The sequence below is a fragment of the Archocentrus centrarchus genome, unplaced genomic scaffold (assembly GCF_007364275.1).
Source record: "Archocentrus centrarchus isolate MPI-CPG fArcCen1 unplaced genomic scaffold, fArcCen1 scaffold_44_ctg1, whole genome shotgun sequence".
NCBI lineage: Eukaryota > Metazoa > Chordata > Actinopteri > Cichliformes > Cichlidae > Archocentrus > Archocentrus centrarchus.
The window spans coordinates 838,194-910,282 of NW_022060270.1; the positions used below are offsets into that span (position 1 = coordinate 838,194).

The 72,089-nt window shown below is 43.4% G+C and overlaps 3 protein-coding genes across 4 annotated transcripts in view; all 3 read left to right on the forward strand.

Moving 5' to 3' along the window:
* atp10d (ATPase phospholipid transporting 10D) overlaps window positions 1-10,498 on the forward strand; it is a 69,831-nt gene extending 59,333 nt beyond the window's left edge. For both annotated transcript variants that reach the window (XM_030725012.1, XM_030725013.1), the window contains 6 exons: window positions 1,478-1,603; window positions 2,765-2,965; window positions 4,734-4,814; window positions 4,952-5,056; window positions 6,711-6,898; window positions 8,691-10,498. In XM_030725012.1, the coding sequence (XP_030580872.1) occupies window positions 1,478-1,603; window positions 2,765-2,965; window positions 4,734-4,814; window positions 4,952-5,056; window positions 6,711-6,898; window positions 8,691-8,874 (885 nt within the window). In that variant the 3' untranslated portion in view covers window positions 8,875-10,498. The remainder of the gene's footprint in view (window positions 1-1,477; window positions 1,604-2,764; window positions 2,966-4,733; window positions 4,815-4,951; window positions 5,057-6,710; window positions 6,899-8,690) is intronic.
* A 6,793-nt stretch (window positions 10,499-17,291) lies between these two features.
* dapp1 (dual adaptor of phosphotyrosine and 3-phosphoinositides) lies at window positions 17,292-37,024 on the forward strand. The gene is made up of 9 exons (XM_030724994.1): window positions 17,292-17,401; window positions 18,869-18,991; window positions 20,324-20,457; window positions 20,604-20,734; window positions 22,023-22,070; window positions 22,191-22,253; window positions 28,012-28,097; window positions 34,933-35,020; window positions 36,037-37,024. The coding sequence occupies exons 1-9, from the start codon at window positions 17,343-17,345 to the stop codon at window positions 36,058-36,060; spliced, it is 756 nt and encodes a 251-aa protein (XP_030580854.1). The 5' UTR covers window positions 17,292-17,342; the 3' UTR covers window positions 36,061-37,024.
* Window positions 37,025-42,525: 5,501 nt separating this feature from the next.
* lamtor3 (late endosomal/lysosomal adaptor, MAPK and MTOR activator 3) lies at window positions 42,526-47,539 on the forward strand. The gene is made up of 7 exons (XM_030724991.1): window positions 42,526-42,614; window positions 42,801-42,838; window positions 43,872-43,906; window positions 43,990-44,048; window positions 44,274-44,407; window positions 45,800-45,863; window positions 47,323-47,539. The coding sequence occupies exons 2-7, from the start codon at window positions 42,830-42,832 to the stop codon at window positions 47,394-47,396; spliced, it is 375 nt and encodes a 124-aa protein (XP_030580851.1). The 5' UTR covers window positions 42,526-42,614; window positions 42,801-42,829; the 3' UTR covers window positions 47,397-47,539.
* Window positions 47,540-72,089: the final 24,550 nt, after the last annotated feature.

Consider the following 72,089-nt stretch of genomic DNA (forward strand, 5'->3'; position numbering starts at 1 on the left):
TAAGGGCGGGCCTTAAAAGAAAGCATTACCTGGTTTTTATCTTTCATTGCTATATATATATATTCATTATTATCAGGCTGTCCTAAAAGCTCCCTGAAAAGCCTTCAGCTGATCCAAAATGCTGCAGCTAGAGTACTGACAGGGACTAGAAAGAGAGAGCAGATTTCTCCCATATTGGCTTCTCTTCATTGGCTCCCTGTTAAATCTAGAATAGAATTCTTCTCCTCACCTACAAGGTCTTGAATAATCAGGCTCCATCTTATCTCAAAGACCTCATAGTACCATATCACCCCAACAGAGCACTTCTCTCTCAGACTGCTGGCTTACTTGTGGTTCCTAGGATACTTAAGAGTAGAATGGGAGGCAGAGCCTTCAGCTTTCAGGCCCCTCTTCTGTGGAACCAGCTCCCAGCTTGGATTCAGGAGACAGACACCCTCTCTATTTTTAAGATTAGGCTTAAAACTTTCCTTTATGATAAAGCTTATAGTTAGAGCTGGATCAGGTGACCCTGAACCCTCCCTTAGTTATGCTACTATAGGCCTAGTCTGCTGGGGGGTTCACATAATAGACTGTTTCTTTTCATTCACCTTATTTACTTTGTTTATACTCCACTCTGCATTTAATCATTAATTATTATTAATCTCTGTCTCTCTCCCCCCTCAGCAGATGACCCCCCCTCCCTGAGCCTGGTTCTGCTGGAGGTTTCTTCCTGTTAAAGGGAGTTTTTCCTTCCCACTGTCACCAAGTGCTGCTCATAGGGGGTCATTTTGACTGTTGGGTTTTCTCTGTATTATTGTAGGGTCTTTACCCACAATACAAAGCGCCTTGAGGCGACTGTTTGTTGTGATTTGGCGCTATATAAATAAAATTGAATTGAATTGAATATATATATTTTTTTAATACCAAACTCAGGCGACACTGTTCTGGCCCCACATCTGTGCAGATGTTCTGTTAGCAGTAGGATGTGGTTGGTTGTCGCGCTTTCCTCCCTCTGTGAAATAAAAATGTATTGTCCATCTATCTGCTCCTGAAAAGTTGTAGCTCCACAGTTTTCCTCCTCCTGCTCAGCAGCTGAGCTCAGCTGATTGCAGGAACAAGAAAAGCATATTTTTCTTCTTTTTTCATATATATTTTCTTCCCATCTGATCTGAAGAACCTTTGTAACACAAGTAACAACATAAGTGTAACTGTAATGTAATTACTGAATTTAGTACAGTAATGCATTACATCACTGCATTACAGGTACAGTAACACATGCGAAACATAACAGCCAACACTGACCATGGCTGACTAGATGCAACTTAAAGTTGTCTGTGGTTATATCAGAATCAGTGTGATATTACAGTAGGCTGTGTCATCTGTTTACAGCAAATATCCCTGAACAGACTGGAAGCTCCTACATGAGGAGCTAAATGAGGTTAACACATCAAAAATCTTTTTGTACTACTTTCTTTTTCTGTTGTGCATCTTTCTCCAGGCTGTGATGTCCAGCGACTTTGCCATTTCGAGGTTTAAGCACCTCACTAAGCTGCTGCTGGTGCATGGCCACTGGTGTTACTCCCGTCTTGCAAACATGATTCTATACTTCATCTATAAGAATGTGGTGAGATTCTTTTCCAGCTTTGTAAAATAGCTTTAATTCTCAAAAACATTAGAGCAAATGTTTTGATCACATTATTTTTCCTGCCACAGCATTTCTTCTTCCTCGTAGGATCTTTTTGTCATGATTGTTCCTGTTATGCTTTAGATATGTTCCATAAGTTGCTGTTCTAAAACTAATGTAACACAGTGACATAAATATAGTGTCACGTGACTTTGGAGGATTTTTCTTGTGAGACAGTTCCTGTCCCCAGCCACTGACTCCAGCTCTGCCAGGGCGATATCAGTGTGTTCTAAAGCTAGCATGTTTGTCCTCACTGTGCCCATAACGCCTCACACAGGCTTGAGGCATCCAGTAAGCATCCTAGTCAGCCACCCAAGCTACTGTGTAATGATGCAGAGGAGCAGTGACTGCGCTACGAGTCCTTCTCAATACTGAGCTGTGTAGAGTTAGCAATGAAGCCTCACAGCATGAAGGTTCCTGTTTGGAACAGCTGGGGCCTTTCCTTGTGCAGTTTGCATGTTCTCCCTGTGCCCATGTGTGAGTCAACAGGACACATCAGGACAAAGCAAACGTGGGATCCTCAGATCAGTGAACTGGAAACCCTGTATGGCTGTAAACCTTCACACACCCTAAAGTATCATTGAGAGGATAAAGAACTGGTCCAGAGATTTGACCGCGATGAGACCAAAGTTTGTTTCCCAGAGGAGTGAGGAGGGGCCCTCCACTACCTCAGTGACATCCGCTCCAATGAGCTGACCCTCTCATCCCTTGGCTCTATTTCCTGTGCAGCAGACATGTTAAGATTCACAATATATTCCTTCCACCAGCCGACCACACCCCATCCATTCTGTAGTTACTGTGACCGGAAAACTGCTCAGCACACCTGAGCCACAGATGATCAAGATCTCACCGAGCCTGACTCAAAGTCTTTTAATGGCCCTCGCTGAACTCCTCCCATACCCACGTTTTCCCACCAAAGCCACACTGGAATGGTACCAAAGTTCTGCACAAAACTGAAATCGAAGCATCTCCCAAACCAGGCGGTTATTATTTACAAACACACTAACATGTAGACAATCTTTAGAGCAGCTTGTTGTTGGGCTAATAAAGTACTCTGTGAGGAGATTCCTGACTGCTGTCTGTGTGTCTTTGTGTTTGTAGATGTACGTGAATCTGCTGTTCTGGTATCAGTTCTTCTGTGGGTTTTCTGGGAGTGTCATGACCAACGCCTGGGTGCTCATTCTCTTCAATCTGATCTTTACGTCAGCTCCTCCACTCATTTACGGTGTCCTGGACCAAGACGTACCTGCTGACACCCTGATGGAGCTGCCTGAGCTCTACCAGGATGTGCCAACTTTCAAGGTGGCTGGAAACGCGTCACAGACACACAAACTGTGCAAAAGGCCGTTTGTGTTTTTAAGAATTTCAACTTTTAGTTCAGCTGTTTCGAAGAAAAAGTCGTGCTGTCGTCGTATTCTTACCGTTGTCATCAACATTGGCATCTTTTCCAGAAACACTTTAATACTGGCCATAATTCATGATGATGTGAGCTAGAAAGTTCAAATGCATTTGCTAAAGCTTGCTGACGAGTTCCAATCTCTGCAATCTTGTGAATGCGATAACTCCGGAACGATCTCACCTACAATGTTCAAATTCACACCACAGAAGCACACTGTTCATCCTGCTCATGGGCACTCAAACTACACACACTTCTTCATTAACATCTGGCAGCTGCTTAGCAGTGCTCCTCTTCTTTTAATGTAGTCAAACATGTTCTCCGTCATCGAGGTCACAGCAGTCCTACAGTAAGCTGACTCTGTTAGTGCTGCATTAATAACATCATCAAGTCTCAAGAGGTTCATATTGTGTCTTTGCCTTGTCATAAAAAAACAAAAGAAGGTTGAACTATGAAAACTTTACTTAGAACTGATTTATTGATTTGAATCACCACATTTATTTATCTTTTTAAGTGTTTTCATATGTGTTTGTTCTGCTTTCACCAATAAGCTGTATAACAAAACACAAATATGCGCAGTGAATTTATTTTCACACCAATGGGGTTGGTGACCCAAAAGCCTAAATCTAATGTACAAACTCAGTGACAACATTTGGATATAACACTTAAAAAACATAAATTGACTTTGATGAATATGTTATTAGTTTTCTGTGATCCTGTCATTTACACAAACAGGAAGGGGAACGTAGAAAAGAGGGCGGGATCATAAACATCGATGTGCACAGAGGAGGTCAAAGGTTTACATGATGCTAATTTTAGGCTTTTAATGATTTCTTTGAACTGTTCTTTGTCAGGTGTGGAATGGCTGTACAGCATACAAGGTTACATTTCTTTAGATTTGCTCAGATCCACACAGGATACCCCCCACCCCCACCCACATTAGTGGCAGTGTGTGAATACACTGTGGGGACTAGAGAAAATCCAAAATCAACTCAAACTTGTGTACTTGAATCTTTTTTTGTTTGAGGTAATTAAAGATTCAGTCATTAAAAGCCCAAAATGACATTCATGATGAGTGTCTGTAAACTTTTGACCACGTGACACACCTACAAAAATCAACACGCACAGAAACAAATACATAAATATACTACTGTATATAGATATTGTAATCTCACTAAATACATACAATCACCATATCCATATAGTGCTTGTGTTGTGTTGGAGTAGGGGATGGGCTTCCTAACAGAGCCCCACATACACACTGCTGGAGGCTCTCTGTAACTCTTTGATGCTGTGTCAAAGTTAGGCAGGCTAACCAATGATCTAGATTTACCAAATGAGATCAGACATGTACTGACATGTCTAATATGTAATTCTGCAGACAGATGTTCTGAACCTTGGCACAGAACTGAACTTTGAGTTAAAGAGACTTAAAGGCCTGAAAGAAAGTCTTTAACTAAGACAAATAACAGCATATGAGTCAGTCACATGTTACACTGTCACAGCTGTGAAGGGATGTCAAAGATCTGATTCGCTGCTCAGTAATGGAACATTAGGTAGGAACGCTGAAATATGCGTTTGGGGTTGTGGCCAGTAAAGCAAGGATTGTATGTGATGTCAGTAATGCTAATATTTGTTTAGGAAGATTAAGAGATTGTTCTGTTTTCTTTGCAGGTGTATGTTCCATACATGTTCTGGATCACAGTCCTGGACGCGTTTTACCAAAGCCTTGTTTGCTTTTTTGTGCCCTACTTTGTAAGTACGCCGTGCAAATTCTTCACTGACTTTACAGAGAATTCATCAGCTCTGCTTGCTGATCTGTTTACTTCCTTTCAGCCGACACCGAGGTCACCTAGGATCGTTGTTGATTGTGGGTTTGGTTTGTTTCACAGGCGTATGCAGGATCAGATGTTGGGGTGCTGTCCTTCGGCTCACCGATCAATGCCTCAGCACTGTTCATTATTCTGCTGCACCAAGTGATCGAGAGCAACACACTGGTCAGACGCTACACTTCACTACACTACGCTACACTACACTACGCTTCACTATACTTCACTACACTACACTACACTACGCTTCACTACACTACGCTACAGTACACTACACTACACTACGCTACACTACACTACACTACACTTCACTACACTACACTACGCTTCACTATACTTCACTACACTACACTACGCTTCACTATACTTCACTACACTACACTACGCTTCACTACATTACGCTACAGTATACTACACTATGCTACACTACACTACGCTATGCTTCACTACACTACGCTACAGTACACTACACTACACTCCACTACGCTTCACTATACTTTACTACACTACACTACACTACGCTTCACTACACTACGCTACAGTACACTACACTACAGTACACTACGCTACACTTCACTACACTACGCTTCACTAAGCTTCACTACACTTCACTACACTACGCTTCACTACACTACGCTACGCTACACTACACTACACTACAGTACACTACACTACACTACGCTTCACTATACTTCACTACACTACAGAACACTACGCTTCACTACACTACGCTACACTACACTACACTACGCTTCACTACACTACAGTACACTACGCTTCACTACACTACGCTACGCTACACTACAGTACACTAGGCTACAGTACACTACGCTTCGCTACGCTACACTACAGTACACCAGGCTACAGTACACTACGCTACACTACACTACACTACACTACACTACACTACACTACGGTTCACTATGCTACACTACACTACGCTCCACTACACTACGCTACGCTACACTATGCTTCACTACACTACACTACACTATGCTTCACTACACTACGCTACGCTACACTACAGTACACTAGGCTACAGTACACTATGCTTCGCTACGCTACACTACACTTCACTACACTACAGTACACTACACTACGGTTCACTATGCTACACTACACTACGCTCCACTACACTACGCTACGCTACACTATGCTTCACTACACTACACTACACTATGCTTCACTACACTACACTACGCTACACTACACAACACTTCACTACGCTACACTACACTACGCTTCGCTATGCTACACTATGCTTCACTACACTACGCTACACTATGCTACGCTTCACTACACTACACTACGCTTCGCTACACTACACATGCTACACTACACTATGCTACGCTACACTACACTATGCTACACTACACTATGCTACGCTACACTACACTACACTACGCTATGCTACACTATGCTACGCTACACTATGCTACACTACACTATGCTACACTACACTATGCTACGCTACACTACACTACGCTTCGCTATGCTACACTATGCTTCACTACACTATGCTACGCTTCACTACACTACACTACGCTTCGCTACACTACACATGCTACACTACACTATGCTACGCTACACTACACTATGCTACACTACACTATGCTACGCTACACTACACTACACTACGCTATGCTACACTATGCTACGCTACAGTACACTACACTACACTACAGTACAGAGTTGTAGTTGTCTTTGTTTTTTGCATTAGAATAACTCTGTGTAGCCTAAAGGTTCAGTTGTATATTAGGATACAGTGACAGCACCATCTCTGCAGCTCTCTGGCGAGTCTTAAATCTGTCTTTGTTTGTAGACATGGATTCATGTGCTCGTGTTGGTGCTCAGCAGTGCTCTCTACTTCGGCTTTGTGCTGCTCTTCAGTGGCTTCTGTGTGACCTGCAGCCCCCCCACCAACCCCCTGGGGGTTGAAACATTCCAAATGTCCCAACCTCTCTTCTATATCATATGTGCCCTCACCACTGTGACAGCTCTGTTACCCAGGTAAACACACTCACGCGCATGCACACACACACACATTAATACAGTGAGTGTGAGCCTTTAACAGAGATGAGCCGTGGGCATGTTTGCCATGCTGGAGCATCTGAGGGAGGAAATGCAGCATTAGGTGATTGTCCATCAGTTTCATACTTCAGTCATTGCCTGAAAAAGATTTTCATCTTTCATCATCAAGTACTGAAAACAATCCTTCGATTTAAAATTATGTTATTATTAGTAATGATAGTTGTGGTGGTAGCAGTCTTAGTACTAGTATTAGGGTACTAATACATAAATAAATTATTTCTTATTTATTAATTACTTTTGAGCCTCTGAAAATGAACAACTCTTCCTGAACAGGTAATGCAGTATCTTCTTTTTAAAACCCTTGAATGAAATCTGAAAGTCTGCCCTGCAGTCACATCTTGGTTTAAAGCAGTGCTGGTGTGCAGAGGCATCTACATGTCACTGAGTAAAGTGTCTTAGTGTGTGTTAAACACTGTGACAGTACAGGATTAAAATACACGTAAGATGAGAAAACAGAGCAGCTGATTCTCTGTATTATAAAGACTGGTTTCCTGTACCTGTCCTGAAATCAGTGTTAGAGAAAGTGCTCCACTGCCTGTGCAGCAGGTGGTGCAGAGGGGGGGGGTCCGGGTCATCCATGATGGATAACAGTTTGCTCTCCAGCACAGTTTCAAATGTGTCTAGTTTGCAACCAATCACAGAGCCAGCTTTGCTCATTGCTTTATTCAGTCCATTGGTGTCACCAACTCAGATGACATATAGTTTAGATTAGAGCAATATTTTCATGTGTTTAAAACCTCTTCATGCTTCCATTAAAATCATTTTTACTCTCTCAAAGTTCAGGATCAATAAGCAATAGAAGGATTGAATAGTACGTTTTTTGGAAACTCCTAGATCAATAAAAAAGGGGTAAAATATTACAACATCCTTATCAAACATGTTATAATGACCTGCAGGCAAGTATTTACAAAAAATAAACAATTGAAAAAATCAGTCCTGTTAATTAATGCCGATTTTCACTGTTAGGAAAAAAGTGTTAAAAAAAGGATCCACACACCGTCCATGCAGTATATGGTTTATGATTTTAGCTCTGCTCTGATTAGGTGTTCGAGGCTATTCTGGAAAATTGATATAAATTAAACAATAATATTATTTTTGTTATGGTAATTCTACAGTTTCCTGGATAATATTAATGGGACCACAGGACCTGGGCCAGTCATTGAGTCAGTCACGAGCTCAGGACAGTGCTCCCAAACATACCAGCAAATCTACAAGAGAATGGCTGAAAAAGAAAAGTATCTGCATGTTGCAGTGATCCAGTGAAAGTCCAGACTAAGCCTGATTGAAATGCTGTGACCTTCTGAGAACTGTGCAAAAACAAAACCTGTAAACGTCAGTGAACTGAAGCAGTGTTGTAGAGAGGCCAGAATTCCTCCACAATGATTTGAGAGACTGATTTCTGTATGACTTCATCAATCACTTCAACTTATTGCTGCTAAATGTGTTTCTACAAGGTTCTAAGTCATGAGGTGTAGTTTTTCACATGCTTTACATCGTGTGGGTAGTAAATAACAGCGGCATCAATTTTAAGGATTTCACTTTTTTCCCTAAATTACGACTTATCAGTAGAAGGCGGAGCCTAAAAAGAGCTACTGCTCTAGAGTGAAGTAGTTAATGGATTAAAACGATATGTGGAAGTGTCACCGTCCTTATTTGACTCATTCAGAGATTGTTATGAAGCTACAGTTCATTGATGCGTTCTTCTCTGCAGGCTGTTTGTTCGAGCGTTGTACAACACATTACACCCGTCTGCAGATCTGAAATCAGCTCATATGGGTGAAGTGGAGTCTGAACATTACCGCAGGAGACTGAAGCGCTGGAACGTGACCCACTCCAAAGCCAGCAGGCTCCCGGTGGGAGCCGACAACCCCAGCCTGGAGCCCAGCTTAGCGTGAGAGGTGCCTGGACCTGCGTACAGACAGGAGAGAGCTGCACAGAAGCTTTGTGCCCGTGCACGGTCTGCAGAGAAACGTGCACCTGAAACCTGAACAAAGATGTGCTGCGTTCAAGTGTAGGTCAGCCAGAAGCTTGGGTTCAATCAGAGATTACACATGGATGTTAACATTCAAAGAACTGTTTGAAAATAATTAGCTGCATTTTGTGCAGCATGCTTTTACCAGATGAAGTCTGTGAAATTAAAACATCAATCTGGGTCACTCAGTATCTGTTTAAAAATCACACCAAATGTGACAAAACGATTTTTTTAAGGATGAAATCTTTTCTTGAAAATCCCCAAATCTTTAAATTATTAATCTTCTGACATTTGTGATACATAATAGCAGCCTATGTTAGCCTTCAGTGTGTATCACAGTTTATATATGAGCCTTCAGCACGTGCTCACACTGATGTGTGTTCAACAAAGATGCAGCACTCAGATATGCTTTTTTATACAAGACTGAGCTTTTAAGCAAAACTCGTTAAGAGTTGATCAGTTGTCAACAGTGTATATGAAATATTTTGTTGATAGTTGCAAATATAAAAATACTTTTTTGTATGGATTCTTTTTTTTTTTCCCTCGGTTGTTTCTCCTCTGTCGTGAATGAACACACTGGGATGTGTTGGGTGTACAGAGACCTGTGAGCTGTGAGTGATGCGTTACCTTGCAGGGCAATCGGGTACTGATTAGATTCAGATCCTGAATCTGTGAATCACGTGAACTTTTACCGTGGCCTGGAAAAATAACCAGTGGCCTGTTTTGTTAACTTGACGTATCTGATCATCATAACTAAACCCAATGAGAGTGAATGTAAATATTTGAAGGGTATTCATTAACAATCGCCATCTCAAGGTACCTTATATTGTAACATAAGGTACCTTGAGATAGCGATTGTTATATTTTGGTGCTATTAAGAAAGCTGAGATTGACTTAAGTGTATTTATTTATTTTGTCCACCAAAGAAGAAGAATGACTGAATGCAAGACACTACTGTGGCAAACTGCTTAGTTAGTGAGATGTGATCAGAAGAACATGTTTGTTTTGTTGTATGATAGCACAACATCATCTTACATTCATTAACCAACCACTGAAGAAAAATATCTCAGGATCATGGGTCCACAAAGTGTCCTTTCAAAATAAAGAATCAGAGTGCTCCTGTGCTGTGAGTCCTCACTTTACTAATTCACTAATTCCAGGTGAGCCTGAAAATAAGTTTCATTTAGAAGAGCTCAGGCTGGGAATATCAGCTGTATCTTTTAGTAAATGACCGACCTGAGCGTTTTATATCAGTACATTTGGCTGCTGGATTAGATGTGTGATACACTTCCAATGACTGTCCCGTTTCAGACATTGCAATAAACAGACTGATGTTTCAAATTTGTGTGCACTGTATGCTGAAGTTAACAGAAGGCTCGGCTGCTTAATGAAACCGACCGTAACATCTTTCACAGTATACTATAAATGCAGTGTTTTAAATAGTCAAGGATGAATGCTATGGCCTTAAAAAGTAAAAATGAATTTCTTATGATTTTTACATGTTAAGTGCGTATGAAATACCTCTTCATATACAACACAGCTGTGTGACACATGCACATGTGATCTTCAAATGTGGAATAAAACTTCACATTAGCATCATTGTTTCACTGTTTTTCATTTGAGAAGTTCAAAATCAGAGAACTGTGTGGAGGTCATTTAGCAAACCTCGTGCAAAATGTAAATAAAGACAATCCAATGATTTGTCCATCCATTCATCCATTCATCCATCCATCCATCCATCCGTCCATCCATCCATCCATCCATCCATCCATTCGTCCATCCATCCATCCATCCGTCCATCCATCCATTCATCCATCCATCCATCCATCCGTCCATCCATTCGTCCATCCATCCATCCATCCGTCCATCCATCCATTCATCCATCCATCCATTCATCCATCCATCCATTCATCCATCCATTCATCCATCCATCCATCCATTCACTGGAGCCTATCTCAGCTGTCATAGGGTGAGAGGAAGGGTGCACCCTGTACAGGTCACCAGCCTGTCGCAGGGCCAACACAGAGAGACAGACAACCATCCACACACACATTCACACCTATGGACAATTTAGAGTTTCCAATTAACCTGACCCCAGTAAGTGCATGTCTTTGGACTGTGGGAGGAAACCCACACAGACACGGGGAGAACATGCAATGATGCAATGATTTGTAAATCTCTTAATTTCCCACTATTTACAATTGAACATAGAAAACATGTACAATTTTAAGAAAAATATTAGTTTATTTCAAATTTGATGACAGCAACACATCTCAAAACTATTGGGAACGGCCATGTTTACCACTGTGTAGCATTCCCTCCTTTCACTCACATTTTATATCTCACCACTGTTTAATACATTTACTTTAATGGATTACACAGCAGTGGGAAATAAGTTTAATTACAGTAGAAGTCTTTCTGAAAGTGCTGTAACTAAGTTTAAGGATCTAATTCCTTCATTGTTATGCTCTTCAGTGCCAACACAGTGCAGAGCAGCTACCTAAACTCTGCTCCCAGTGAGGTCGATTATCTCGTCAATAGTTTTACATCCTCACTGCGTATAACTTTGGATACTGTGGCTCCTCTGAAAAGGAAAGCTTCAAATCAGAAGTGCCTGACTCCGTGGTATAATTCACAAACGCACAGCTTAAAGCAGATAACCTGTAAGCTGGAGAGGGAATGGCGTCTCACTAAATTAGAAGATGCTCATTTAGCCTGGAAAAAGAGTTTGTTGCTCTATAAAAAGCCCTCCGTAAAGCTAGGACATCTTACTATTCATCATTAATTGAAGAAAATAAGAACAACCCCAGGTTTGTTTTCAGCACTGTAGCCAGGCTGACAAAGAGTCAGAGCTCTGTAGAGCCGAGTATTCCTTTCACGTTAACTAGTAGTGACTTCATGGATTTCTTTACAAATAAAATTTTAGACATTAGAGAAAAAATTATTCATAACCATCTCAAAGATTATTCTTCATGTTCGGCTGCTTTCAGCACTGCTGGTATTTGTTTAGACTCTTTTGCTCCAGTTGATCTTTCAGAGTTAACTTCAATAGTTACTTCCTCCAAACCAGCAACATGTTTGTTAGATCCCATTCCTACTAGACTGTTCAAAGAAGTCTTTCCAATTATTAATGCTTCAATCTTAAAAATGATCAATCAGTCTTTATTGGTTGGCTATGTCCCACAGACCTTCAAGGTGGCTGTAATTAAACCTCTACTTAAAAAGCCATCACTTGACCCAGCTGTCTTAGCTAATTATAGGCCAATCTCCAACCTTCCTTTTCTCTCAAAGATTCTTGAAAGAGTAGTTGTAAAACAGCTAACTGATCATCTGCAGAGGAACGGTTTATTTGAAGAGTTTCAGTCAGGTTTCAGAATTCATCACAGTACAGAAACAGCATTAGTGAAGGTTACAAATGATCTTCTTAGAGCCTCTGACAGTGGACTCATCTCTGTTCTTGTCCTGTTGGACCTCAGTGCAGCTTTGATACTGTTGACCATAACATTTTATTACAGAGATTAGAGCATACTATAGATATTAAAGGTACTGCACTGCAGTGGTTTGAATCATATTTATCTCATAGACTCCAATTTGTTCATGTAAATGGGGAGTCTTCTTCACACACTAAGGTTAATTATGGAGTTCCACAGGGTTCTGTGCTAGGACCAATTTTATTTACATTATACATGCTTCCCTTAGGCAGTATTATTAGAAAGCACTGCATCAATTTTCATTGTTATGCAGATGATACTCAGCTTTACCTATCAATGAAGCCAGATGACACACATCAATTAGTTAAACTGCAGGAATGTCTTAAAGACATTAAGGCCTGGATGACCTCTAATTTCCTGCTTCTAAATTCAGATAAAACTGAAATTCTTGTTCTCGGCCCCACAAATCTTAGAAACATGGTGTCTAACCAGATACTTACTCTGGATGGCATTACTTTGGCCTCCAGTAACACTGAGAGAAATCTTGGAGTCATTTTTGACCAGGATATGTCCTTCAATGCACATATTAAACAAATATGTAGGACCGCTTTTTTGCATTTGCGCAATATTTCTAAAATTAGAAACATCCTTTCTCAGAGTGATGCTGAAAAGCTCATTCATGCATTTATTACTTCTAGGCTGGATTATTGTAATTCATTATTATCAGGCTGTCCTAAAAGCTCCCTGAAAAGCCTTCAGCTGATCCAAAATGCTGCAGCTAGAGTACTGACAGGGACTAGAAAGAGAGAGCAGATTTCTCCCATATTGGCTTCTCTTCATTGGCTCCCTGTTAAATCTAGAATAGAATTTAAAATTCTTCTCCTCACCTACAAGGTCTTGAATAATCAGGCACCATCTTATCTCAAAGACCTCATAGTACCATATCACCCCAACAGAGCACTTCACTCTCAGACTGCTGGCTTACTTGTGGTTCCTAGGATACTTAAGAGTAGAATGGGAGGCAGAGCCTTCAGCTTTCAGGCGCCTCTTCTGTGGAACCAGCTTCCAGCTTGGATTCGGGAGACAGACACCCTCTCTATTTTTAAGATTAGGCTTAAAACTTTCCTTTATGATAAAGCTTATAGTTAGGGCTGGATCAGGTGACCCTGAACCATCCCTTAGTTATGCTGCTATAGGCCTAGGCTGCTGGGGGGTTCCCATAATGCACTGTTTCTTTTCATTCACCTTATTTACTTTGTTTATACTCCACTCTGCATTTAATCATTAATTGTTATTAATCTCTGGCTCTCTTCCACAGCATGTCTTTACTCTCCTCTCAGCCCAACCGGTCACAGCAGATGACCCCCCCTCCCTGAGCCTGGTTCTGATGGAGGTTTCTTCCTGTTAAAGGGAGTTTTTCCTTTCCACTGTCACCAAGTGCTGCTCATAGGGGGTCGTTTTGACTGTTGGGTTTTCTCTGTATTATTGTAGGGTCTTTACCCACAATACAAAGCGCCTTGAGGCGACTGTTTGTTGTGATTTGGCGCTATATAAATAAAATTGAATTGAATTGAACTGACCCTTGACCTACATAAACAGGTGAATCCAATTATGAGAAAGGGTTCAGGTGGCCAACTGCAAGTGTTTCTCCTCTTTGGATCTTCTCTGAAGAGTGGCAACATGGGAGCCTCAAACAACTCTCAGATGAGCTGAAGACAAAGATTGTTCAACATCATGGTTTAGGGGAAGGATCCAAAAAGCTCTCAGAGATTTCAGCTGTCAGTTTCCACTGTGAGGAACATAGTGGGGAAATGGAAGACCACAGGCACAGTTCTAGTTAAGGCCCGAAGTGGCAGGCCAAGAAAAACCTCAGATAGTCAGAGGTGAAGGATGGTGAGAACAGTCAGAGTCAACCCACAGAGCAGCTCCAAAGACCTACAACATCATCTTGCTGCAGATGGTGTCACTGTGCATCGTTCAACTATTCAGACCACGTTGCACAAGGAGATGCTGTATGGGAGAGTAATGTAGACGAAGCCTTTTCTGCACACACGTCACAAACAGAGTCGCTAAAGCACATTTGGACAAACCAGCTTCATTTTGGAATAAGGTGCTGTGGACTGATGACACTAAAACTGAGTTATTTGGACATAACAAGATGCGTATGCATGGTGGAAAAAGAACACAGCACTCCAAGACAAACACTTGGTACCCACAGTAACATTTGGTGGTGGTCCCATCATGCTGTGGGGCTGTGGGGCCAGTGCAGGTACTGGGAATCTTGTTAAAGTTGAGGGTCTCATGGATTCCAGTCAATATCAGCAGATTCTTGAGAACAATGTTCAAGAATCAGTGACAGAGTTGAAGCTGCACTGGGGCTGGATACTTCAACAAGACCATGACCCTAAACACTGCTCAGAATCTACTGAGGCGTTCATGCAGAGGAACAAGTCCAACGTTCTGGAACGGCCATCTCAGTCCCAGACCTGAATATTATTGAAGATCTGTGGTGGGATTTAAAGCGGGCTGTCCATGCTCGGAACCATCAAACCTGACTGAAAGAAGAATGGTCCAAAATACCTTCAACCAGAATCCAGACTCTCAGTGGAAGCTATAGGAAGAGTTTAGAGGCTGTTATTTCTGCAAAAGGAGGATCTACTAAATATTGTCATTTTTCTGTTGGGGGGGCCAAACTTATGCACCTGCCTGATTCTGTTTAAATAATTATTGCACACTTTCTTTAATTCCTATAAACTTCATTTCAGGAGTTGGAGGCTGCTCTTGGTTTTGTTGTTGTATATAACCCTTCCCTCATACTTGATCCATGGCATAGTTGCCATGGATCAAGTATGCTCATAATACAATTACCTCCACTGCCACTAGGTTGTCTCATTTTGAACTATCTCTGGGTTATCAGCCTCTTCTGTTTCCATCCCGAGAAGTAGAAGAAGTGGAAGTGTCTTCAGTTTGATACCATTTCAGAAGGTGTTGGCGAAATATGGGAATAGACTAAGGTCACCCTGCTCCCCTCTACTGACCGCTTGGCTAACTATTGGAGGAACCTGGGCCTGGCCCTACACTTAAAGTCTGTACGTCACCTCTGCTCTCCTGCCTTTCTCTTTTTCTTGCTACCCCTGAACATGCCTTCCCCCATCTGATATGCTGATGGTTCCTCTTAATCAAAGTTATTTATATTATTAATATACATTATTATTTCAGGCATACATAACTTTTTTCACATTTTACTTCTAAGTGTCATGGTATGTGACGTGTGTATTGTGTGTCAGTATCAGACTCCATAGCTTTCTCCATTCCCCTCCCCAGTTGGACTAGGAGTGACATGTTTAGCCACATTCTCCTTAACATGCTTTCCATCTTAGTGCTGTCCAAAAAATGATGTGGGCTTTACAGATAATTTGGAAACTTTCTGGAGGAAACCTGGTTATGTTAGAGGAAGCAAGCCCCCATTCCACTTTGGATGGAGCAGTTCTCATTTCCAGAAATTTGGCTAAATTTATTAAACCCCAAACATGTTTACCCACAGTTAAGACCAGGACACTGAGTTGCAGTATTATATGCCTCACTACAGCTATTTCTCCCATATTGGCTTCTCTTCATTGGCTCCCTGTTAAATCTAGAATAGAATTTAAAATCCTTCTCCTCACATACAAGGTCTTGAGTAATCAGGCACCATCTTATCTCAAAGACCTCATAGTACCATATCACCCCAACAGAGCACTTCACTCTCAGACTGCTGGCTTACTTGTGGTTCCTAGGATACTTAAGAGTAGAATGGGAGGCAGAGCCTTCAGCTTTCAGGCGCCTCTTCTGTGGAACCAGCTCCCAGCTTGGATTCAGGAGACAACAAGAACACAGTTAAATGTCATAAATAGTTAATTTTATTTCTATTAATTTTCTTAGTTAATTTTCAAATTTTTAACAAAAAAACGACCGAGTTTACCTGAGTACAAATATCTATTTAGTCATTCACATGGCAGCAACTCAGTGCATTTAGGCATGTAGACATGATGAAGACCACCTGCTGAAGCTCAAACTGAGCACCGGAATGGGAAAGGAAGGTGATTTGAGGACTTTGAACATGGTATAACTGTTTGCACCAGAATGCCCAGATTTTCCCACACAACCATCTCTATGGTTTACACAGTTAGTGCCAGTTCTCTGGGCAAAAATCCCTTGTTTTTGCTACCACGCTTTAACTTACAATTTATTGGACGTTTTCTGGGGTTAACTTCTCGCTCCAAAATGCTGAACACAAACCTTTCCTAAGTCTCTGGACTCTGCCGTGCTCCTAGTTCAGTACATATTTCTGTACTACCAACAGGTGGCGTAGTTTGATTACAAACTGAGAACATCACAGTGACATGAAAGCATCTTGTATCAGTGTTTCAGGCTGCTGCTGTTGCTGGTGGAGTAATGTGTTGAGCCCATAGTACCATGATGAGCATCGTGTCCATCCCTTCTTCTGATGGCTGCCTCCAGCAGGCTCGTGTCACAAAGTTGTCTCAGACTGGTTTCTTGACAGTTCATTACACTCACACGGACTCCACAATCACCAGATTTCCAATCCAATGAAGGTCCTTTGGGATGTGGTGGAACGGGAGATTTCCATCATAGACGTGCAGCTGACAAACCTGCTGCAACGTAATGATGATGTCATGTCAGTATGGACCAAAATCTCTGAGGAGGATTTCAGGCAGCTTGCTGAATGTAGGCATGAAGAGAGAAGGCAGTTCTGAAGGTAAAACTAGCAGGGTGTACCTAACAAAGTGGCTGATGAGCGTGTGTGTGGCTCTACTTCTAGTTTTGTTAAATGACACTGAACTGCACGCACGGCTGAACTGTGTACTTCCTGTAGGCGTGTCTCTCCGGACACTTGTTACTTCTGTGTTTGGCTGCTGCTGCTCACACCATCAGCAGCCTGCTGAGATCTGCTGGAGACATGAGTTGTTTCAGTGACGCATCCAGCGAGGACCTGAGTGAAGAGCTGGAGAGTTTGGGGTAAGGCCGGCTCTGGAAGCGGAATTATTAATCCTCGCTATAATAATAATAATGTTGCTATAAACGATACCTTAGGACATTCCTTGCTAAAACCATACACTTCAGAGAGCCGACGGACGAACACAGCTCTCTACAGCCCCTCGGTAACACTGTTACACAGACGGTCCTGCAGACTTCGTCATAGAGGGAGGACAGGTTTGCTTCTTAAACAGTCATAAAGCCTCCACACCGATTATAACCGACTAACGTAAATGATGATAACATTTTGCAATAGCCTTAAACAGCTGGGTTCCGTGTGCAGCTTCAGCACTAATTAAGGGACCTCTGTGAGCTGTAAGGTGGTAAACCGAAGCTCACGCGCCTGCTCATTCAGCTACACCTGTACAGGCACACCTGTACAGTCTGTTAACAATTAGCTCGCTCTAAATGCTGTCTGTGGCGTCTCAGCGGTTTGGACAGCTTGGTCTGTGCCCTGACCCCTCATGTCCGTAAACACTGCACTCCAGGATACTCTGGGCGCGGCTGCCCGGATCCCGGAGTACCTGCAGCTCCGAGAGAGGAGCCACAGAGGTGTCCGCTCAGCGGCGCCTGAAATAGCCCCGCGGAGCTGCGTGCAGCACATGAAGAGGGCAGGAAGTCGGACACAGCAGAGAGAACCCGGTCAGGGTTCAAAATTAAGGACCGAGCAGACTGAACACTGATCTGCGCCTGCGACGCACCCGGCGGACTCAGCCCGAGTCACTTAATGACGTTATCACACTGACGTCACTTTGTTTTGTTTCAGTGCAAAGACAAATCTAAAAAGGTGATTGAATCCGCAGCCTGCTGACAACAACTACAAGCAGCAGACTTCATTGTGGAGTGTAAAGTGATTATTGAATGAGATCAGAACCTTCTGAATATAATGTTCATTTTTCTTCAGCTGGTTGCCTCGATGGTTTATTTTACAGGGTGCCAGCAACCTTTAATGCAAATAAAGAACTTTCACATCCTGTTACTGGTTTCCTTTTCATCTGTCACACAGGCTGAGCTTCGTGTTACTGCAAAGATCATCTTGAATCAGAACATCTGGGGAATGTCTGTTCTTTCACACCATTTTGGGAACAGTGTAAAAAGCAGAGAGGTTCTGCATGATAGCCAGGCGCACACAAACGCTGTAAGAAACACACGGCTCACATTAGGAGGCAGAGCAGGTCGCCTGCTCGGCACAGGAGAGAAGCTGGATGGAAGAAGTGAAGAAGCAGCTTTGGGTCCTGAAGATGTTTTTCAGAACCGTTGCAGCCTGAGCAGAATCAGTGTGATCTGTTATACACAATGTGAAGACAGCTGTTAAAATATGGCCACATTCAAACATCATTTTAAATGAATCACAGCTAGAAGATGAGCCTGCTATTAAAATGAGGTCATTTAGGTGCTTTTATTGCATATTTAATAGACTTCTCAGGGCACATTACTGTCTCGTTGAAGGTGGTACCACTATGACCTGTCCCGCCATGCTGCAGAGGCCCTTCTCCTGTCCAATGGCACCGATGGCAGTTACCTCCTGAGAAACAGTAATGAGGGGCCAGGCTGCTTCGCCCTGTCTGTCAGGTGAGCGTCCTCATTTATCCAGCATGGTGAGGAACCAGTGCCTTCTTATACCAGAGACCCCTGCTGTCACAGACACCTGTAATTACTCTTTGTTTAAAGAGTCCGTATTTAAACCCCAGCTTTGAGGAAAGTTCATTTATTGCTGCCTGTGCTTAGAAAATACTGAAGACAAACAACACAAGCAAAAAGCAGGGTTATATTTTCACCCTTTGAACAACAGTGTATTATTAGCACTATCAGCAGTATTTAAAAAGCAGCCTTAATGATCAGATGATCCTTGTGACCAAGCAGGAAGAGGCTCGTTCAGTGGGAAGGGGAGCATTTTATTCTGCAGGTGTCGCAGAGATGCTCCTGCATGTGTGTCATTTGACTGTAACTCTTTTTATTGGCTTTGCCTTCATATTTCTGTTTTCCTTTGTTTCTGCGTGCTGTGTATTCGTGTCTCTGCTCATTCTTACCCTCCTGGATTCGCTCGCCTTCTTTTTCCTTATTGCCAGTTTTGTACTGTGTTGGATTTCCTTCAGCCTTCCTGCAGCCACAGAAAATCATCCCTGTGTTACGTCCCGAAGTGTAGGCGAATAACATAGAGCGCAACATCCCGACTCCAACCACGCACAAGAAAAGCCAGCAACACAGTCTGTGGTGTGTTTAATGCAGAGGTTTATTAGCCTCACAGGTGAGCAGTGCCAAAGCAGCAAACAAAACGGTGCCTAATTCGACCTACAAACCAAACGCAGGTTCTCACCTGAGCTCCTAACCAAAACTGGGTGTAAACAAAGATGGCTTCTCCCTCCTACGCACCGCTGCAGTGCTCAGTACTTACAGAGCTATCACAGGTCACTATCTACAAGTCTATGTACAACTCTCACTGAACTGACACCACGCACAGTCAAGGCAAGCACACAAATAAACACACTCAAGTCTGAGGCAGGATGCTGGCTGCTGTTGGGCCTGGAGGAGGCCCAGGAGAGGGGGGGGCGGGGGCCTAAACAGAAGAGAAAGCATCCAAGACATGATCCTGGATCCTCAACAGTCTCCGGGTCCAGAGTTTGGGCTGTTTCAGTCTCTGTGTTCTGGTGTTAGCCACACAGAGCGCGTGTGTGTGTGTGTGTGCGTGTGTGTGTGTGTGTGTGTGTGTGTGTGTGTGTGTGTGTGTGTGTGTGTGTGTGTGTGTGTGTGTGTGTGTGTGAGAGGCACAGGAAGAGAAACAACACCTGATTAACAGCAGTGTGTGAGACTTAGCAATTATCAAGAAAGGAAACAAATACTTAGATTTTAAACGTCCACAGATTTGTGATTAATGAGCAACACTGATGTTGTCATTGGACACAGGGCGAAGGACTCAGTGAAGCATTTCCAGGTGACACGCAACAACAACAGCTACGTGTTCGGCTTTAACGAGTTTCCGAGCCTTCAAGACTTTGTCTACCACTTTGCTAACCAGCCTCTGCTGGGCAGTGACACAGGTACGCAGAACCTGCTCATTACCAGCATATCCACCACGGTGCGCACTGAGAGACCACACACACGAAACAAAGCACACCTTAGCAGTACGTGTCCATGTTAAAGCCAGGTGGTCAGGTATGTGACCTCCCCTCTGTGTCTCACCCAGGAACCCTCATCGTCCTGAAGTGTCCGTACCCGTGGCGCGTGGAGGAGCCATCTATCTACGAGTCTGTGCGAGTCCACACCGCCATACAGACGGGCCGCACAGAAAACGACCTGGTAGCAAACGCGCCATCGGTATGACAACCGTCACACACACCTGTGAATATCAGAACCCCTCTGACAGCCGCCCTCCACTGAGACTGGAGACAGCTGCATCAACCATAGAGCCAGATGTGTCAGGGCTTTGCTAAGGACACGCCTTTCACATACTCTTGGTCTGCTGTAGACGCTGAAGCCTGCCACTTCCTCTTTTGTTCAGTCTCCTCAGGTTGTTCAGGGAGACTCTGCACTCACAGAGATATGCTGAGATTTAGGCTAACAGCTCTTTGGGAATCACTTTGAGCACAAATGCAGTTTTATGTCAAACTGTATTCTTCTTGGCATTTTTCCTACATTCAGCTGAAGGGACGGGAACAAATGTGACAGGTTGCTGATAACAAAGTGTCTGAAGAAATCTTTTCAAATAGTGAGTCTGCTAAGTTGTCTCCCTGGAGTAAGGTACCTGTCTGATGCTTGAATGCTTCAAAGGCCAGAAGTTCTTCCTTTGGAAGACCTTCAGAAGGTCTGGAGAACTACTGCTCCAAACCACTTTAAAAAAATACAAGTCTGGCTCACTGGAAGCCAAATACAAAGAAATGAGGGGTGGAAGAAGCTGTTAGCTCAGCAGTGCAGCTCTGCTTGACACCGCGACAAGATTTTGGCAAAGATATTAAGACGGTGGGCAGCATAGTGGCACAGCGGTTAGCACTGTTGCCTCACAGCAAGAAGGTCCTGGGTTCAAATCTGGCCTCTCTGTGTGATTGGCATGTTCTCCCCGTGTCTGCATAGGTTCTCTTCAGCTCCGGTTCCCTCCCACTGGGGTTAGGTTAACAGGTGGTTCTAAAGCTTCAAGAAGTTTATTGTCATGTACACCACAAAACACTGTATGCTGAGCAATGAAATTCTTACTTGCGACTGCCTTACAAACAATTGAAACAAGTAACTAAGTTAAAATAAAATTTAAGAACAAGTATATAGAAAAAGTAAAAGTAAATAAATAATAAATAATCAATACAGGTGTGAATGGTGGTCTGTCTCACTGTGTTAGCCCTGTGATGATTCTGCCCCAGCATTCATTTTTGTGGGATTCACAAAGACTGAAAATTCAATTCATGCACAACAAAAATCTGAACACAACGTTTGGTGTGATAATTTGATCCTTAGGCAGCCTATACTGTCAGTTATAATAATAAACATGTTGTATTTGTCTTAATGGGTATTCATTTGTTAAAGATTATGGAAGTGCGGCTCATCTTGACAGTGTGCAGCATTTAAACTGGAGTAAACCTCAACCACTGTTACAATTCTGACACGTCTCTTTCAGCTGGGGACGAAGGAAGGCTTCCTGGTGAAGCAAGGCGCTATTGTGAAGGTAACAGCAGGAACACTTACATCTGATCTCAAATCAGTTTGTTATTAGGAAGTCTGTTTTGGTTTGGTTTCAGTTTAGAAAATGTCTTCAGAGTGTATTTACTGTCACACCTTTCTGCAGAACTGGAAGCAGAGGTGGTTCACGCTCAACAGATACGAACTTAAATACTTCAAAGACAAAATGGTGAGTCTGCTCAGCTGTGAGAAACGTGCCTTTCACAGTTTCTCACATTCAGTTTTCTGTGTACTGATCAGGGTGGTGTACTGCTTTCCTCCGGAGTACACGTGCACTGTTTTTATGACAGAAGAAGAAGACGTGAGGATGAAGATTTCAGCCAAACTCAGAGTCAGAAAAGATGCTTGCAGATGTCAGCATCAGTATTATGGGATATTTCATAATGTCAATAGCAACATTTAATAGCAAAATGCTGGAGCTAGATTAATAAGGGGGGAGTAGAAGGATGGAGCATATTTCTCCCATATTAGCTTCTTTTTCGTTGGCTCCATGTAAAACCCAGAACTGAATTTAAAATCTTCCTCCTCACATGCAAAGTGTGAATAATCAGACCCCAGCTTAACGAGCTCCCAGTAATCCCAGTAGAGAACACTCTCAGACTGGGGGCTGACTTCCATTCTTTGGGTTCCTGAAGTAGAAGCAGAGCCATCAGCTATCAGCTGTGGAAATAGCTGGATCAGTGTACCCACAGTATACCCACACTTAGGGTGAGGGCTGCCCTAGGGGGCCCCACACTGGTGGAGCCATTTCACACCGGTACTGAGACCCACAGTGGGCTGCCCACCTGAAGTTCTAGTGTAATAAGCAGTGTGTTTATTACACTAGAACAGTGGTTTGCCATCCTTCCCCCTGTGGCAGGAAGAAGTGTGTTCACGCGGCTCCTCAACAAAAAGGTTTAACTTTATTTAAATAACATCAAACTCATTAACATTAATTTCTTCCACTAAAAAACAACTTTCACTTCAAACATTTTCTCTGACACTGGTCACTTGATCGCTTCATTACGCTGCATTTTTTCAGAAAACAGAGATAAGCAGAATTTGCAGAAATGCAGCAGTGAAGTTCAGCGAGTATCAAAAAGAAGAGAAACGTGTGAAAAGAGATGAGCAGCTCAGTTAGTGGGAGTTTAGCCGTCACTCTGAGTGGCTGCAGAGAGCCTGTTTTTCACCGCACAACTTTTCAAACTACTTTTCTCAACTCAGCAAAGTTCAGTGTTCAGCCTAGATGAGCAGTTTGTTCTCAGTGGCAGAAAAACACAGATGAGATTTGGCCAAAGCCCACAGCTGAGTGGATTCTCCCTGTGCACATCAAACCTCAGCCATCACCACCAACTGCTGCAGCAGATGGGTCTGCCACAAGAACTGGATTTTTTTTTTAAATGCCAAAATAAATAAGATAGACTTCTCCTTAAACCTAAAAGAAAGCATAAAATAAGAAGGCCTTTGCTCCGTCTTCTTTCTCACAGTGCTGCATCTCCTGCATAATGTGGTGGCTACAGTGAAGGAACGTGAGCATGACTGAGGTTTATCCTGAGCTTTGATGCAGCGTTTCCTGCTTCATTATGATGGTTTAGATGTTAATAATTAATGGTAATAATAAGTCTGTGTCCTGCCTGATAGCACAGGCTCAGAGTTTTATTGGCTCGAGGAGGAAAAATATTAATAGAATTTATATTATATTAATCTAAATGTGCAACATGATGTTACTGAAGCCTTGAAATAAATATTGTCACCCCGTGGCCCCCCGTGGACTCACACCTGCCTGCTGCAGGTATCACTGTGATATAAAGCAGCACAGCTGCCGTCAGCCTCAGTAACGTCTGTCTCTGCTCTTCACACTTGTGTGTAGACTGACTCACGTTAAATCAAACAGCATCATCATTGTTGTGTTATCAGTCTGTTTGTTGAGAAACCTGCATGGACCTAATATTGTTGTCATGTGTGCTTCTACTTTAGGTCTGTTTTTAGTCGCTAATGTGGGTGAAATGTTGAAGTGTACATGGTGAGCTCTATGGAGACAAAACAAAACATCGAAGCAAAGAATGGCATGGAGGAGCTCCAAAAACATGAGAATTTCCTCTTTGAGCTCAAAGACTCACAAACGGTCACCTTGCTTTGCTGTGAAACATTTCTTCACAAAATGTGGATACCGGTCTTTAAGGGATCTTGTTTTCATCAAACGGCAGCCTTACCGATCAAACCCTCGGGCTTGGGGCTGATCTGCTTCGTTTGTCTGTGTATGAGGCAGTGGGTCTGTTGGTGAGACTGTTTTGGTAATTGCCTGGAAACACTTCATTTCCCTGCTATGGTCTGCGTACACAGTGTCCTGTGAGAGAAGCTTAAAGAGCTCATCAGCTGTCATATGACCAAACGCTCACACAGGAACTCTGACGTGACAGTTCTGTTATCACGTGTGGTTTCTTGCACTGAGCAATTCTGTATGCAACTTTGTGTGATGCCATTAGTGCTTTGCTGTTTTGTGATGCAGATTTTACAAAGCGTTTTTCTGCTGACAGTATTCTCCAAGTTTTCTTACAAATAATTGGGTTTATTGATGTGACTGTGTTTGGTTTGTTGGGTCTCATGCTGTCAGCTGCCAGAGGTTTCAAACAGGTCTCTCTTCATGTCCTGCCACATTCACAGTCAAACCTACACACATGCTTTGTCATATTTCCTTATTTTTAGGCTGATTATTGGTGCTTGGTGTTTGTCTCAGAAGCACCACCAATTTTTCTTTTCATAACTGTCAAATATTTATCCATTTTGCGGACTCTAAAGTTCTGACAACAGTGAATGAGCAGGCTGCTAACATAACTGAAATGATTCTGTTAAACATTAGTTCTGCATGACTTTCCCCAGGTTGCTTGTACCCCACCTGTCATGACTGCACACGTTGGGAATCACTGCAGTAGAACATATTTGATTACACTGTCAGAAATATGAGGCTGTGAGATGTGGACTGATTCAAAATGGGAGTTAAACTCAGAATGGCTTCATTTTTTTGTTTCTTTTGAGCAATACTCTGGTCCATACTCCATGCTAATTGGTGGCAGTAAGGTACCATGAGGCAGGGCACATGTGGGCCCTGTACTGTGGAGCCTGATTGGGCAGTCCACTGTGGACCTTGGTACCGGTATGAATGTGGGGCCCCACCAGTATGGGTCCCTAGTAAAGCAGCCCACACCTTGATTGTGCGTACACTGCAGGCCCGTAATGGGCCCCACTGTGACCTGCCTCTGTATGGGCCGCTCTGATGGGGTCAATCTACTATGTGGGGGCTGTTCCACAATTTCTTATGGCTAGCTCCTGTACTTCAGTGATGAGAAATCAAATGCTGGAAAAAATAAGAATGTAAAAAGCTACTCTTATGTATTTGAGGGCCTGTACAGTGTATCACAAAAGTGAGTACACCCCTCACATGTCTGCATATATTTAAGTATATCTTTTCATGGGACAACACTGACAAAATGACACTTTGACACAATGAGCAGTAGTCTGTGTGCAGCTTATATAACAGTCTTCATGCAGAGCAACAATTCATCTTTAAGGTCCTCACAGAGTTCTTTGCCATGTTGGAACTTTCAGTGAGCAGTATGAGAGAGTGTGAGAGCTGCACTACAAAATTGAACACACCTGCTCCCTGTGCACACCTGAGACCTAGTAACACTAACGAGTCACATGACATTTTGGAGGGGAAATGACAAGCAGTGCTCAATTTGGACATTTACAGGTGTAGTCTCTTAGGGGTGTTCTCACTTTTGTTGCCGCTGGTTTAGACATTAATGGCTGTATATTGAGTTATTTTGAGGGAAGAATAAATTTACACTGTTATATAAGCTGCACACAGACTACTTTTCACTGTGTCAAAGAGTCATTTTGTCAGTGCTGTCCCATGAAAAGATTTACTTAAATATCTGCAGACATGTGAGGGGTGTACTCACTTTTATGATACACTGTAACCTAGACAGGCTTCATAGTAAGTTAAAATCTAAAAATGAAGAAAATTGAAAATTAACTTAAAAATTAGAAAGGCTGCATGAGAGAGCTAAGCCATGTAAAAGAAGGTTTGGAAGCCATGATCAATGAAGTCCAGAAAGATGTTAGTGAGCTAACAGAGAAGGTCCTGGATGTATGAGAAGTACACTATACTGCCAAAGTATCTGCTTGTCTGCCTTCACATGCATACAAACCTGAGTAACATCCATCTTTAATCCAGAGGGTTTAAATATGATGTGGGCCCACCCTTTGCAGCTATAACAGCTTCAGCTCTTCTGGGAAGTCTTTCCACAGGTTTAGGAGTGTTTATGGGAATTTCTGACCATTCTTCCAGAAGCACATCTGTGAGTTCAGACACTGATGTTGGAGAGAAGGCCTGGCTCACAGTCTCCACTCTAATCCATCCCAAAGGTGTTCTATTAGACTGAGGTCAGGACTCTGTGCAGGCCAGTCAAGTTCTTCCACACCAAACTGGCTCATCCATGTCTTTATGGAGCTGCTTTGTGCTCTGGTGTGCAGTCATGTTGGAACAGGAAGGTTGGAAAGTTGAGAGCATGAAATTGTCCAAAATGTCTTGGTACATTGAAGAGTTCCTTTCAGTGGAACTAAGGGGCCGAGCCCAACTCCTGAAAAATACCCCCACACTATGATCCCCCTCCACCAAACATTACACTTGGCACAATGGAGTCAGACAAGGACTGTTGTCCACGATTCATCCCTCCAGAGAACGTGTCTTCACTGCTCTAGAGTCCAGTGGCGGCGTGCTTCACACCACTGCATCCAATGTTTTGCATTGTGCTGGTGGAGGTAAGGCTTGGATGCAGCTGCTTGGCCATGGAAACCCATTCCATGAAGCTCTCTGTGCACTGTTCTTGAGCTGATCTGAAGGCCACATGAAGGTTGGAGTTCTGTGGTGACTGACTTGGCAGAAAGTTGGCGACCTTCATCCACTGGCCCTACCACTTCATGGCTTAGTTGATGTCATTCCCAATCACTTCCACTTTGTTATAATCCCACTAAAATTTAACAGTGAAATATTTAGTAGTGAGGAAATTTCAGGGCTGGACTTGTTGCACAGGTATCATCCTATCACGGTACCACGCTGGAGTTCACTGAGCTCCTGAGAGCATGCCTATGCCTACACTCTGCATTTAATCATTAGTTATTATTAATCTCTGGCTCTCTTCCACAGTATGTCTTTTGTCCTGTCTCTCTGACTGCCCCTCCCTGAGCCTGGTTCTGCTGGAGGTTTCTTCCCATTAATAAGGAGTGTTTTTCCTTCCCACTGACACCAGATGCTTGGTCGTAGGGGGTCGTTTGGGTTTTCTCTGTAATTATTGCAGGGTCTGTTCCTTATAATAGGAAGCATCTTGAGGCAACTGTTTATCGTGATTTGGTGCTATAGAAATTGAATTGAATTGAATTAATTGATTATTGATTATTAAAAGACTCAGTGAAAGTTTGGTGCTTCCAGCCAATTTGAAACTGGGAGCATAACTTGGTGCCCACAGTTTTAGTTGCAGATTCGGTGGTGTTTAAGATTAAATACAAAACCAAAATTTAAATATAGACTTAGTCTACATAAGAATTTGATATAAGGTCAGCAGCAAAGCCAGTGTAGGTGACCTGTTTTAAGATTATATTTTATCTGTTGTAAAATTGTATGTTGCCAACAGCAAGAAAACTAAAAACGGGAATTGATTGGTCAGTGAGCAGTGATTTCTGAAACATAACATGCCCTGGAAAAGTTATGTTCACAGCATACCGTAAGTTACCATCGTGATTTAACCTGGTAAGAAGTGAACCACCCTCGTTGTACAGATAACCCAGGGTTAAACATGAAGTTACCTGGATAAGCCTAAATCCTGCTTCTTACTATAGGGTCCTGTTCATATGCACAGTCAGTATGCACATTTTTTTTTCTGTTGCAGTGTGAGGAGCCCATTCGAACCCTAGATCTGAGATCCTGCTCTGCAGTCCAATTTGACTACTCTCAGGATAGAGTCAACTGTTTTTGGTAAGTGATCCAACAGTGAATTTGTAGAATTTGGTTATTTAGAATAAAGAGAAAGTGATAATTTACTGTAAGGTGGATATTGGAAAATTCTAGCAAGTTAGCTGAAAGACAACATAATGTTTCTTAGATGCAGCCTCCACATAAAATCGTGAGTGATAACATTTGCTAGCTTCCAGGGGGGTCACTACTGGCCTCACCTGTCAGCCTGATTTGGTATATATTTTAATTAATGAACTTAACATGAACTTTGTTCGTCACACTTTTCTGCAACTCTGACAGCAGTGTTAATTTCGTTGATGAAATATTTTCGTCATAGTTTTTGCCAACGACCCTTTCTTCCATGACAAAAACGAGACGATACCTAAATTAAAACCACCTGAAAGGATAAAAATGATGATGAAATTAATTAACACTTTTGTCTTCCCTCCGTGCTGCCCTGATCTTGTGTGTGACTACCAGAAGGCAACATAGGCAACAGAATTCATACACAATTAAGCATACTTGTATTCATACATGCATACAATCAGACACACGTTACTTTCCCCTTTAATGCTGACTCACTTATTCTTCTTCTTACTCCTGCTTCTTATTCAGCTCTCATGATTTACACACTCGCTCCATGTTAATCTGTGATTTTTATTTTATCCTTGGTATGTTTATGTGCATCTGTGTGTCATGGACTTATTTCTATTGGGGCCTATCGGCCAGGTCATGTATGTAAATGAGAACTGGTTCTCAAACATTGTACCTTGTAAAATAAAGGTTTAAAAAAGAAGAAACATTGCAGACATTGAAGATAGCTATAAGTACCTTGGAATCCCACTGGGAAAACGGAATTCCAAGAGAACGACGAGGCCACTAGTAAAGCTTCAACTGCTTAATACTCTCTCTGTCTCTGTCGCTCTCTTTTTCTCTCTAATCAAAATGCAACAATTAAGTCAACTACTATATACAAGGCAAACATAATGTAATACTTATTTGTATGTTTGTGGAAAGAGGAGGGGGTTGAAGTGTACTTCCCCAGGGCAGTAAAATGTGAGGTTTGTGCCGTTTAAAAAAGGGGAAGTAGTCAAATAACAGAGGGAAACAGGAAGAGGCAATAAAGAGTGTACAAGTTGAAAAGCCGCACTGGCTTTGCAGACGTAACAGCCTTCTGCATTATTTCAAAAGTGTTTGTTAATGTAAATAAGAAGTGCTGATTTCAATTTTCTTCCTCTCCATTGCACCATCAGGAATGTGATAGGTTTTCATCAGTCAGTTAGTTCTCATAAAGTCACGTAAGTGAAAGCTGAAGAGGTTTAAAGCCAGACTGGGTCACCATGCACCACCATTTTTTGGTTAAGAAACTGTTGTATTTAATTTAATATACAATTTGGTCCATGAGTTTTTGGATAATGACATAATTTCCATATTGTTGTCTTTGTATACCACCACACTACATTTTAAATCAGGCAGTTAAGATCTGATCTGACATAAGATCTGAAGTGCATACTTAAATTTTTAATTTAGGGGTTTTAACAAAAGTATTGCATTAGTTGTTTAGGAATTACAGAAATTGTTATACAGAGTCCACCATTTTCAGAAGTTCAAAAGTAATAGGACAAAGTACCATCATTTTAAATATAAGGATTGTCACCCTCTCCCCAGCCACCTCCTTCAGCTCATCTGGGGGGGACCCCTAAGCATTCCCAGACAAGTCAAGAGATATAATCTCTCCAGCATATCCTGGGTCTGCCCCGGGGCCTCCTCCTGGTAGGGCATGACCGGAACAGCTCATCCAGGAGGTGCCCAGGAGGCATCCTAGTCAGATGCCTGAACCACCTCAACTGGCTCCTTTCAATGTGGAGGAATGGCCGCACTACTCACCCCATTTCTAAGAGAAAGGCCAGCCACCCTTCGGAGGAAGCTCATTTCCGCCGCTTGTATTCACAATTGTGTTCTTTTGGTCACTACCCAAAACTCATGACCATAGGTGAGGATAGGGACGTAGATTGACCAGTAAATCAACAGCTTCGCTTTTACACTCAGCTCCCTCTTTACCGCAACAGACCGGTGCAGCATCCACATCACTGCAGACACAGCCCCAATCTGTCTGTCGATCTCCCGTTCCCTTCTCCTGTCACTCGTGAACAAGACCCCGAGATACTTAAACTCCTCCACCTGGGGCAGTAACTAGTCCCTGAACCAGAGTAGCACTCCACCCTTTTCCGGTTGAGAACCATGGCCTCAGACTTAGAGGTGCTGATTCTCATGGCAGCCGCTTCACACTCAGCTGTGGACCCTTCCACTGCGAACTGGAGGCCACCCCCTGATGAAGCCAACAGGAGCGCATCATCTGCAAAAAGCAGAGATGAGACTCTGAGGCCACCAAAGAAGAAGCCTTCCACCACTTGTCTACGCCTAGAAGTTCTGTCCATAAAAATTATGAACAGATTCAAAGGGCAGCCCTGGCAAAGTCCATACCCCCAGGAAACATGTCCGACTTATACGGACCAAGCTCTCACTGTGGTTGTACAGGGACTTAATGGCCCACAACAACAAGCCAGACAACCCATACTCCTGTAGCACCCCCCACAGGATAACCCGAGGGACGCGGTCGAATGCCATCTCCAAGTCCACTAAACACATGTAGACTGGATGGGCAAATTTCAACGCACACTTTAATATCCTTGAGAGGATAAAGAGCTGGGCCAGTGTTCTGCGACCTGGATGAAAACTGCATTGTTCCTCTACAATCCAAGGTTTGACTAATGGTCGGACCCTCCTTTCCAGCACCCTAGCATAGATCTTACTAGGGAGGCTGGAGCGCATTCTCCGGTCTCCCTTCTTAAAGATGGTGACCACCACCCCAGTCTGCCAATCCAGTGGCACCACCCGAGATGTCCACGCGATGTTGCAGAGTCGTGCCAACCAAAACAGCCCTACAACATCCAGAGCCTTCAGGAACCCAGGGTGAATCTCATCACCCCCAGTGATGGGCGAGTCATCCCCCTTATCCCCAGACTCTGCTTCCACTACAGAAGGTGTGTCAGTGGGATTAAGGAGGTCCTCGAAGTATTCTTTCCACTGCCTGACTATAGCCTCAACTGAAGTCAGCAGTGCCCCACCCACACTATAAATCGTGTGAGTAGAACACCACTTTCCCCTCCTGAGTCACCTGACAGTTTGCCAGAATCACTTTAAGGCTATCAAAAAGTCTTTTTCCATGGCTTCACCAAACACCTCCCACACCCACGTTTTTGCTTCGGCCACCACCCGAGCTGCGTTCTGCTTGGTCTGCCAGTACCTGTCAGCTGCCTCTGGACTCCCACAAGCTAACCAAGCCCGATAAGACTCCTTCTTCAGCTTGATGGCTCCCTTCACCTCAAGTGACCACCATCTGGTTCGGGGCTTACCAGCACAACAGGCACCAACCACTTTACAGCCACAGCAGCCTCAACAATGGAGGGGCAGAACATGGTCCATTCGGACTCAATGTCCTCAGAATGCAGTCGAAGTTCTTTCAGAGGTGGGAGTTGAAGGTCTCTGCCAGGCATTTCCTCCACACCCTCACAATACATTTAGGTGCACCAGGTCTGTCCAGCATGCTCCTCCTCCACCACCTGATCCAACTCACCACCAGGTGGTGATCAGTTGACAGCTCAGCTCTCTTCACCCGAGTGTCCAGAACGTACGGCCGAAGATCTGATGATACGATTACAAAATCGATCATCGACCTGCAACCTAGAGTGTCCTGGTGCCACGTGCGCTTATGGACATCCTTATGTTTGAACACGGTGTTCGTTATGGACAAACTGTGGTTTGCACAGAAGTCCAATAACAAGACATCATTCGTGTTCAAATTGGGCAGGCTGTTCCTCCCAAATACACCCCTCCAGGTCTCACTGTCTTTGCCCACGTGAGCATTAAAGTCTCTCAGCAGGACGATGGAGTCACCAGATGAAGCACCCTCGAGCACCCCGCCCAGTGACTCCAAGAAGGGTTTGAACCATCATTCGGCGCATAAGCACAAACAACAGTTGGGACCCATTCCCCGGCCTGATAGCGCAGGGAAGCAACCCTCTCGTTTACCAGTGAAAACTCCAGCATACAGGCAGCAAGCCCCCTGCTCAATGCCTCTCACCGAGGGCAACTCCAGACTGGTTCCAGAGCCCAGACCACGCGTTGAAGTGAGCCCGACTATATCTAGCTGGTATCTCTCAACCTCACGCACTAGCTCAGGCTCCTTCCCCACCAGCGATGGTATACAAAGGCTCCTTCCCCACCAGCGATGTGACATTACATTTCCCGATAGCCAGTAACCCTATCCTGGGCAGGGTAAACAGTTCCATTGATGACTCTTTCATAGAGGTCTTTAATACTCTCACTTGTCATTTATTGTATTTTCTTGCTGCTGTAACATAATTCTCTCTCTCTCATATCACCTGACACATTTAGCTGTTGATTTTTTGTTTGTTTTGTCTTGAATTTAAAAAAAAAAGCATGCTCTTTTGGGTTGAGATCAGGTTACTGACTTGGCCATTATAAAATACCCCGTGTCTTTGACTTGAAAAACTCTTGAGTTGCTTTTGCAGGACATTTTGGATCATTATCCATTTACACTCTGAACCTCCATTCCATCAGTTTTGCAGCATTTGGCTGAATCAAGAATATAGCGCTGTACACTTCAGAATTCATCGTACTGCTCCTTCTATCAACTGTCACATCATCAATGAACACTTGTGACCCGGTTCTACTGGCAGCCAAATGTGCCATAACGTTGGCATAACAGTGTTTTGACATAAAATTATATAACATGGCCTCCACCATGTTTGACAGATGATGCAGCATGCTTCATGCTTTCTTTCCTTCTCCATGCTTTTCTGTTTTAGTCCTTCTGGTACAAGCTAATCTATACATCTGAAGGCATGTCTTGATTGTAAACAATGATCTGCCCACCTTCTTTATTTGGGATAATCAAGGATGGAATTCTGCTATCATCCACTATACTTGTCTTCCAGGGTCTTCCAAGGCTTTTGGTGTTGCTAACCTGACCTGTGCATAAGAATTTTAAGAATGTAGCAGATAGCTGATATGACCACTCCTGAAGTTTTGCCATCTATTGGCTTTTTAGGCAAATGATTGCTTCCTTCACTTCCATCAACATCTGGTTGGATCTTATTAGGGGCCTCAATAGGTCATGAAACTTTGTGTCAGTCAATTGTCTAATTACTTTTGAGCCTTTGAAAATGAAGAACTCTATCAAAATAGCTGTAATTCAACAGTTAAAGCAACACTTTTGTCTGCCCCTTGAATTAAATCTAAAGCTGAAAATCTTCATTTCACTTCTGTCTTGTTTATTAAAATCCATTGTGGTGGTGTACAAAGGCACAATTTGAAAAACTGTGTCATTGTCGAAATACTTATGGGCATAAATGTCAATATAAGTATGAGGTGGTAAAGTTTTTTTTGTTTTGTTTTTTATATTTGTCATTGGTGGCAGCAGAATATTAACCAGATGTTAGAGAAAGTGTTTAGCTGCCTGCCCAGTAAGCAGTTGGTCTACATCCATTTAGCCAGTCACCATAACTACAGTCATTTGGATGACCTCACGGTGTCATAAATGTTTTTATTGCGCTGTCATGTAAACAGAATACTGCTTTCATATCTGTAGAAATCTTTAATCTTTCTAAATTAATCTCATTAGACAAACAATATAAAGCCTACCTTTCCGATTATTGTACCTGCATGATGGATATGAATACAATGTGTAGTAAAGTACCCAACAGCTGTGAGAGCCCTCTCTTTTCCCCTGTGACATTTTGCATTCAGCAAAGGTATTGCCAGTGGGCAAAAAATATTTGCACAAGGGGATAACATATCTTTTTTTGTCCATAAAAATTATCAATCTGTTTTTATTAGTTGGCATTGTACCACAGGCCTTCAAGGTGGCTGTAATTAAAACGCTAGTTAAAAGTTGGCCCAGCTGTCGTATTATAGGCCAGCCTTCCTCTTGTAAATGGACTAGTTCTTATAGAGCGCTTTTCTACTCTAAGCACTCAATACGTGTTTACATATGTATCTAAGCTAAGTACTTTTATTGTCTAACATTCTCACACATTCACACTCCAACGCTTGCATCAGAGAGCAACTTATGGTTCCGTTTCTTGCCCAAGGATGCTTTGGCACGCAGCCCAGAGCAACCAGGAATTGAACCGTAAACCTTAACCAAGCTATCCTGTAAACTCCCACATTAATAAAAGCTTTACATTGCAAAAGACAGCTAGTTCTAATTTCTGATGATATTTATATTTAATTAACTATGTACCAAAATATATGTTGACAATAACATTTTTAATGAGGCCCATGTTGATTTGAGATGGAATGGCCGAATATACGGTATGAACAAAAAGAAATATTGCAGCTTAAAAAATGTATTTTAATACTGTACTCTAATGCACTTTCACTGGTCAAGAAGACTAGAAAAGCACTCTATCATTGCAGTCCATTTCCCATTTCATTGTTCATGTGAACTAATGTTTTGTGATGTCCTTGAGAAATAGTGCCCTTTACACTTACAAACACCGGACTTTCATCCTGATGCAGTGCTGATACAATCAGGATAATCAGTGGAGGGTCTTGTGTTGTTAAACTGTGATTTTAAGAGTCAAGTCAAAAGACAACTAGGAAGTGTGTCTGCTTCCCTGTTGGTATATTTAGAATCATGGTAAATGGTAAGAGGACTGGTATGTTTTTTAAAGTCAGATTATAGCTGCAGCTACAGAATAAAGGATACAGTAAAGCACAGCCTTCTGCTTTCTCTCAGATAACTCTGCACATCTCTGTGTGTCCGCAGTCTTGTGTTTCCAGATCGAACCTTTTACCTTTGTGCTAAGACAGGCGTGGAGGCTGATGAGTGGATCAAGATCCTGAGGTGGAAACTAGTGAGTTTGTGCAAATGTCATACTAGACATGATACAATATTTTTGCTATCAATTAAAATAATTACAATAAAAAATGTTCCAAGAACTTTTGACAGTGTGCTATGGCGTGTTGAGGGAATGTTAATTTTTACAACACGTATTACACTTGGAGGATTTTCCCTTTAAGCAGTACGAACATTGTAAGTGATGTGTTGCAATAGCTTGTGTAACATTAAGTCACTTCCTTATTACTGAAAAAAAGAACAACATTTCTTCCTCTCCAAGCTGTCTACAGAGGTTTGACACAGCTGAATCATGATCTGTTAACCAGAAGGAAAGCTCTGTGTACCACACAGAAAACAGGAGGAAATCCTCTGACAGTCTAACGTTCCTGCACATTCATACTCGGAGACACACTCGGGGTTCAGTATCTTGCCCAAGGATACTTTGGCATGCAGACTAGAGCAGCCAGGAAGTGAACCACCAACTTTCTGATTAGTAGATGACCTGCTCTATCGCCTGAGTCCTCTATTAAACTACTCTACAGTCCAGTGTGAGGCCATCTTTCTGACAACTACAGCTTGTTCAGAACTGATACATGAAACAGGACGATGACCCGAATTACACAGCAAATCTACAAGAGAATGGCTGCAAGAAGAAGAAAGAAGAGAAACAAGTTCTTGCACAGGCCCGTTCAAGGTCCAGAACCTCAACCTGACTGAAATGTTGTGGGGGGTGCTTAAGAGAGCTGTGTATAAATGAATATCTGCAAACTTCAGTGACCTGACTGCCAAAATTCCTCCACAACAATGCGACAGACTGATACAGACAGTGATTGTTCCAAGTTATTGCTGTTAAAGGAGGTTCTACAAGCTCCTGAATCATGTGGACTACTTTATGACTTTATGAAGTCCTTTGAAAACTTTCTAAATCCAAGCTAACTTTGTAGCTTTGTTTAAATGAACAGACTCACAGTTTGAATGTATCAGTTCTTTTGTGTTGCAAAGAGGTTTTTTTCACTCAGACTTTGTTTTCAGTCACAGATAAGAAAAGGACGATGATGGCTGTCACTGGAGACGCAGAGCTGAGATCAACAGGATGAACCAAGATAACAACACCGAACAAACAAGAGAAAAAATCATTCATTTTCATTTTAATAACTAGACAGCCTGGATAGTAAGATGCACCCTCACAGAGACAGATACCTGCTCATTAGAGCTAAGTCACAGAATAAACTCCACACAGCAACCCGTACTACACTTTATTAGGTACACCTTCAGGTTTCTTATGCCTTCAGAGCTCCCTTAATACTTCATGTCACAGGTTCAACAAGGGGCTGGACACACACACACAAACATACACAGTGTGTGTGGAGCCTATCCCAGCTGTCATAGGGTGAAGGCAGGGTACACCTGTACAGGTCACCAGCCTGTCACAGGGCCAACACAGAGAGACAAACAACCTTTCACACCTATGGACAATTTAGAGTTTCCAGTTAACCTAACCCCACTAACTGCATGTCTTTGGACTGTGGGAGGAAACCCACACAGACACAGGGAGAACATCTAAACTCCACACATAGAGACCCGGGCCATGGTGGAATCGAACCCAGACCTCCTCACTGTGAGGCAACATTGCTGACCACCACACGGCCCCCCCAAAACATAAACTGATTAATGTAATTTATTAAAACTGTAATAGACACAGCTCAACTCCTGCCTTGGTCACAGGTTATTTTGGTGCATATTGCCACTATTTTCCATCCTCCGTGTGAGTGTACTACTGAGTGTGGCAACAGAAGGCCTCGATGCTGTTAACAGACTTTATGCTACACTAGCTGCCAGTACCAAGCATGTGCAGCTTCTGGTGCTTGTGTGCCACAATAGTATTATTTTTGGATTATTGCTGATTTCTTTTACTGTATGTTTCATACTGTGGATCAGAAGGACACAGGTAATACAGATGCCCTCTCAATATGTTCAACAATGCTCCTGGAAATAATATGATATATTAAAACCACTTGAAAAGCTACAGTGGCTGTTTTGTTTGTTTAACCAGTATGCTGCCCAGCTCTAATTTCCTCAGAAATCAGGTAGGTAAAAAATCTGGAATTCATTCAAAGTGTAGCATTTACATTAAAACGCTGTTCTGGAGCCACATCATGCAGTCAAACAGAAACATGGTAAATAGTATCAGGGTCACATATTTTGGAGTAGTATGAGCTATTTCTGTCAAATGACTGCATGAAAGATAGTTCCACTTCCTCCCACCATATTATAGTGAAGCTGAAATTTCCCACTTATGGTAATGGGATTAGACTCTCTGTGAGTAACAGCATCACCTGCTACACTCCACCATGAACACACCCCCCCTGCACTGTTTATGTAGCCAGTTGCTAATTGATGCTTCAGTCTTAAAAATGATCCATCTGTCTTTATTAGTTGGCTATGTACCACAGGCCTTCAAGGTGGCTGTAATTAAACCTCTACTTAAAAAGCCATCACTGACCCAGCTGTCTAAGCTAATTATAGGCCAATCTCCAACCTTCCTTTTCTCTCAAAGATTCTTGAAAGAGTAGTTGTAAAACAGCTAACTGATCATCTGCAGAGGAACGGTTTATTTGAAGAGTTTCAGTCAGGTTTCAGAATCTTTATTGTCATTGTATACGCAAGTTGCACAACGATATTTAAAATGCATTCCTTTCTAGGTGCCTCAGACAATAAATAATAAAAATATGAGTGATAAAAATGATTAATAAAATACAATACACAATAATAAATTAACATTAGAAGAATCTAGCCCCAATACACACACCAACGCACACACACACACACACACACTCAGTACTACCACCCCACATCACTGTCCATTTGACCACACAGAGTTCAGGTCAATGATGGCCCTGGCATAAAAGCTGTTCCTCAGTCTGTTAGTTCTGGCCTTCATTGTCCTGAAACGTCTGCCTGATGGCAGTAGCTGAAACAAAGAGTGTGAGGGGTCCTGGAGGATGTTCTGTGCCCTCCTCTGGCAGCGGCCATTGAACAGTTCCTGGAGGGAGGGCAGGGGGCAGCCTGTGATCTTTTGAGCAGTGTTTTCTGTCTGCTGCTGTGCAGCTGTTGAACCACACGCACAGACAGTAGGTCAGGATGCTCTCTACAGAGCTACGGTAAAAGGACACCAGCAGATTCTGGGTCACATGGTTGCTCCTAAGAACCCTCAGGAAATGCTCTGTTGGGCCTTTCTGACAATGCTGGTTGTATTGATACTCCAGGTCAAATCATCCTCCAGATGTACTCCCAGGAACCTAAAATCTGAAACCAGCTCCATTTCATCCCCCTCGATGAACAGAGGTTGAATGACATGTGTTGTCCTCCTAAAATCTGCTACCATCTCCTTTGTCTTAGTGGTGTTCAGGATCAAGTTATTCTCACTGCACCACCTTGACAGCCGCTGCACTTCGTTCATCACAGTACAGAAACAGCATTAGTGAAGGTTACAAATGATCTTCTCACAGCCTCTGACAGTGGACTCATCTCTGTACTTGTCCTGTTGGACCTCAGTGCAGCTTTGATACTGTTGACCATAACATTTTATTACAGAGATTAGAGCATACTATAGGTATTAAAGGTACTGCACTGCAGTGGTTTGAATCATATTTATCTCATAGACTCCAATTTGTTCATGTAAATGGGGAGTCTTCTTCACACACTAAGGTTAATTATGGAGTTCCACAGGGTTCTGTGCTAGGACCAATTTTATTTACATTATACATGCTTCCCTTAGGCAGTATTATTAGAAAGCACTGCATCAATTTTCATTGTTATGCAGATGATACTCAGCTTTACCTATCAATGAAGCCAGATGACACACATCAATTAGTTAAACTGCAGGAATGTCTTAAAGACATTAAGGCCTGGATGACCTCTAATTTCCTGCTTCTAAATTCAGATAAAACTGAAATTCTTGTTCTCGGCCCCACAAATCTTAGAAACATGGTGTCAAACCAGATACTTACTCTGGATGGCATTACTTTGGCCTCCAGTAACACTGTGAGAAATCTTGGAGTCATTTTTGACCAGGATATTTCCTTCAATGCACATATTAACCCTCTCATGCATGAATTATTAAATTTTGATTACAGATTTTTTTATCCAATGATTTTAGGGTTCCATAAGGGTACAAAAACATACTGAGAAAAAATTTTTTTTCTATCTCCATCCCCTAAGGAGATATTTTTTTGTACACTACAGTGTACTCTGTGCGCTTTCCTTAAAACAAAGAATTACATGGTAATTTGTTAAAATACTGTGTAAATCTTGAAATAATATCCCAGTATACCTGTATAATCACACCACATTCATTACTAGTCTTTCCTGCCTGTAGTATACCTAATTCTGCCTGGCAAAGGGTGCACTACATGCTTTATTCTTGACTATTCACTCGAACGATTCTAATTATTTCAAATCACTTTATTGTCAATTCATATCACTTTAGAAACACACACGCACACACACACACCATCCCTTATCACAGGAGTGGGCAACTCCAGGCCTCGAGGGCCGGTGTCCTGCATGTTTTAGATGTGTTCCTAAGCCAACACACCTGAATCACATATAGAAGTCATTAGCAGGACTCTGGAGAACTTGACTGCATACTGAGGAGGTACTTCAGCCATTTGATTCAGGTGTGTTGGATCAGGGACACATCTAAAACCTGCAGGACACCGGCCCTCAAGGCCTGGGATTGCCCACCCCTGCCTTATCACCATGTAAATAGTCACTGAACTCATACTCGCACCCAGTAAGAGCTTACAGAACTCTCATTCTGTAGTCACATCCTCATCACTGCCACTATCACCACACTCTTCCTCACTTGATTCAGGAAACTGCCAACTCTATAACTATGTACTCCTGTCTCTTGAAGCTCTATAAAATATAAAGAAACAAAACATTTTCAATGCATAAAATATGCATTGAAAGTGCAAACATTCAGTGATGACTAGCTAGAACACAGTGGAAATAGCACATGCACATGGCCATGTAGACATGGCCAGTGCATAATGGTCACTACAGTGTACACATGGAAAATTAGTATTTTCTCCAAATGTAAAATCCAAATTGAGATATTTCTTGGACATTATGTTACCTAAGATGCTCATTAGTCTTATTTTATTTTTTTTACCTTCAGTGGATTCTTTTTATAGAAGGTAGACGCTGGGATAGCTAAGGTGCCTGATCTCTTTTTGTCTCCATCAGCCATCTTGGAATCAATGACCCCTGTAGCCCTCTCAAAGGATTTTCAATGGGGTTTTTTTGTATGAAAGGGTGAAATAGCACTACCTGCTGTTGACTATGTGGAACAGTGCCCAAGATTTTATGTATTTGAAGAGATAAACAACTTTTAATCAGCTGTACACTGTAGTGTCACCCATGCATGAATTAAACAAATATGTAGGACCGCTTTTTTGCATTTGCGCAATATTTCTAAAATTAGAAACATCCTTTCTCAGAGTGATGCTGAAAAGCTAATTCATGCATTTATTACTTCTAGGCTGGATTATTGTAATTCATTATTATCAGGCTGTCCTAAAAGCTCCCTGAAAAGCCTTCAGCTGATCCAAAATGCTGCAGCTAGAGTACTGACAGGGACTAGAAAGAGAGAGCAGATTTCTCCCATATTGGCTTCTCTTCATTGGCTCCCTGTTAAATCTAGACTAGAATTTAAAATTCTTCTCCTTTTACTGATCGGAAGGTCAGCGGTTCGATTCCTGGCTACTCCAGGCTACATGCCAATGTATCCTTGGGCAAGATACTTAACCCCAAGTTGCTCTCCGACCATCCTGTCGGAGTGTGAATGTTAGCTAATTAAAAGCACTTAGCTTAGTAAACATGGAAGTGCATGTATGAATGGGGGTGAATGTAAAACATGTTGTATAAGCGCTTTGAGTGCTCTGACTGAGTAGAAAAGCGCTATATAAGAACTAGTCCATTTACCATTTACCTACAAGGTCTTGAATAATCAGGCCCCATCTTATCTCAAAGACCTCATAGTACCATATCACCCCAACAGAGCACTTCGCTCTCAGACTGCTGGCTTACTTGTGGTTCCTAGGATACTTAAGAGTAGAATGGGAGGCAGAGCCTTCAGCTTTCAGGCCCCTCTTCTGTGGAACCAGCTCCCAGCTTGGATTCAGGAGACAGACACCCTCTCTATTTTTAAGATTAGGCTTCAAACTTTCCTTTATGATCAAGCTTATAGTTAGGGCTGGATCAGGTGACCCTGAACCCTCCCTTAGTTATGCTGCTATAGGCCTAGGCTGCTGGGGGGTTCCCATAATGCACTGTTTCTTTTCATTCACCTTATTTACTTTGTTTATACTCCCCTCCGCATTTAATCATTCGTTATCATTAATCTGTCTCTCTTCCACAGTGTGTCTTCTGTCCTCCCCCCCTTCAGCAGATGACCCCCCCTCCCTGAGCCTGGTTCTGATGGAGGTTTCTTCCTGTTAAAGGGAGTTTTTCCTTCCCACTGTCACCAAGTGCTGCTCATAGGGGGTCGTTTAGACTGTTGGGTTTTCTCTGTATTATTGTAGGGTCGCCTTGAGGCAACTGCTGTCTGTGAGCAGAGGATAAACTCACAGTGATGAGAGATATGCTCATGGTCATAAGTGTAATCTGCATGCATCCTGAGTGTGTGTGTGTGTGTGTGTAGAGTGCTTCACAGCACAGAAACAGCATTGGTGCAGGTTATAAATGATCTTCTCATGGCCATAATAATCAATCAAAATAGTCCAGATTTTTGGGACCAAGCAGGGGCGGGCTGGGGTTGAAATTCTGCCCGGGAGCTTGGTTTGGAGAGGCCTTTTATCCGATCGTACAATGAAGCAGCAAAAGGGGAAAAAAGATCGTCAAAAAGTTAAAACCTTCATTTGTGATAAAGGTCATAGTCAGGCTGTATTATTTATGCTGCAGTAAGCTTAGGCTGCTCGGGGCTTCAGTGGATAATGAACCAGAAACCTGTGGCTGTCAGGTGAAACACTTGTGAGCACATTATGGGATAAAAGGAAATGAAAAATAATGAGAAATAAAGAGCATAATAATATCCTGAACATATTTATGGAAGCCATCAGTGTTGGAATCTGTCTGCTGTAAAACGTACAGAAAATCCTTCATACCCACAGCCAACAGTTATACACAGCAGATGAGCTGTCACACATATAAATGTCCTTCTGGGATCAATAAGTTATTCTAATTCCTAAAAGAGAAACAAACCAGCTGCAGGATGATGGAGGCAGGACATTTCCTATCATATTCAGATCTGGATGCAGTGATTTAAACCACGTATCAGTGTAACAGGGCAATAATATAGAGCGCAGTGTGAACAGGACGGACCCACAGACAATGTTACACGGTTACAATCACGAGGCTGAGAGCAGGCAGCTGATCCACAACCTCCGCACACTGCAGCTCCACTCCACACCAGTCGGTGGCGCACACGCACCACTTTGTCGTTTACCAACCACCAACATTAGGAACACGAAGAAGAAGTCATGTGATTTTTTTCCCGTCTCGTTTCCTGATTAGTGAGCGTTATCTTTTTGCTTTGTTCATAGAAGGTTTGTGGACTTTTTAAAGATTTAAATGTGTGTTTTTGTTGTGCTTGCAGAGCTGCTTCGTGATTTGTTAGTAACACAAAAGGCAGATAATAACCCAGATCATCATTAATATGATAGCGTGCTTTGTTTTACATGTAATGAATGTATCGGTGAGATCAGCTGATTGGGGCTATTTTCTCCGTACAGGCGTGGAGCGTCCTCGGCATCAGGACATCATGGCTGATGTAAGTCTGACCTCCTCAGGGAACATGTAACTATAGATGCAGACGGACGATGTTCCAAAGTACCGAGTTAGTGTTCATGCAAAGCGAGATTGATCCTGTGTGTCTGTGTGTGTGTGTCTGTGTGTGTGTGTCTGTGTGTGTGTGTGTGTGTGTGTGTCTGTCTGTGTGTGTGTCTGTGTGTGTGTGTGTGTGTGTCTGTGTCTGTGTGTGTGTGTGTCTGTGTGTGTGTGTGTCTGTCTGTGTGTGTGTGTGTCTGTGTGTCTGTCTGTGTGTGTGTGTGTGTGTGTGTGTGTGTGTGTCTGTGTGTGTGTGTGTCTGTGTGTCTGTCTGTGTGTGTGTCTGTGTGTGTGTGTGTGTGTCTGTGTGTGTCTGTGTGTCTGTCTGTGTCTGTCTGTGTGTGTGTGTCTGTGTGTCTGTGTGTCTGTGTGTGTGTGTGTCTGTGTGTCTGTCTGTGTCTGTCTGTGTGTGTGTGTCTGTGTGTCTGTCTGTCTGTCTGTGTGTGTCTGTGTGTGTCTGTGTCTGTGTGTCTGTCTGTGTGTGTGTCTGTGTGTGTGTGTGTGTGTGTCTGTCTGTGTGTCTGTCTGTGTGTGTGTCTGTGTGTCTGTGTGTGTGTGTGTGTGTGTCTGTGTGTCTGTCTGTGTGTGTGTCTGTGTGTGTGTGTGTGTGTGTGTGTGTCTGTGTGTCTGTCTGTGTGTGTGTCTGTGTGTGTGTGTGTGTCTGTCTGTGTGTCTGTGTGTGTGTGTCTGTCTGTCTGTCTGTCTGTGTCTGTCTGTGTGTGTGTGTGTCTGTGTGTCTGTGTGTGTGTGTGTCTGTGTGTCTGTCTGTGTGTGTCTGTGTGTCTGTGTGTGTGTGTGTCTGTGTCTGTGTGTCTGTGTCTGTCTGTGTGTGTGTGTGTGTGTGTGTGTGTGTGTGTGTGTGTGTGTGTCTGTGTGTCTGTCTGTGTGTGTGTGTGTGTGTGTGTGTGTGTGTGTGTGTTGCAGCATGGTGGCTAGCTCTGTCCAAACCCGTCTAACATGTTGTGAATGATTTTCAGGATCTGAAGCGATATCTTTACAAACAGCTGCAGAGGTGTGTATTACTGAAGTAACACAATCTCCAGTGTTCCACATGAGGATGTTTAATTAGCGGGTTGTGTTGTGTGTCTCCTTCAGCATTGAAGGCCTTCATGCTATTGTAGTGACAGACAGGGACGGTGTCCCAATTATTAAAGGTAAGAAACCCTCTGAAGGTTCAGCTGGAGGGGGGGGGGGTTCTCTCAGAACCCACGACAGCTCAGGAGAGCCAAACATCTCAAAGGCTTTCACATTTGCAAAAAATATTAATTTAGAGAAAAATGTAACTGTGAGTTGGTCTGTGGTGAAAGTAAAGATAAGGTGTATATTATAATCAGTTCTCTGCAGATTTGTGTTCTGACACAGTGTCTGTATCCCTGCAGTTGCCAATGACAACGCCCCGGTTCACGCTCTGAGACCTGGCTTCCTGTCGACCTTCGCTCTGGCCACAGATCAGGGCAGCAAGCTGGGCCTCTCCAAAAACAAGAGCATCATCTGCTACTATAACACCTACCAGGTCAGGCCCCAGCTTTCCAATAATTACATACAGTACTATGGTATATTTGACATATACTAGTCCAGCTCAAATGTCCAACTTCTGAAGTTCTATTCATTTATACACCTTACAGCCAAAAGTAATCACTCATCCATCCAGATCACTGAGTTCAGGTGTTCCAGTCACTCACAGGTGTATAAACCAGCACCGAGGCATACAGACTGCTGCTACAAGCATCGGTGCAAGAATGGGTCGCTCTCAGGAGCTCAGTGAACTCCAGCCTGGTACCGTGATAGGATCATACCTGTGCAACAAGTCCAGTCCTGATTTCCTCACTGCTAAATATTCCACAGTTAATGGTATTAATGGAAGTAATCAGAAACAACAATTTGTGGTAGGCCACGAAAATGAGAAGGCGAGGTCAGCGGGTGCTGAGGAACAGAGTTCAGAGACCTCCAACCTTCATGTGACCTTCAGATCAGCTCAACAACAGTGAGAGCTTCATGAATGGGTTTCCATGGCAGCTGCATCCAAGCCTTCCATCACCAAGCTCAATGCAGAGTGTTGATGCAGTGGTGTACAGTGTTGATGCAGTGGTGTAAAGCACGCCGCCTCTGGACTCTAGAGCAGTGGAGACGTGTTCTCTGGAGGGATGAATCACACTTCTCCATCTGCCAATCTGAGGGAGGAGTCTGGGTTTGGTGGTTGCCAGGGGAACGGTACCTGTCTGACTGCATTGTGTAAAGTTTGGTAGAGGGGGAGGGGTTATGGTGTGGGGGTGTATTTCAGGAGTTGGGCTCGGCCCCTTAGTTCCAGTCAAAGGAACTCTTAATGCTTCAGCATACCAAGACATTTGGGACAGTTTGATGCTCCAACTCTGTGGAACAGTTTGGGGATGGCCCCTTCCTGTTCCAACATGGCTGCACACCAGTGCACAAAGCAGCTCCATAAAGACATGGATGAACCAGTTTGACTGGCCTGCACAGAGTCCTGACCTCAGCCTGGTCAGAAATTCCATAAACACTCCTAAACCTGTGGAAAGCCCTCGTTGCTGCTAAAGGCTGCGCATAAAGCAAATGAAACCCTGTGGATTAAGGATGGATGTTACTCAGGTTCATATATGTGTGTGAAGGCAGACGAGTGAATACTTTTGGCAGTATTGTGTACACTGAGTACTCGGTTTGGACTCCTGTACCAGCAGCACTGTGGTGTGTTTCGGGGAGTCCTGATCTTTATCAAAGTTTAATCTCATTACCTCCGCTGCCTCTGAGGTCAGTGTGAGTGGAGTTATCAGAACAAACCCTTTATTAGCACTGATCCCACAGTTTTCCTGTAGTTTTCATGAAGTAAATCTTGTGATCACCTTGTCATTGAGTGTGTTTTTATATCTGTTTGTGTTTCCTGATTGAGCAGATTGTGCAGTTCAACCGGCTGCCACTGGTCATCAGCTTCATTGCCAGCTGCAGTGCCAACACAGGTAAAGTTTCAGCCAGTGATCATGAAGGTTTCATGTTTCAGGATTCAGCTGCTGTCACTGCAAAATCAGCATTAGAAACAGGGAGGCAACAATCAGATCGTTTCATTGCATCTTTGCTCTGGACTGAAAAACTCAGCTGCAGGGCCCCAGCTGTTAGAGCTTATGCTGTGGTAGGTCAGCCAAAGGTGAGCTGTGTGGAAGCATTTCCCATTTCCTGCACCAGTTACAGTAACAGTTTTAGTCTTAACTGCGGTCAGCTCAGTCAACACAACTGATTCATTTTTTTCCTCCCTTGCTCAGATTTAGTAAACTCATGTTTAGTTTGGCGACGTGTGCGACTAGTCGCTCTTATTGTCAGTGGTCGGTAAATGTTTGTCCTAAATGTTATGCAGCGATCTGCCACCAGATGGAGCTGCAGGCCTGACATCATCATAGAAAAATGCCATAATTCATCCTGGCCTGATCTTTTATTAGGTCTAATATTGTTAGTTATTTTTGAAGTTTTACAACCCTACAATCATTTCCTCAATTTCTGACTCCGTCTCCCAAGTTTGTACAAAGAAGCAAAAAACTAGAGAGACAGAGTTTGTACCTGAAACAGCCTGAACACAGCAGAGAGCACGACCGGGGGTCCCATCTTATGTGTCTGTGTGTGTGTGTGTGTCTGTGTGTGTGGCTGTGTGTGTGTCTGTGTGTGTGTCTGTGTGTGTGTGTGTCTGTGTCTGTGTGTGTGTCTGTGTGTGTGTGTGTCTGTGTGTGTGTAGGACAGCACTATGCAGGAGCCTGAAAGCTTCATTTCATTAGTTTGACTTGAATCCGTCTCAGTAAGTGTATTTTGTTCAGTGTGACTTTGTTCCAGCTTAAATGTTGCTGTAAAAAGTGCTGACTGATGTTTTTATCCACTGATCACTGATCAGTGGATAAAAACATCACTGGCACTGCAGGAAAACAGGTTAGTGCACGGCAGCTGTTGCAGTGCATTGTGGGTTTTGTAGTTATGTGGTGGCAGAGCTGTTTACTTGCCAGCCGTTAATAACCATATGAAATGATCTGTCAGCGGTGGCCCACCTGCAGGTCCCTGTGTGTTCACAGCTGTTAGTGAATATGGCAGGAAATGGCAGATATTACTGCTGTGGTCATCTGTGCTCACGCTTAGCAGCTGTGACGGTCCTGCTGTCATCTCCTTTTCTACTTAATATTTTTACTGATCTCCTGCTCAGTGTTGAATGAAATTGGAAGTGTGTAACGTAGGTTTGGCACAGTGCCTCAGAGGGTTATTTTTGTGCATTAATTGTGTCCTCGTTAGATTTGTAAGTCTTGTCACTGCCGTGGGACTGTAGAGTCACAGGCGACTCGTTCCTCTGGCAGTGCCATGAGGACAAAGGGCCGGTCTGCACTCGACGTGTGATATGACTTAGTGTCCACATGTGTATCTCATATTTACACTGTGTGTCCTCAGGTCTCATCATGAGCCTGGAGAAAGAACTGGTTCCACTAATAGAGGAGCTAAGGCAAGTGGTGGAAGTGACTTAAGCTGTGACGGACGCACTGATCCCATCCTGCTCTCTGGCATCGGAGGCAGCACCTGCACATATCTGCTCTTCTCTGCACCTTTGGATGCTTCTCTGCTTTCTGAATTGTGGTCTCATTAAATGTTTCATTCTAAACAACTAAAAGCTCATTGTTGTTGTTTTTGTTAAGGCCAATATGAATATTAGACCTGGGCCAAAATTTCCATGGATGTGATTTCACTGATAGGAGGTTTTTCTGTGAGGACTTACAGCAATGTTAGCTCAGTGATGTTTATATAACCACAACAACGGTCAGCGCAAGCTGCGATTACATGTGTGCGTGTGGAGTGTGCTGCTTTATAATGTTCACTGGTAGATGCCATCGGTCTGCACAGGAACCAGCAGTTACACTATGCCATATACTGAAGTGAATATTTAGGTTTATATGACTGGAAGATGTAAGTGTGGTTTTGCACAGAGTAGAAACTGCTTTGTACACAAAGCTCACGTTAGTGAGGTTCTGCCTGAAGAGCTTTGTATGGAGAGAAAATTGACTCAAATATCTGTGTGTCTGTAATACAGGATTTGTGCGTAACCTGCTGGATTTGTAATTTTTTGTAATACACGAATCACCTGATACACACGCACAAAACGGCGGTTACGAGTGCACAAAGTTTTTGAGACACATTTCACGCTTCCGGTGAGCTCCCAGATTCGTGCGTAACTTGGTGCGTTTAATGCTGGTACAAAGCTGGGTCATCTGAGTTTTGTTCTGGGTCAAGTGTTTTTTTCCCGCTGAACTTATTTCACTCTATACTTGTGCCGAAGTGGAAAAGACGATTTTCTGTGGAAGATGGGATACCTCAGCACCCTTTAGTTATAACACATACACCTACATCTATTTTTTAATATTCTAATACTATTTACATATGCATTTGTGAGCTGTACAAATGTAATTATTTGGTTAAAAGAAACGACCACTAGGTGGTGCAATGCTTCTCTGGCTCGGAAAACAGCCAGTCAAACTCTGAGAGGCACAAAGGAAGAGTAGGCGACTGTTATGGCAGGGAATCACGGTGGTCTACCCTCAGAAGTAATTTAAAGTTAATATCTGCACACTTTGCTATCCGATTATAATGAGTATTTTTAGAGATTGCGTTTTATGTGTCAAGTAGTTTGATACTTGACACACACTGGGGTGGCTGTAGCTCAGTAGGTAGAGCAGGTCACCTACTGATCGGAAGGTCAGGGGTTCGATTCCTGGCTACTCCAGGCTACATGCCAATGTATCCTTGGACAAGATACTTAACCCCAAGTTGCTCTCCAACCGTTCCGTCGGAGTGTGAATGTGTGTGAATGTTATATAATTAAAAAGCACTTAGCTTAGTAAACATGGAAGTGCTTGTATGAATGGGTGTGCATGGGTAAATGTAAAACGTGTTGTATAAGCGCTTTGAGTGCTCTGATTGAGTAGAAAAGCGCTATATAAGAACTAGTCCATTTACCATACAGTTCTCCATGCATTTCTCTGTTAGCTTGAACTCATCTTTATGTGAGCTAAGCTACTTTAGCTGTTGGTAGCTAAGACAGTACATTCCAGATCTATGAAAGCTATCTCTAAATTTATCTCCAGGCTCAGATGTTTTATAATGCCTCTCAGAGTTTGACTGGCTGTTTTCCGAGCCAGAGAAAACTGTTCAAACAGGTGATGCTCTGGGTGGGAGGGATCAGGACCTTCTCAGGTATCTGGAGCCAGCAAACTCCTCCAGAGGGATGGCTGGCAGCTGTGTTTCTGATCCTCTGAAGAGCACATCTGTCTGCAGCCGAGCTCCCAGCGTATCGGGCAGCGATGCAGTACGTGATCACGCTCTCGACGGGGGTTCGGCAGAAGGTCACCAGCAGACTGTGATCCAGTTTGTTCTTCCTGAGGACCCTCAGGAAGTGTAATCTCTGCTGGGCCTTCACCATCGCTGCACTGCTGTTGACAGACCAGGTCAGCTCCTCTGATATGTGGACTCCAGGAATCTGAAGGAGGTCAGTGTCTCCACCACGTCCTAACTGATACAGAGAGGGGTGTGGTCTGCTCTGGTCTACAGTGACCCTCTTGGTTTTTAAGGTGTTCAGCAGCAGGTTCTTAGCCAAACACCACATGGACAGATGTTTCACCTCATCTCTGTATGTTAGCTTATAAACAGCTGCTGGTTATAAAAAGTGCCAAGAAGTGATTTCCAGTATCGGTGAAAAAAAATGATTGGCTGTATGGAAACTGTTGCAAATGACTTTCGGCCTGTAATCTGTCAAACTGTCTCATGAATGATATCAAGTCATTTTGAGCCAGACCGAATGTTCCTGTCACAGGCAGAAGCAACAATCACTTTGTGATAAAGTGATTTATTTATCAGGGTAAAAAGAGTCATTGACATTAAAAATGTAATTTTTTAAGAGATCTGGCCAAGAGGCAACAGAAATTGGAACAGTTAAAGCATCACAGTTCTGTAAAGATCCTTGAAGTGGCCAAAAAGGACCAGACTGATTATCATGTAGGTACAACTAGAAAAACAGAACGCTGAAAGATTTGAACTGCAGTGCTTAAAATACCTGAAAGCTAATTTTCTGAGTAAACACAGCTGACATCAGGAAAGAACTGAACAGAAGAGCTCAGGTTCTCCAGATAGAACCTAAACTGAACTGGATCCACTGACAGTGCTGTTTAAGAGCACAGTTATGGAGTCAAACACATCACAGTGTGTGAAAAAATAAAAACTCTGTATGACTGGATACATGTTATGTCATGTTAGTTTAGAGAGAATGTCTGCTTCTTCTAAAAGCCAACTGTGTTTCCAACTCAGGCCAGTTTGTCCTGTCTCTTGTTTGTGCACCAGTCTCAGGTGCTGCGGTGCTGCATGATGCTGTCACTGCGACCCCGGGCCCACCTCCCCCTGCCCTGTGCTGGGGTGTGGGAGGTCGGGGTGCCTATTGAGCCACACACACACACACACACACAGACAGACTAAACATCACTCACAAATGTTGGGTCTTGAAGAGGCCACGTGCAGAGCCGCACGGCCACTTGTCTCTGCTTTTTAACTGCATTACTGTCCTTATAATTCACAACACATCTCGAGCCTTTGGGCAGGCATGTTACCCAGAGGTTGATGAGATGCGGCGGCTGAGGTGGCCCCACTCAGATCCTCATTACTGTCTGTCCCCAAATTTTATTTGCACTGTTCGAGAACAGTTTTGGGGTTTGGGGGGGGCAGTGTGGGCGAGCACTGACGACGGTGCTTGTAGCACAACTGTCCCCTCAATTTTAACTGCACCCTATACACCTCATTCATTCGCAAACATAAACTACATTCATCAAAACACTTACAAGTTGGGGAGGGGGAGGGCTGGGTAGGTCATCCCACACCCTGATTTCTTACGCCTCTCCCGGGGTGGGGGTTGGGTGGTTCTTTGGGGACCGAGTCCCTGTTGGCCCTGGGGTGTTTCCACGAATGAATGGATGAATGTATGTCTTTGTGTATTTTTCATAGTCTTTGTGATGGTATGTGGGTGGGTGAGTGTGTGTGTATGTGTGTATCTGTGCATATATGTGTATGTGTCTTTGACCTGGCTCTGGGCCTTATGCCTTGCCTCCCTGCTGCTCCTCCCTTGTCTTCTCTCCCCCTACCCCCCCATCCCCCCAGGGTGTGGGTGCCTTGGGGTTCCTGGGCAGGGCTGGATGTTCTGGCTTGGGCGTTGACCTGCTCCCCTGGGGTTTGTGCTTCGGTGTGGGTGGGGTGGGGGGGACTCTGTGGGGTGCTGGGCGGTTCTCGGGCGCCTGGGGCCCTGCCGCCAGCCTTCTCAGGGGGCTGGGGGCGGGGGGCTGGCTTCTCGTCACCTTGGGTTCTCTGGGGCCCTTGCTCCTCGACTGGGGGGGTGGGGGGGGGGGGGGGGGGTGCAGTTGTCTTTGGAATGAGTGGCTGCAGGTCTTCATGGCTCTTGATGGGCTGCTGGTGGCCCGGGTTTCCTGGGGCTTTCTCTACCTGCCTCTAGCTTCTGATGGGCGGAGCTGCGGCGTTCTGCCCTCATTTCATGACACAAACACCCCCATAATCACAACACAACAAAATTGTTGGTTTGCATAGCCATGCTTCATTTGTTTTGTTTTTCCCACACAAATGTATTTTGCCAAGTATTGTTACAGGTTCTCTGTTACAGGTTCAGCAAATAATGAACTATTTTGGTTTATTTACTTGTGCTCTCTTTTTTCCATTTTTCCCCCAATTCTCCTTTTTTCCTCTTTCTCTCTCTCCCTTTTTCTTTTCTTTTTCCTCAGCCTGTCAACTCTGGCACAATTATAGGAATGTGAATAATAACTCAATTAAATAAAGGGTCAAACACTAACCAGAGGTGGGAGATCATCAGGTGTGCCGTGGGAAGTTATCCAATTTCACCTAATATGCCACGAGTGTCTGTGCTGTAGTAGTGACTGGGAGCATAATCATGTAATACTCTTCCATATGACTGGACTAGATAGCAGCAGGTAGCGAATTGCATTGAGACAAGAGAATTGAGCCGCGTTTCCATACGGAACGACTCGCTGTGATTTGACGGCATCTCCATTAGAATCAGGAACACTCTGCTGGTCCTTTTTCCGTACTCGCTCACCCGAGGTTCTGAGCGATCCGAGGCGATACAAAAATGTGACGCGGAGGACAGCATGGCACTGATTGGCCAGGGTGTGTCGTCACTAGCGGAGTCATGAGAGCGACTCCTTCACCACAATCAAGCCTGCCATTTTTAAAACCCCACAGCAAGAAACTGGAGGCACGTAAAGCACCGGCTGAATGCTCAGACCGACAGTTTGCAGCAGTAGTTTTGCAACATGAGATCCATCTGAAACACACACACAGCATACATATATTTATACTTAATGATAACCTTCATCCATTAAAACACTGTACGGGGACTTATGCATGATGATGATATTGAACTGGCATTAGCTGTGAGCTTGCCTCTTTCTCATGTATTGTTGTGTTGTGTTATTCCTGGTAACAGAATGCTGTTGGACAGAATTAGAGTTTGCAAAGCACTGAAGTTTTCTATCAGACCACATTGTTGTGGCATTTATGTTCAAGCTGTGTTTTTGAAGTGGACATGTTACGTGCACTTTTTATTTGAAAGAAGATATATATATTATATGATTAAGTTCTTTTTTGTGTTTATTTGATTCCTATTCACGGCACTTTGATAAGAATGACTATGTTGTTAATATAGGCTACAGAGTATCATTTTTTAACATTTTTGGCTGGTGGTGTGCCTCGTGACTTTTTGAATGAAAAAAATGTACCTTGGCTCAAAAAAGGTTGAAAAACACTGCTATAGAGAACCCATGGAGCTCATCTTGAATGCACAACAATGCATTCAGATCACAGTTCTGCTTGCAAGATCTGACAGACATGACAGGCTGAAAGAAAAGAAAAGAAAAGTGTTTAAGAACTGGAAACAGCTGAAAGGCACCAAAATGAAGAAGTGAAACAAATACAATAAAAGAGGAACAGATGGAAACAAACTCAGTCTGAGTGCAACACACACACACACACACACACACACACACACACACACACACACACACACACACACACACACACACACACACAATCTTGGCGAAGTTGTTTATTTCCTTATTGATAATCTTATTGATAATAACTGTCAGTTTGGTTTCTTTGTTAGCAGATATTGTTTGTGTACATTGGTCTGAACAGCTGGAATTGTCTCTTGTTTGTTTGTTCACTTTGTTTACACTGAGTTTTGTTCCTAAAACTTCAACAAACTCTGAGTTTAAACACAAACTCTGAGTTTCCTGTTCGAGAACAGCTGATCAGAGTTGGTTCAATCAGCTCTGATCTGAAAGATGATAAACATACTAAGCCTATAGACACCATGATAAATTAGATTGTGCTGTCTGCAGTCATACGTGACTGTGCTATAAACTGCAAACAGGGTTTGTTTAACCTGCTTCCTGGAACAGGGCCTGTTCTGTCGCGCTCTCACACTAAAGCAGTGCTTCTCAATTATTTTCTGTTACGCCCCCCCTAGCAAGAAGAAAACTATTCGCGCCCCCCACTCCCCACTGTGACTATCCATCTCTGCATAACATTTTATCCTTATTAACATTAAAGAAAAAAAGAAAGACATATGGTCAAACTTACAAAGAATAACTTTATTAAATCGTGTTTTAAGTCTGCAACAGAAAAGATTTTAAGTGCATCATTGCCTGAAATTAAAAATAAATAAATCCTTGTTTAAACTGTAAACATGTTTGACCAACTAGACACAGCAAACACACCGGTCTTTCCTCTTCTCCAACTGTAGTGACAGTGAAGCCAAGCGCTAAATACGCTTCGTCGTATTTCCTCGTCTTAGCTTTCGGGTGACTTTCTTTTGTCTCATTATCTTTGTCTCTCTCCGCTTTTCTTTTCATCCCTGTTAAAAACTTTTTCATGTTGGGGGTTGTTATGTTGAATAACGGAGGCTATAGGCAGAACGCAGTCGGAGCTTTCTGTTGACTCAACACTGCTAACCAAGGCAAACCTGTTGTCTTGTAAGTCGTAAAATGTTGCACTGTCGCAAACGTGACAGAAGTAACAATGACAGCGCCACTGCCGCCTACTGTAGTGGATGCGCAATTACACTTTATACTAGTACGGCCCCCCAAAAAAAAGCCTGTTCCCCAGGGTCACACGCGCCCCCCCAGGTATTGTACCGCGCCCCCCAAAGGGGGCGCGCCCCACTATTTGAGAACCACTGCACTAAAGTCATGGCTAACAAAGTAGCTGTTCCCTCTTCTTGCAGTAGAGGGAGCTACAAGATCACAGTTTTACAATCAAGAACTTTTCTCCCTGGCTGAGAGAACGCTGTCCCTTTATGAGCTGAGAAAAGATTTATAATTGATAATTATTCATGGCTTCAGTTCTTGCGTTTATTCCGTTTATGTCCTGGACCCCATTCCAGGAATCAGGTTCAACAACGTTTCCCGTTCCTGAACAGCTGATCAGAGTTGGTTCAATCAGCTCTGAGTATGATCATCCTGAGTTAGAGTGTGCGTGAGGAACAAAAGCCATCATCAATGGACACCAGGATTCACCATGGCAACGGGCAAACAAAGGGCGGAGCCTCCATTTTAATGGGCTGGATGGAGGATCGCACGTGTCAGTGTGGAGCATGACTGTAATCAGCCTGACCCACTCTGACATCATCACAGACAGAATGAAAGTTTGTTATCATTTCTTTATAATATCTGCTGTCATCATTCACACAACTTGAATCTCATCAGATGAAGCTGAATCCTAATTTTACATTTGATTAATAAAATCTAATTATTGAGCCTGACGGACAAACTGCAGGAGACAGAAAGTGAAGATAAAACTGAGGAGAAACAGCTCAGACTGAGTTTACTGACCGACCTGTTAGAGACTGAGACAGCAGCAGACCCCGAGGAGCTGACCTCAGGTCAGTTTGTTACTTAATAAAAACTGTTTATGACAGTTCAGTTCATGGTCATTTAACTGCTGAATTAATTTTACAGTAAAAATTGAATCTATTGATGGAATATCAGCCTCACTTTATTGATTTTTAATGGAGAATTTCATTATTTCTGCCATTACAAATGAGATAAAAACTGCTTTCATGTTTCTAATCTGATCTGAGATCAGCTTCACTGATAGATGACGGCTCTCTGAGAGCCACAGCAGAGATGTTTCACTGAGTTACTGTTAAAGGTCAGAGGTCAGTCACAGTTTCATGTTCTCAGAAATGTCTCAGCTTTATAGGGTTTAAATATTTCAGTTTGGGAGGATGAGACCTTTTAATTAAAGAATGCAGATCATGAATCCATTATGAACGGATCCAGACTGGATGAGCTGGGAAATGACTGGAGCCTGAACTGGATCTGGATCTTATGCGGTCTGAATCCCTGATCCTGATCTGTTTGGATCCTCCTGCTGTGCGGGTGGACTCAGACACAGTTTGCTGATCCGTTATAGAGCTGATGATCAATGATTTAGGTGATTTTCAGTGAAAATATGTGGAGATTGATACTCAGCAAAACTTTCAAAATGTTGATTTCAGTCACTTTAAATCGATTTAGTTCAGTTTGAAGTCTTCATCATTTCAGCCTCATCTTCACTCAAACATTCCCATCATCTCCAGGATCAGACATTTTTCCATCAGTGAGCTTTTCCAACATGACCAACGATCGATCATTGATCACCGATCAGTGTGTTCTGTGTCAGCAGCTTCATCCAGATCAGTGTGATGTAACAGTGATGCTACAGTAACTACAGTAAGTGTTTCAGAGGAACTGACTGACAGTCTGACAGCTGCAGCTGCCTCATTATAAATGCGTGACATCATCACCGTCTCCGTCCTTACAGCCTGTTGACGAGTGAACGACTGTAAAAGCTTCATGTTACAAAAATAACAAACTAACGTCTAACTGGGATTTCAGTGATCGTAGAAACAGAAACGTCTGCAGATGAATTCGCTCCTCTGACGCTCTGACAGCCACTTTATGAAGGAGGAAATCAATGGGAGGGTCAGACAGGTGGTTCAGGTGCAGCAGGAGGGGCGGAGTCAGAGAGACACTCAGGTTGTTGGATAAAACCTGCCAGGTTAGGGTCACAGAGGCTGTTACCATGGTGACTGACTCAGAGCTGAGGTTGGCTCTTTCTGGATCAGTTTCCTCATTTTAGGGTTACTTTTATTTTTGTTTGAGGATTATTGTTCATGGCCCTGTGTTGTGTGCACCTATATTCATGGTGTATGGTGGCTGTCATGATCCCTGTTATGGTTAGTTATGATTCTCACGTCCTGTATTTTTCAGGCAGTTACTTGTCTCTACTGTTTGGTGTAATTTGACCCCTCCTGTCTCAGTGTCTTTAATTATCTTCACCTGTGTCTCGTTCCCCTCCTGTGTCCATTGCCTGATTACCCTTTTGTGTATGAATTGTGCTTTCGTCCCCTCACTCTTTGTTTCAGTGTGTATGTGTGTGTGTGTGTAGTTTTGTTCTTTCCTTTTTGGACTGTGTGTTTTGCATCATTGCTGTTTGGGTTTCATTAGTGATGGGCAAATGAAGCTTTTTTGAAGCACTGAACTCAAAGTGTCAATTACAGCGCCCTCTGCTGGAGCAGTGCAAGGCTTTTAATTACACACACATGCACAAACACCTCAATGACCTCAACGATTGTAATTAATTGTGGATCCTACTGGTTTTTTTTGTTTTGTTTTTTTTTTTGCAAGAATATTTTTGTATAAATATGCAAGAGTGTGATGTTGTGGGTAAGAGCAGGTACGGGGAATCTGATGGCACTGAACGATGACTGATTGTATCTGAGCACAATAATCTGTTTAGCTTCAGTCACTCCAGTTTCCAGGTAAACTTGTATCTACTGTAGTTACTGTGTACTTGTGTTCATGCTATCTTCCTTTCCATTAAGGTCTTAAAAATGACATCGGGTTGTTAGTGTGACCTCCACACAAACAGATCTTCCCCGTCTTTGGTGTGTTTAGAGCAAGCAGGATTTTTGATTAGAGGAAGAAAAAATGAATTTAGTTAAGATTAAAAAAGGGAACGTGCTGTAGTGGTCTGATTGTAACAGAGGCAAAATATAAGATCCGAATCAAAACAGTTAGCTGAAGCGAGAGCATAAGTAGTCAAAGATTCAGTTCATATTAGTGGGTGGACCCCACCCTCCAACAGAATGAATATTTTTAAGGAAACATGTGCACGTCTGACAGAAAGCAGAGGGAAATGAAAGGGCAATCCCACAGCGGGACTGTGAGGAGCAGGCCCAGTCTATCTCCTCCTGTTTGGATTGGTTAAAGCAAACAAATCCCTCTGGCCAAGCAGCAGGCTTCAAGTGCTCCACGGGCCCTGCACAGTCTCCTGCTACTCTACACTAAACTCCTCCTGATGATTTATGATCTTTCTTCTAGACACTCGCTCCTGCTCACCTTTTACTTCACAGTGAAGGGCTGATAAGCATTTTGGCTCAGAGCACTGTAACTCATTATCAACAGTGTACTCTGCTTTACAGCTGCTTCTGCCTTCACTTTAAGGATGTCATATCGATCAAAAATGTTTGGAACAAGTGGACTTCGTGCTTCCGTAGTCAGCTCTTCAGGTTAGGATAAACTCTGAAGGTTTCTGGAGGATGACACAAAAGCTAAAATTTTCCTTTTTAATAACACCAAAGTCCTGTCCTCATCTTAATTTTGTTTTTGTGGGTAAAACCTGTTTTACTTTACTTTAAAACCTTCAGTTAGCATGCTCACGCTCTTTGTTAGTAAACAGTGTTTAGGTTGGGCTGTGTGAACAGTCTGTGGACAGCATGTATTTACTAACACTGTACAGATTTACTGCAAACACTCCGAGTACATTCAACATGTTAAAGCCAAAGACGAATGGAGAACAGTTACACATAGATACTTAAAACAGAAAATAGTAATGACACTCACTAATAATAATAAATAAATAATTAAATGAATAAATAAATAAAGATCTACACACTGAGTAAATGTGACTGCCAGTGCTGCGGTCTAATCTAATGTCATTAAGGGGAAACCTTCTGAAAACTCACCTGTGATTGCACACCAACAAGCAACAATGCTGCTCAGTCCTCTCCTCACTGGTCACATGAGGCTCCCGGCATCTAAAAGGACATTCAACATTGTTCTAGATGAGATCCAGACGGCAGTGCAGATGCACAAGCAGACGTGGTCAGCACAGCTAAAATTAGCTGGAAACAGTGAAGCCCTATTCAGGGAGACTACCTGTGATGGGATGGGTTTTGGTTTTAATGGGCCAGAACAACTATGGTTGGACCTTTATATCTACAGAAAGTAATCTGCTTTTTCTTTCTCTGTGTTTTTGGAGTCAAGCATTTGTCTTTAGGTACTGCAGCTACTGTGACACAAGTATATGCAGAAATACTCACAGTATTCTGAAGAAAATTCTGGGTATGTATGTAATGGATCAAAAGAGGAGTACACCATGCTAGATGATTTTGTGGAGCGGTCTGGGAACAATCATCTGTTTCTGAAGGTAGATAAGATCCTGCCTGACCTCAGAAGAAAGGGGAGGACCACATGGCTCCTGTCAGTGTGGATGTGGTGAAGGAGTACATGTACATAGGCATCACACAGCCAACAGGCTGAACCAGAAGGCCAACACAGAAGCTGTGTCTAAGAAGGGTTGAGCTTCCTGAGGAAGCTGAGATTCTTCAAAGTAGGGCTGCTCAAAAAAAAATCATAATCACAATTATTTACACACTGACTTTGTGAACACAGCATTTATTGCACTCAAAGAGCAGGAAATACTTTGAAATCTAGACCATTTCTACAATCTCTTGAAAGTAAATACTAAATTGAAAATAAAATACAGAATATATAAATAATATATAAAATAAATACCATATAAAAATATCTAAATACATTGCTATTTGAATAAATACATTATAAATAAAACAAATAATAAATAAATAGAACATTAATGCTAGTTATTGACTAATAATACTAGGAAGAAATTGGACCAAGTTATTTAGACCAAATAAATTTGCTCACATTTTGGTGCCACAGCACACTGACAGATCTTGCACATGTATTCAAAGGTTTGGTTTTAACAGTGGTAGGGGCGTGAGTCCACTTGGTTTCCGGGGGCGGGGATTCAGAATACTTAGAAAAAACAAAGAAACAGGGACCAGGAAAAACTGGCACAGAGACTACAAGAGGATTACATGCTGAGTGCTAAATGTGACGGTGCTTTTTTTCTGTTCAGTGCAATAGTGGTATTGTTTAAATTCTATGTTTGCTGTTGTTGTATATGTCTGTTTTTATGTTGGTTTTTATGTAACTCTGCAAATTGCTCCCAGTTTTGGCCAGGACGTCCTTGTAAAAGACATTTTACATCTCAATGGGATTTTCCTGTTGAAATAAAAGTAAAATAAATAAAAATGGGAATGTCTATCTCTATGGATTTCTTCCTCTGCTTGTCCACCACTACTGTGTGTGGAAGGTTAGCCATCAATTCAGTTCACTTTTATTTATATAGCATCAAAAAAAAAAAAAGTCACCTCAAGGCGCTTTGTATTGTAGGTAAAGACCCTACAATAATACAGAGAAAACCCAGCAGTCAAAACGACCCCCTATGAGCAGCACTTGGTGACAGTGGGAAGGAAAAACTCCCTTTAACAGGAAGAAACCTCCAGCAGAACCAGGCTCAGGGAGGGGCTGGTTCGTGGTTCCCTGTTTGCCTGTGGGATTCCAAGGTACTTGTAGCTGTCCTCAGTGTCTGCAATGTTGCCTTCTGGTAGTGCAATCCCACCAGTTCTGACTGCGTTTCCTCTCTTTGTCACCATCCGACTACCCTTCTCCAGTCCGAATGACATTCCAATGTCATTGCTGTAGATCCTAATGGTGTGGATCATTGAATCACTCTTGGCATACAGGCAAATGGGAACCATGACACGACCACTAAGAAAGCTGCAACCGCCAAGTACCTGCAAATAGTAAGAGCCAAGTAATCAGTACTTATGCCCTGCTGTTCATCAGATACTCTGCTGGGATAATAAGCTTGCCAAAGGATGAGACTGAAGCCACTGACATCAAGACAAGAAAGCTCCTTACCATGCATGGAGGGTTTCACCTCAAATCCAGCACCCTGGGACTAAGTGGAAGGAAGGTGGCTGAGGACTAGTGAGTGTCAGAACCACTGTCCTAGATGAAACAATGAAGATCCAGGAATACATCAGGAAGATGGCCACAAAGGATCATGTGCTTAGCGAGTACCTCAGGCAGCAGAAACCCAAGAAAGAAGAGGATGAAGAACAGGAACCATCATGGAAGGACAGGCCTCTGCACAGCATGTACCACCGGCAGTTAGAAGAAGTGGCAGACATAGAGAAATCCTACCAATGGCTGGACAAGGCTGGACTGACAGACAGCACAGAGGCACTAATCATGGCAGCACAGGAACAAGGTCTGAGTACAAGATTGATAGAGGCTGGGTCTACCACACCAGGCAAGACCCCAGGTGCAGGCTGTGCAGAGATGCTCCTGAGACAATCCAGCACATAACAGCAGGGTGCAAGATGCTAGCAGGCAGGGCATACATGGAACGCCATAACCAAGTGGCCGGCATAGTATACAGGAACATCTGTGCTGAGTATGACCTGGAAGTCCCGAGGTCAAAATGGGACACGCCCCCAAGGGTGGCTGAGAACAACAGAGCTAAGATCCTGTGGGACTTCCAGATCCAGACAGACAAACTTGTGGTGGTTAACCAACCGGACATCGTAGTGGTGGAAAAGTAGAGGGAGAAGGCTTTAGTGATAGATATAGCAATACAAAACAAGAGTAACATCAAGAAGAAGGAACATGAGCTGCTCAAGAAATACCAAGGGCTCAGAGAGGAGCTGGAGAGGATGTGGAAGTAAAAATTCTTTAATATCATTTCTGCAGCTGCAAGGCACAACAGAAACAAACGGGGAATATTGCCTGGTTTTTGCAGGCAGTAGCTGAAGGGGGAGGAAAACTGCCAAGATAAGATAAACTTTAATGATCCCATGGTGGGGAAATTTGCACATTACAGCAGCTCAGTACAAAGAAGTAGGATGAATAAAACAAAAGAAATAAAATAGAACAGAAAACACTATATACATTTGGGGTTTGATATCCGATATAAACACAACACAGAGTCCGAAAGAAAAGCTTAAAACATAAGAAACTCACATGAGAAGGAAATAAACTGGGAGCTGCAGTAACAGGACCATGGCGCCATCTTGGAGAAAATAAAAAGACCTCCACAGGAAACAGGAAGTTCAATTGCTCTGGTTAATCAGACCAAGCAGAAGGCCACAGTCAAGGCTTTTGAATCAGAATTAAGAGCCTTTATTGTCATCAAACACAGGTGCTTGATGAAACTGTGACAACTGCTGCTGGTCAGTGCAGGAAGAAGGTAGTATAGAATAGAATAGAATAGAATAGAATAGAATAGACTCCTCCGTGAATCGCCACCTTATCGTGGTGGAGGGGTTTGTGTGTCCCAGTGATCCCAGGAGCTATGTTGTCTGGGGGCTTGTCCCCCTGGTAGGGTCTCCCATGGCAAACTAGTCCTGGGTGAGGGTCCAGACAAAGAGCGGTTCAGAAGACCCTTATGAGTGAAAAAACAAGGGAACAGTTTACCCTGCCCGGGATAGGGTTACCGGGGCCCCACCCTGGAGCCAGGCCTGGGGAGGGAGTTCGAGGGAGAGCGTCTGGTGGCCAGGCATTAGCCCGTGGTGCTTGGCCGGGCGCAGCCCGAAGAGGTTACATGGGCCCGCCCTCCTGCAGGCCCACCACCCGCAGGAGGTGTCGTAGGGGTCGGGTGCAGTGTGTGTCGGGCGGTGGCCGAGGGCGGAGGCCCTGGCGGACTGATCCCCGGCTATCGAAACTGGCTATTGGGACATGGAATGTCACCTCTCTGGTGGGGAAGGAGCCTGAGCTAGTGCGTGAGGTTGAGAGATACCAGCTAGATATAGTTGGGCTCACCTCAACGCATGGCCTGGGCTCTGGAACCAGTCTCCTGGAGAAGGGCTGGACTCTGTTTCAGTCTGGAGTTGCCCTCGGTGAGAGGCGGCGAGCTGGGGTGGGTATTCTTGTATCCCCCCGGCTTGCTGCCTGTACGTCGAAGTTTTCACCGGTGGATGAGAGGGTAGTTTCCCTGCACCTTCGGGCTGGGGAACGGGTCCTGACTGTTGTTTGCGCTTATGCGCCGAATGACAGTTCAGGGTACCCACCCTTTTTGGAGTTGCTGGGCGGGGTGCTGGAGAGTGCTCCATCTGGTGACTCCATAGTCTTGCTGGGAGACTTCAACGCTCACGTGGGCAATGACAGTGAGACCTGGAGGGGCGTGATTGGGAGGAACGGCCTGCCCGATCTGAACCCGAATGGTGTTTTGTTATTGGACTTCTGTGCAAACCACAGTTTGTCCATAACAAACACCGTGTTCGAACACAAGGATGTCCATAAGTGCACATGGCACCAGGACACCCTAGGTCGCAGGTCGATGATCGATTTTGTAATCGTATCATCAGATCTGCGGCCGTATGTTTTGGACACTCGGGTGAAGAGAGGAGCTGAGCAAAAACTCGGGTGTGGGAGGAGTTCGGTGAGGCTATGAAAAAAGACTTTCGGACGGCATCGAAGTGATTCTGGCAAACCGTCAGGCGACTCAGGAGGGGAAAGCAGTGCTCCACTCACACGGTTTATAGTGCGGGGGGGGGGGGGTGCTGCTGACTTCAACTGAGGCTATAGTCGGACGGTGGAAGGAATACTTCGAGGACCTTCTGAATCCCACTGACACGCCTTCTGTAGTGGAAGCAGAGTCTGGGGATGAGGGGGATGACTTGACCATCACTGGGGGTGAGGTCACTGAGGTAGTTAAACAACTCCTTGGTGGCAGAGCCCCTGGGGTGGACGAGATTCGCCCTGAGTTCCTGAAGGCTCTGGATGTTGTAGGGCTGTCTTGGTTGACACGCCTCTGCAACATTGCGTGGAGATCTGGGGCAGTGCCATTGGATTAGCAGACCGGGGTGGTGGTCCCCATCTTTAAGAAGGGAGACCGGAGGGTGTGCTCCAACTTTCGGGGGATCACACTCCTCAGCCTCCCCGGTAAGGTCTATGCCAGGGTGCTGGAAAGGAGGGTGCATCCGTTAGTCGAACCTCGGATTCAGGAGGTACAATGCGGTTTTCGTCCTGGTCGTGGAACGCTGGACCAGCTCTTTATCCTGTCAAGGATATTCGAGTGTGCGTGGGAGTTTGCCCAACCAGTCTACATGTGCTTTGTGGACTTGGAGAAGGCATTCGACCGTGTCCCTCGGGGTGTCCTTTGGGAGGTTCTGCGGGAGTATGGGGTGTCTGGCCCATTGTTGCGGGCCATTCAGTCCTTGTACAACCACAGTGAGAGCTTGGTCCGTATAGCCGGTAATAAGTCGGATTCGTTTCCTGTGGGTGTTGGACTCCGTCAGGGCTGCCCTTTGTCACCGATTCTGTTCATAATTTTTATGGACAGAATTTCTAGGCGTAGCCAGGTGGCGGAAGGCTTCTTCCTTGGTGGCCTCAGAGTCTCATCTCTGCTTTTTGCAGATGATGCGGTTCTGTTGGCTTCATCACGGGGGGGCCTCCAGCTCGCAGTGGAACGGTTCGCAGCCGAGTGTGAAGCGGCTGGCATGAGAATCAGCACCTCTAAGTCTGAGGCCATGGTCCTCAGCCGGAAAAGGGTGGAGTGCCATCTCCAGCTCAGGAACGAGTTCTTGCCTCAAGTGGAGGAGTTCAAGTATCTCTGGGTCTTGTTCACGAGTGATGGTAGAAGGGAACGGGAGATCGACAGGTGGATCGGGGCTGCTTCTGCAGTGATGCGGACGCTGCACCGGTCCGTCGTGGTGAAGAGGGAGCTTAGCGTAAAAGCGAGGCTCCTGATTTACCGGTCGATCTACGTTCCTACCCTCACCTATGGTCACGAGCTTTGGGTAGTGACCGAAAGAATAAGATCGCGAATACAAGCGGCAGAAATGAGTTTCCTTCGAAGGGTGGCTGGCCTCTCCCTTAGAAATAAGGTGAGGAGTGCGGCCATCTGGGAGGGGCTCAGAGTAGAGCTGCTGCTCCTCCACATCGAAAGGAGCCAGTTGAGGTGGCTCGGGCATCTGATTAGGATGCCTCCTGGCCGCCTCCTGGGTGAGGTGTTCCGGGCATGTCCCACCGGGAAGAGGCCCCGTGGTAGACCCAGGACACGCTGGAGAGATTATGTATCTCGGCTGGCCTGGGAACGCCTTGGGGTCCCTCCGGATGAGCTGGAGGAGATGGCTGGGGAGAGGGAAGTCTGGGCTTCTCTGCTTAGGCTTCTGCCCCCGCGACCCGGCCCCGGATAAGCGGAAGAAAATGGATGGATGGAGAATAGAATAGAATAGCCCTTTATTGGCATTGCACATGGTACAGCGAAATTGTGCATACTCCACTCCAGACACAGTCTAGTTCTTTGCAATAATTATATAGGAAATTTTAAATTAATTAATCAGTGGAAAATACAATTTAAATATGTGAGGCTGGGCTGAAAAGTTCATAGGCTGACCACGATGCATTGGTCGAACTTGACCAAATGTGTTTTATTTTTCAGCATAGTCTCCTCTGCGGTCCACACACCTCTTCCATCAGTGTTGCAGTGTTGTTGGATTCCTGCAACACTGATGGAATTTGCATCCCAGAAGATGGAGACCACCTCCTTCCCTGCTGATGACACCCTCTTGGCCTTCTTTGGTGGGGAAGAAGACGGGCATTTCCACTGCATGTACTGCCTTTTGGTCTCTGGCTCAAAGTGATGAACCCGACATTCATCTTGAGGAAATGTTCACAAAACCAGCTGGATTTGGTTAAAAAAGTGCCAAGTTTGCCTGCGACATGACCGGCCTGGTGTACTTTTGATCAGGGGTCAACAGTCGTGGCACCCACCGAGCAGAAACCTTTAACATGCCAAGATCGTTATTAAGAATATTCTCAGCTTGTTTATGGGAGATAGTTAAACGTCTGTCATCCATCAGCATGTGGAGAACACAGTCAGTGTTTTCTTGTGGCAGGACGTCCGGACCTTGGGTCATCTTCGAGGCGCTCCTCACCCCTCTTGAGTTCAGCTGCCCACTTTTGCACAGCTGATAAAGCTGGAGCATCTTCCCCTAATGTAGCAAACATGTCAGCATGAAGGTCCTTGGGGACTAACCCCTTTTTGTGCAGATAATTGATAACACCATGGTGGCAAATTTGATCAGATTTTCACAAATTGTCTGTAGGACTACTTTTAATTTTATGTGTTATTATCCTGCTATAAGGTAACTTCTTATGTGCTTTTCTGTTCATTTCATTAATATTTGTATGAGAAGAGCTTGCTTGATTATATTTATCTCTTTAGATTGTATATGTAATGCAGGCTGGTGCTAATGGGAATCCTAATAAAGCAATAATATTCAGTATTTAGTGATCATGACATGGACTGGTGCTTATATATCACCTTCTCACTCAATCTGAGCATTCGGTCAGAAGGCTTCAGTCTACAAGCTTTCTGATGGTAAACCTACTTTAGACACGACCCCCCCCCCCCCCTAAATGAAAATCAGCTTCTAAATTTTGTTCCAACATCCAACATTAAATGTAATGTGCATCACAACTTCCTGTTGAATGTTCAAATGAATGCACCCACACAGAATTTAGTTTTATTTATATAGCATCAAATCACAACAGGCCCTTTATATTATAAGGTAAAGACAATAATGACAGGACAGCTGAATACACAAAGAGCCCTGACAATCATAATTTTACAGAGTGTGAATGTGAAAAACCGACTGGGCTGCAGCAGAGGACTCTGAAATCTGCTGAGTGAAACATCTGCTGTCACTCTTTTCTGCTCCACAGAGCAGCGAACCAAACATTCAGGTAGGTTCCTGCTGATCACCAAAGCTTCCATCAATAACAGTGACAGTGACTCATCAGCTGTTACTTATTGTTATTGATGTTGTGTTTGTATTTTCTCATTAAGGTGGTCTGTGTTGATGTATGCTCCCCTTCAGGAATTATAGTTGGGGTTAGGATTTGGGTAAAGAAGGCAAAGGAGTGAAGCTGATTTATTTCATAGATTCAAAGTATAAATCATATTTATGTACGGTATATTTAGAATAAGGTAAATTCAGTTACATGTAAGGATTTGAGAGGAAACAGAGACATCCACTATTAGAGGACTTCAGTGAGGTTTGAGTCTGCCAAAAAAACACAACAGAAAACTGACAGGATTGAACAGATGAGTCCTGACGTAAGCACTCTGCTTTAGAGGGCAGCTAAACAAAGCCTCAGGAGTTTTAGTTATAAGATACTGAATTTAGGACTGATCCTGAATCTTGTCTTTAACCAATCACAGTGGTATGGCTATAAAACATAAAATAATGAGTATTATAAGTCACTGTAGTACAAAAGGAGAGCAGAAGATCTGAGCACAGAGAGCACTCATGCTAAGAGAGGCAACATCAGGAAAAATAGATTTAATGCACTTTAAACTTTTTTCTTGTTTCTTTCTTGGACCTTGAAGCATAAGTTGCCTGAGTGAGAAACTCCTATGTAGGTTAGCATTTCAGTCCATATCAATATTATGCTGTGATTAGGGACATCACTTTGTGTAATTGCACTAACTGAAGGTATTTGCAGAATAAACAGAACGGTGCTGCCTTTAAAAATGCCCCGTGAGCATTGTGTGTGAGATTGATTGGATAAAGTGGCTGCCTGTTTGGATCTCTGGTGTTTTTCAGCTCTTCATAAATGATTTGGAACGTGACACAGAGGCATGAATCCTGGGGGGGTCTGCTACCATGTCATGTGGAGACAAGTGCTATGTTTGCATGTGATTTGGAGAGTGAACCCACCCAGGTAAGGACCACTCTCATACAAACCAGCATGGCTGACTGAAGTCTAACTAACCCCTGAAAATGTCTTTCTCTCACTAACCCTTCACTCCCACAGTGTGTGTGTACTTTAGGTAGTCTGCTAATGAAGCAAATTTGTTTGAGAATTATTCTATTATGCACACCTAATTTAAAAGTTTAAATCACATTAGGATGTATTTGTTATAACCCTAACTACTTAGCCACCAGCACGCCCCATTTCTGCTATCTCACTGATCAGTGAGACAGCAGAAATGAAACATTTCAGTCTTTCAACACACATTATTTTCCACTGAGAGCCTGCGCTTTTGTTCAGTGTTCCACTTTAAACCCAGACCGAGTGAAATTCAGTTCAAATGGAACATGCATTCATTAACTAGATGCAGCTGTTTGCCACTCCGAGGGAATAATTCGATTATGGCTGGAAACATGTAGAGAAAAAGGTCATTCTTTAAGGAGAATGGGACTCACAAACCCTGCTGCAAACAGTAGAAACTGGGACTGTTTCTTCAGGAGCTTTGTGATGGAAACAGTTTGTACTGATTTATTTTACCAGCACTGTGTTTGTGAAAATCTCCAACATCTGTGTGGTTGTTTAAATTTGTGTCACAAATGTAAATAACCACATTTTCTCATGTTGTACTGTCTTTGTATACTTTTTATACACACTGGTAGTAATTCAATGGTTTTAAATGTTCAACTCCTTAAAGCAATGTGATTGGCCAAAGGAGCTCACTACAAGAACTGAATTGTGTATTATCTATTGCCAAATACACTAACTTTTTTCAGTACTTTTATTTTATTACTATTAAATTATTACCCATTCATATGAGTAGGTGAGTGTGTCCAAACCTTTGACTGGTACTGTATTATTTTAAGGCCATCTGTCTGTGGACTTATTTGACTTTATTAAGTCCAGTCTTTTGGGAATACTACTGCAACAAATATCATGCATTTAGGCAGACAAAGAATGGTAGCTCAGTAGTCAGCACTGCCTCACAGTGACCTGAACTCTAAGCTCCTTCTTCAGTACTACCACACAAGAGCAGGTCCAAAAGGGGCTTAGAACAACACTGGAACATGAACATGTCCTCCTACATTAGTGCTCACTATACCTGAAGAACATTCACCGTCACTCTGCTGCCCTCCAGTTGACGGGCCAGCTTACAGACTAAAGGGATATTAGGTCCTCAGCATTTATATGACCATAGAGGAGACCACCACCATGCAGCTGGGAGTTGATTGTTTCAGAGGCTTGAGCAGCAGATGGGTGAGCAAGACAGTACCCATATGGTTAAGAACAAATTATGATATAGCTGCAACAGTACATCTGAACAAGTCTGTGCACTGTTCACCCAGTATACATTCTGATAAAAGGGCACTGTATACATCAATGAAGTCATGTTAAAAACAAATTAAAAATACACACTAGATGGACTTGTATAGTTTAATCTTGATGCTCTAAACTTTGGCATTATAGTTTATCTAGCGTATCCTTTTTTTTTTTTTTGCATTTTACATTAATTGGTTTAAGATAGATAAAGTTTATTTGTCACATGCACAGTTATACACAGTACAATGGACAGTGAAATGTATTTTGTATCTGCAGCCAGTAATAAGTAGTAAGAATATAACAAGTACTTCACACTATACAGAATAGAATAATTGACCAATGAAAGTGCAGTTTAGGGCTCAGAGTTGAGCAGATGGATGTTTGTGGATAAAAACTCTTCTTCAACCTTTCAGTCTCAGTCCAGCTGGCCTGATGGGAGCAGGGAGAAGAGAGAGTGTCCGGCGGGGGGGCTGTTTAAGGATCTTCATGGCCCTCAGCCTGCACTGCTTGGTGTAAATGTCCTGCAGGTTGGGGAGGGTGGTTCTGATGGTCCGTTCAGCTGAACGAACCACCCTTTTTAGGGCCATGAAGTCCTGCTTGGTGCAGTTTCCCATCCAGGTGGTGATGCTCCCACGCATGATGCTCTCAGTGGTGCAGGTGTAAAAGTTCCTGAGCACCTTGAGTGGGACCTTGAAGTCTCTCAGCCACCTGAGTAGATGCTGTCTGACCTCCTTCACAGTGATGTTAATGTGATGAGTCCAGGACCGGTCCTGTGAGATGGTCACTCCCAGGTGTTTGAAAGTGTCCACTCTTTCCACCTCAGCACCACTGATGAGGAGTGGATGGTAGATGTCTTTAACTAAGTTTAAGGAAGTGATTCCTTCACTGTTACCTTCTTCAATGCCACGTGCCAAGACAATGCAGAGCAGCTACTTAAACTCTCCCACAGAGGTTTGTTGTCTAATAATATCTTAATAATGGTACATCATCATGAGCCTGGATTCTGTAGCTCCTCTGAAAAAGAAGGCTGCAAATCAGAGATGGTTGACTGTCTGGTATGGCTCACAAACGTACACCTTAAAGCAGATGAAGCACAAGCCCGAGAGAAAATGAATTTCACTCATTTAGAACATCTATGTCAAAAGTTTGTTATGCAGTGACACAGCCGTCCGTAAAGCTAGGACATCCAGGGTGGCTGTAGCTCAGTAGGTAGAGCAGGTCACTTACTGATCGGAAGGTCAGCGGTTCGAATCCTGGCTACTCCAGGCTCAATGCCAATGTATCCTTGGGCAAGATACTTAACCCTAAGTTGCTCTCCGACCGTTCTGTCGGAGTATGAATGCGTGTGAATGCTAGTTAATTAAAAAAAGCACTTAGCTTAACCCCTTAACTGGCAGCAAAAAAATCACCTGACAAAAACTACATAACGCCTTCTGGTTATTATTGGCTCTGAAAAACCCATTTCATAGCCTATTAGTCGGCTGCGTCTGGTCCGCGGGCCGAATGAAGTGCATTTATATGGCAGGCTAGACCCGCCCATTTTGACTGACACCTCATTCGGCCAATAATGTTAAGAAATGGGTTTCCCAGAGCCAATAATACTCAGAGGGCGTCACGTAGCTTTGTCAGGTGATTTGGTGCAGCCAGTTACATGATTGGCCGAATGACGTGTCAATAAAAATGGGAGGGTCTAGCCTGCCATATAAAATGGACTACAAACGGCCCGTCACCGGGCCCTTGCCAGTTAAGGGGCTACTTAATGATGGAAGTGCTTGTATGAATGGGAGTGCATGGGTGAATGCAAACAGGTTGTGTAAGCGCTTTGAGTGCTCTGATTGAGTAGAAAAGCGCTATATAAGAACTAGTCCATTTACTATTTGTCACTGATTGATTCAAATTGGAACCCCAGAACAAAAATAAAATATTCAAAAACAGAAAATCAGAAAAATAATTATTCGCAGGCTTTCCACAGATGAGTCATTAAAGTACAGCAACTTTGATAACTGCTGATATTTGCTTTAACGCTTTCTCTCCAATTGATCTTTCTGAGTTAACCTCAAACCCATCAAGGGGCCTGTTAGACCCTATTCCTATAAAACTGTTACCATAAAACCATTAATTAATGCTTCAACAGCATTAGTGAAGGTTACGAATGATCTTCTTGTGGCCTTTCTTGCTAGATCTCACTGCAGCATAATAGTTTCACTTTGATTTTCAGGGTGTCTTTAAATTCAGCACTGTAAGCTGACAGTATTCGTTTCCATCAAGCAATGTGTCATCCTTTCAGTCCTAACACATGACACAGTCCATATCAGTACAGATATCAGCACGATTTTGTTCCCATTTAGGTCTGATGTGCTTTGCTTTCATTCTTGGAGCAGTGTAAATCACTTAAAGCCTTTTAAGACTCGAGTGGCCTAAAGCCAAAAGAAATAAAATCAGCTTCTTCCACTTACATCACGTCCACCCTGTTGTGGTTGGTTTCACAATTGGGGCTCTACCAGCAGCAACAATGTGTTAACAATGTATGCAACATCTGGAAAACATCAGGATTACAGCACAGCTTGTAACAGACAAATGAGTGCAGTTCCAGCCACTGCACTGTTCAGCCCTGTGAATACAGTATTATCATCCTTCTGTGTGCACACAGAAAGGAAGGGAATCCCAATAAAAGAGCACAAAGCAGGAAAACTATGAGAATGACTTTTGATCACATCATAAAATAATTGCAGTGTCCTCAGTTTGAGTTCTTGTATTGCTTCGTTTTTTCTTGTCTGCCACTTTGCTCGACTGTACTTGACAAATGACCATCTTCACTAACGTCATACTCTGCTGACATATGCAACTCATGACACCTGGTCAACAGGAGAAATTACATGTAGATCTTCACTTAGAGGTAAATGGACTGTATTTATAAATTCTTCTAGTCTTACTGACCATTCAAAGCACTGAACATTTAACACTTTTTTTTGCACTTCACACACTTTTTATCCATCACCCAATGAATGCATCAGCATGTGCACTGAAGGAACCTGGAACTGAACCACTAAGCTTACAGTTAAAACCTCACCCCCGTCACCCCCATCACCCCCGTCACCCCTGTCACCCCCATCACCCCCGTCACCCCTGTCCTTCTGACTTTTGTAATAATTTTAACCCTGTGAGGAACAGATAACATTTTTAAAATCATTAAACATGTATGCTGTGCAGTCATTGCGCCATGAAAAAAGGAACAGTTCAAGGAAATTATTAAAAAACCCAAAATGACTGTGGCGTTCATGCCTATGATGTGTGTATATAAACCTCTGACCACAAATGTAGCAGAATTCCCACATTCAAACCCACATTTTCTCAGGAGAAAAAATAACAAAACAAAGATCTATCATTTAGCTAATAAAGTTTTAATTAACAAAATATATGGTCCAGATGACATCTGCAGTCTTAGTGTGTCACAAGGCCCATCCAAAACTTTTCCCCCTTCTTTTTGTTAATAGATTGTGCGCACAAGGCACACAACGAAATGTTCGTTCCAGATCACTCATCCAGAGACGAGCATCTGTGGTCATGCAACCAGAGACCGGCGCTACCGTTAGGCAATGTGATTGAAGTGTCTTGCCCAAGGACACAACGCAGCGCAGTGACAGGGGCTCAAACCTGCAACCTTCTGGCTGCAAGGCGAGCGCCTACCCACTGCACCACTGCCACCGTCCATAGATTATGACAGGCAGGAAGGAAAGAGTGAGAAGAAGAGAGAGAGGAGAGGGGAAAAAGGAGGGAAGAAAACAGAAGAAATAAGGGTACAGACTTAGGTATACAGTGTGAACGTGTGTGTGAATAGGTGAATATGAAAAACACTCAGACTAGAGAAGTGCCATAGAAGTACCA

What these genes read in the sequence shown, in the direction of transcription:
- dapp1 (XM_030724994.1), top strand. Translation starts at nt 17,343, where the DNA reads ATGAGTTGTTTCAGTGACGCATCCAGCGAGGACCTGAGTGAAGAGCTG. An exon ending in TGGTAGCAAACGCGCCATCG is followed by an intron (nt 20,735 to 22,022) that starts GTATGACAACCG and finishes CGTCTCTTTCAG; the next exon opens with CTGGGGACGAAGGAAGGCTT. An exon ending in GATAGAGTCAACTGTTTTTG is followed by an intron (nt 28,098 to 34,932) that starts GTAAGTGATCCA and finishes GTGTGTCCGCAG; the next exon opens with TCTTGTGTTTCCAGATCGAA.
- lamtor3 (XM_030724991.1), top strand. An exon ending in CTTTACAAACAGCTGCAGAG is followed by an intron (nt 43,907 to 43,989) that starts GTGTGTATTACT and finishes TGTCTCCTTCAG; the next exon opens with CATTGAAGGCCTTCATGCTA. An exon ending in CGGTGTCCCAATTATTAAAG is followed by an intron (nt 44,049 to 44,273) that starts GTAAGAAACCCT and finishes GTATCCCTGCAG; the next exon opens with TTGCCAATGACAACGCCCCG.